Genomic DNA, 72,089 nt, shown 5'->3' on the forward strand with positions numbered 1-72,089 from the left:
TGAAAAGATTGTGAGAAAATAGATAAATTTTCTCAGCCACAAACAAAGAGCTTACAGTTTTCCCAACTTGCTGAAGTAACTTCATAATGTTTCTGCGAGAAATGTTTCAGTAATGAAAAGATTATAGAGATCCAGAAGGAAAAGGAGCAGTGCTTTTTTTCTGATGAATGTGACTTCCTTGCTCTTTCTCCACTAAGCAAATTCCATTTTGGTCATAGCAGAAGGATTAACTTCCCCTGAGGACCATGATACAAAAAAGAAAGCGGAGTAGGAAAAGAAAGGGGGAAGGGGAGGTGGAAGAAGAAGAAAAGGCAAACCAACAAACAAATAAGATGCAGTACATATCACCACATCTGTCAGGCATGAATATTGGTACTAAAGTTTCAGAAATGAAAGCTTAGACATATTCCACCCTTTTCTGGCCTCTGACTATCTTAGTCTCAGAAACATGAACGAACTCTTGTGTTGGGATTAAGGAAAAAAAATTTCCCCTCAAGACTTGACTTCAGCCTGCAGTGAATTTTTATGATCAAGTTATTAACCCCTGAAAAATGGGATTTATAATGGAAATACCGATAGATTCTTAATGGTAGCTGTGCTGGCAGGCACCTATATATTAGCCTTAATAATGTCATATTATAAAACCAAAGTGATTGAAAACCTACTAAGTTACACTTAAGGAATCCCTGCTTCAGTAGTTTTTGATATGTCCCTCATGTGAATGATTTTCCAGGCTGTTCTGAAGACTAGAGTCCTATATTTTTGACAATTAGAGTTGCAAAATCATATAGGACTTTGTGAACATCATAAACTTAGAATGGCATATTTATTTCTGAATGGCTTAAGACTCTGTGGTCCTTTTCTATTTAGGAAATTTACCTGTATAAAAATCTTGAGTTCTCCAGCCATGAATTCTATAGCCTGAGGCCTTTCTTCTTTTCCTCCCATTTTATTTTATTCTTATTTCTAGTGGCTCATTGCACAGCTGAAGGGGATAACAATGTAATTTCATGAGCAGTGACCAGAAAGAAAAAAAAAATCCTTGACTTGGGTAGATAAGCAGACTCTCCACACTGTTAGTAGAACTACAGCTGGATGCCAGACTTTGATTGGCTTAATCTCGTTACATAACCTATTCCCTGCAACTGTCTTCTGTTATGGCCTGTTTTATGTGACCTGACAGCGCATATACAGATGTAGCAGTAAATACATGCTGCCAATGCTTAAACAAAAAATTTCCCTATCATCATGTTTATCAGGATAAATGTGTTGCCAGATATATTCTTCTTCCTGAGTTGATATAAGCAGAGCATGGCAAATGTCATCTCTCCCTCCTCAAGGGGCTCTTCTGAAGATCTCATTTGGCATTTGAAAACATTGAACACAGTTGAATAGATCCAGATGCATTCTCTAACAGAAGTTACAGAAACATGGAGGCAACTTTATCCTGCCAATAATTGTATTATTTCAGGGCTATTCTGACATGGAGCAGGAAATTCAAAGCACTTTTGCCCTGAACCAACTGTAGCATACAGCACAACAAGGAAAGTCAAATCAGTCAGAGAAAGTTTTGAAATCCTATGCTTTATGGCCTTTGGGATGTGGGAAGCTGTTTCACTGCATTTTTCAAGAACAATTAGAAAAAAATCATGTAAACATCATAGATTTAGATTTGTGTGCGTGCGTGTGTGTGTGTGTGTGTGTGTACACACAGATATATAAATACAACAGCAATAGTACCAGTACATTTATGCATCTCCATTACAAATACTATCCTAAACAGAATTTGCATGGATGGAGTTTTCCCTTAGCCTTTATAAGCCACTGGGAACAATGCAAGAATTTCAAGTAACCACCCAGCTTTCCATTTTCCATCACTGAAAAGCTTACCCTTTGCGTGCAAATCTCTCGCTGTGGCTGACGGCTGTAAGCCCATTATATTTCAACTGCCATCTGGCAGCAGAGATTCAATCCATTGCTTCAATCACAGTGGCCTGTCTTCTCTTGCTCTGGGAATTGCACTAAAGTGTGTGATTTAAATGTCTTCACTGTCAAATTATTGTTGTTTAGTTCATCAAGATAAATTTAAAAAAAATAACATGGGGAAAAATATGCCCTAAAGAGTATCATTTGTTGTAGGGAAGAAAGTATTTGAAAACCAACAGTTGCTGAGAGACCTCAAATTAGTTTTATTCATAATGCTACGTTTGCTAAGTGTGAGGTAACAGAATAATAATTACCAAATAAGCCAAATGCTTAATGTATAAAAGGCCCAATTCAAACATTTGGGTGGAAAAATGTAGTGTTTTAAATAATTAGAAGTTTATAAAATCTTTGCCTTTTTGCTCACCACCCTCTCAAGATCATTTCTAATTCATTTTGCAGTACATTTGCCAGGCGATTGTTCTTTACCAGGCACTGTGAGAGGTAGTGGGAATACAAAGATAAATAAGACATGGTCCTTGCCTTCTAGACACTAGTAAAAGTAAGAGAACAGCCTTTGATTTATGACTTACTAAAAGTCACTTCTTTGTCACAAAAGAAAACACAGCTGACAGTGGCAAACTGGGGAAAACATGGCTGCCAACTTCGCATATCATGCCTGGCTTTTGCTAGGTTTCCCTGCACACCACGGCATATACTACCAGAGGATGCCTACAGTTGTTCTCAACTTTTTATTTACCCAGATGTGCCTACATGATGTGACACATCCTTATCAGCAATTGTAACTCACTTGGCCAGTAGTTTTCTTCCTTTATTTTTTTAAATGTGTCTATTTATTTCTGAGAGAGAGAGAGAGAGAGAGAGAGAGAGAGAGAGAGCACATGTGCATGTGAGCAGTTGAAGGGCAAAAAGAAAGAGACAGAATCCCTAGCAGGCTTAGCACTGTCATTGCAGGGCCCAATGCAGGGCTCAATTCCACAAAAGAAACTGTGAGATCACTACCTGAGCAGAAATCAAGCATCTGATGCTTAACTGACTGAGCCACCCAGGTACCCTGGCAGTAATTTTCAATGGTAGCAGTGGGAGAGTGTCCACAAAACTGTTTTTAAAAAGCCCACAGCTGGTTTTGATTGTGCACTTAATCCCTGCCTTGAGAATGGGTGCTCTACCATGTAGAATTGAACAGTGCAAGGCAGATGAGTTTCCATGAGTTTCCATGTTCCACACACATGAGTGTGTCCCTTGTGTAACTAAGAAAGACAATTGAGAAGCTAACTATGAGCTTCATGTATAAATTGGCCCCCTTCACCCTCTCCCCTCCAGGGAACACAGGCTTTCTATTTATGAAGAGCAGTTTCTCTCTCTTACCTGCTCACATTACTGTAAGTTCTTTGGCTCCATATTTTTCTAGGCTTCACTGCAAACAAAACAATTTTCAGATTTGGGATTTGTATATTCTTATTCCACTTTTGGGAAAAATCCAACAGAATATCTGGTAAAGCCCAGGACCCCTAAGTTTACATGAGCCAGGTCTCCCGGGCTAGTCAGAGAATGAGACTCACTCAGTCATTACTATAAAATGGAAGTTTGGATAAATTAAATTAAACATACAGAAGAAGGATTGGGGGAAAAAAATCAAAGGGGCAGAAGCTATCATAAGTTACTGTATTTAAGTTATGAAATTCTGATCTCCCCATTGGAGCAGAGACAGAAAAGAAGGAAAAAAAAAACAAGTGAATTAAAGGTTCTCACAAAGGATATTGGTTGACAGAAGGATTTCCAAGAGATAAATCCTGTTCCTATCTCTGCTCCACAGTAGAGCTACAGGGAGAGTGGATCATTTCACTTCAAAACTCTTCCATAGTTCCCATCATCTGCAAAATGACAGCCAACCAGCCAGTCTAATCAATGAGGGGACAGGTGGCAGTGCATGTCCTGAGCCCATTTGTCTGCTCCTGTCATAGCTCTGCCCCATGTCCATCTATATCTGGCTAAGTCAAATTGCTTGCTAATCTGCGCACCACAGCCCTCTCCTCTCATGCCCCATGCTGTTTTCTCCTTCCACGCTTTGGCTCCTGCTATTCTGTCTGATAGAAATCCCCTCTTCACCTTCCTTGGTCTAGCTGGACCAAGGTTTTTCTACTCTTCAAGACTTCCTCTGGTCATCTCCTCTGGGAAGCACCCTGTTTTCCCAGTTTGGCTGAAGACCTCCTTCTTTATATTCCCACAGCATCCAAGTGAATCTATGTCTTACCTCCTACTATATTTATATTTAAGTCATCTGTTTATGCGCGCATTTCTTCATCTAGGCTGTCAGTTCTTCAAAGCTAGTAAGCTAAGTGCAATGCCTGGAGTGTAATAGACTTCAAATAAGTTGGTTTTTTGTTTGTATACTAAACTTAAAAGCAAGCATTAAGGGAAAAATCTTGTGTGGATAAGATAACGTTGAGCATATTAATGAAATTCTATATAATTACATTTCCAGAAAACATAAAAATACAAAATGAAATATCAGAGCTGAAGATTCTCAAACTCGTATACCACACACCCATGACTGTCGTCATCACTGGACTAGGGGTTAAGAGTCTATCTGGAGACTGCTCACTGATTTCACCTGTTCCACCAACTGCCTCGAGTAAGTTACTGAGCTACTTTTGCCTCATTTCTTCAACTGTGAAATGGGGGCAATAATTGCATCATTGTGAGTCTTAAAACAAGACAATATATGTAAAACACTTCTTAAAACTTCTTATGATTGGGGCGCCTGGGTGGCGCAGTCGGTTAAGCGTCCGACTTCAGCCAGGTCACGATCTCGCAGTCCGTGAGTTCGAGCCCCGCGTCAGGCTCTGGGCTGATGGCTTGGAGCCTGGAGCCTGTTTCCGATTCTGTGTCTCCCTCTCTCTCTGCCCCTCCCCCGTTCATGCTGTCTCTCTCTGTCCCAAAAATAAATAAAAAATGTTGAAAAAAAAAAAAAAAACTTCTTATGATCACTGTTGCAGCCTTTGTACCTCCCTTACCATATAGTTTTCCCCATGTGTTATTTCCATCCATTGTAGCAACCATCTACTGAGTAATAAACTGCAAAAATTACTACTGCAAAAATCCTCGCTGCACGGTAATGGAAGTATTGTTAGCTGCCATTTTATGGACGGTGATATTAAAGCTCAGATAGATGAAATATATTACTCATAGTCACACCATTAGTATGTGGTGGATCCAGAAAATAAAGCCAAAACTAGCCAACTGTAAGACCAGTACTTTTTCACAACACCAAGATGCTTTCTCAACACCTCAGGAAAAACAGAATTGTGGAGCTTTTATAAGTTCATTGTTCCTCTAGAATGTGGTTGTATGATTTCAAGTGATCTAGAAAAATTACCTACCCTCTCACTTTCTAAAGCCTGATAGTCATGGGCCGCCTGGGTGGCTCAGTCGGTTAAGCATCCAACTTCGGTTCAGGTCATGATCTCACAGTCCATGAGTTTGAGCCCTGGGTCGGACTCTGTGCTCACAGCTTGGAGCCTGGAGACTCTTTTAGATTCTGTGTCTCCCTCTCTCTCTCTCTGCTCCTCCCCCATTCATGCTCTGTCTTTCTTAGTCTCAAAATAAACATTAAAAAAATTTAATGCCTGACAGTCGTTAAACAGGCAACATGTTTAGTTCCACGGTCAGAAGTCAAACAAAAAAAGAGAGACTATTCCTGAGAAGTAACGTGTTAATATTCACACTAAAGTGTTAATGACAAATATGAAGTCCTTTCCTAAGAGCCATATTAGTATAAAGCATCAAAGGAATGAGGTAAGCGTACAAAATTACTTTACTACTTAAAGCAGAAGAAAGTGAAAGTCAATTTTTAATATCAAAGTAGTTGTTTCTTTAACCTGTTGGGGAGATTATTTCTGATGATTTGCTGGAAGCTATGAAAACCTTTTCAGAAATATGCTCAACAGCATACATACTCATTCATTACAACTTTTGAATGTCTTGTCAGGAGATTCACAACTCACAAAGCTCAAACCTAGATTTCCCCACAAAAATCTCTGGCCGGGGTCCAGTGATGCCAACACAAAGATTTTGCAGGAGAGACCAATATGGGGAAAGGAAGGATTTAAAAATATCAAGGAGGCCAATAAAAGCTGTTTCCACACCTCATAGACTTACTACACTCTCTTCTATTAATTTTGAGATGCCCCCAAGTGTTCCACATTATCTTCAGTTTAAGAACCAATGGCTTGACAGTCTACAGCATGGGGGAAGATATTTGCAAATGATATATCTCAGAAAGGATTAGTATACAAAATCTATAAAGAATTTATCAAACTCAAGATCCAACAAATAATCCAGTTAAGAAATGGGCAGAATAGACATGAATAGACATTTTTCCAAAGAAGACATACAGATGACTAACAGGCACAGGAAAAGATGCTCAACATCACTCATCATCAGGGAAATACAAATCGAAATTTGTATCACAATGAGATACCACCTCACACTTGCAAGAATGGCTAAAATTAACAACACAGGAAACAACAGATGCTGGTGAGGATACAGAGAAAGGGGAACCTTCTTACATAAGATTGTTAGTAGGAACACACACTGGTGCAGCCACTCTGGAGAACACTATAGAGGTTCCTCAAAAAGTTAAAAATAGAACTATCCTTTGATGCAGCAATTGCACTAGTAGGTATTTACCCAAAAGATACAAAAATGCTGATTCAAAGGGGCACATGCATCCCAATGTTTATAGCAGTACTATCAATAATAGTCACATTATGGGAAGAGCCCAAATGTCCATTGACTGATGAATGGATAAAAAAGATGTGTCATACACACACATACACACACACACACACACACACACACACACACACACACACATTGGAATATCACTCAGCCATCAAAAAGAATGAAACTTGCCGTTTGCAATGACATGAATGGAGCTAGAGTGTATTATGCTAAGTAAAATAAGTCAGTCAGAGTAAGACAAATACCGTATGTGGAACTTAAGAAACAAAGCAGATGAACATATGGAAAGGGAAAGAAAAGAGAGAGAGAGTGAAACAAACCATGACAGACTCTCAATGATAGAGAGCTAACTGAAGGTTGATGGAGGGAGGTGGGTGGGGATGGGCTAGATGGGTGATGGGTAATAAGGAAGACACTTCTTGTGATGAGCACTGGGTGTTATACGTAAGTGATGAATCACTAAATTCTACTCCTGAAACCAATATTACATTATATGTTAACTAAAATTTAAATGAAAATTAAAAAAAAAAGAACGAATGGTCTGAAACATTAAACAATATGCACCTCCTGAAACCCTTAGCATTCATTTCATCATGCTCTAAAATGTAGGGTAGAATTTGTTTTAAACAAGGCTTTCTTGACCACGTGTAACACATTCTGATGAAGCTAAAGAAAGGGAGTATAGCATTAGATTTGGGGGTTATACAAATATTAATTGCCTAGAAAATATGAGAGAAGCATCAGGGGTCTCTCAGGTGCAAAGGAGCCCTTTTCCTCTCATCATGAGCCTCCTTTCCCTTTCTCTCCTCCTTCAGCCCAGGCTCAGTATGCACTTGCTGCATATTGCCATCCATGAAGGACAAATGACTCACTCTTTTATGCTTGTCTGTTCACTATGAATTCTGAGAAAGATCTATATTTATGCATTCATTCCATTGGGCAAGGTGAGCACATGTGCTGTTAGAAGTTGCTGCTAGCATCTTTCCATACGGTCTTGCTTACAGACTTCAAAACTGAATAGACTGAGACAGAAACTACTCAACATTTGAATATCAGATCATGATGCTTGTCTAGGGAGCCCCATTGAGGGTTATGGTGAAGCCACTATTCCAAATATAGCATTATTTTTCATATGGCTTTCATGCATACCCTTAGCTTAGCCCTCAAGAACTGTTTTACAAGCTGTTACAAACATGGTAACCAGAGCCCAGGCTGTAGGAAAAAGAATGCTAACCATGTGGTGATTCTGCAGCACAATTTTGCAATCTCCAAATCGTAATAAATAGGGTTGCTTCCTTCCTATTAAGCATTTGTGACTTTGCTGGGAACCAAAAGACAAATGGACAGAAATGTAAGAAGCAGTGTAGTCATTGAATAAATGGAATGGCATCAAAACGTGTGCTAGAATTTTGCTTGTGAAGAACATTTAGATGAAGTACTTACAATGTCACAAAAATAATGGCCCCCAATTTAAAAAAATTCACAGTTCAAAAAACTATAGCAACCTGTCAATGAAAGAAATACCAAGCAGATGTTTTCCTTATTTCCAAATATATTTAGAATTCTGAGGGAAAACCACAAAGGGTGTTTTTATTATGCACCTGTCGTGGTCAACATCTGGCACTAGCTCTCGCCAATCCATCAACCCTGCAATGTTGTGTCTCCTTCCAGCTCACAGGGAGACTGTAAATAAACCCACAGTGCAGAGTACGGCTTTTCCTTTTCCCTTTTCTTTATTTCTCCTTTCTTTTTCTTGTCTTTATTTGTGTGTCTGTGTGTTTGTTTTTCATAGCAAGAAGGGAGCAGCACAGAAAACAGAAAAAGTCTATTTGTGCCATCTATAAACTGTATAGTATACAGGCCTCCTAAAGAAGGAATTACAAATGTAGTAGGATGAGAGAATTTAAATTCTTTTTAAGAAAAAAAGGAGTTGTCTGGTATCTGCCAATCTTCTATTCTTTCGTTCACTTAACAACTACTTTTCACTACTCGGGCATAGTATGTAACACAGTGCATTAAGGCCAAATTAAAAATACACTTGCACAATGAAAAAGTCCTTGCTCTCATGCAAGACAGGGCATACACTCAAAGAACTATTATAAAAGTCTGTAAGTGAGGGGTCAAGACCTGATGCTGATCTTATTTACGAGACTTTTATTTATATAAACTGGGAGGAACATTTTCAGGCCCTGGCACAGGAAACAGGAGAAAACTTTCTATCAGTTATTTCATGAAAAGAGAGAGAGATCAAATTCCATTAAAAAGAGCATAGTTACCATCTAAATTATTTTGTTATTTTTAGATTTTGGATAAGTGGGTCATTGACTAAAGATTGGAAGTTTGTTTTTGTAAAAGAAGTATTTTATTCATCACTTGTTACACTGGATTTTTTTGCATAACAGTTTCTTTTAAGCCACTTTTTTTTCTTGTCTAAAAATCTTACTGGAAATGTCAGGTAGGTAAACAGACAAGACTTGCATTAGTCATGTTCCCATTTAGGGGAACTTACAAACACACACACACATATACACACACACACACACACACTCACACACAAACACACTTGTACAATTGTAGCTAGAAGTTCACGGTGTGCTTTAAGACTCTTGATTTCAAGTGAGGAAACTCAGTTTGAACTAAGAAAGAGAGACACCATTGATTCATAACAAAGGAATGGGTAAGAGTGGCTGGAACAAGGGACTCATACATCTTCAGGACTCTTGCTTTCAGGTTTCTGCTTCTTTCTGTATGTTATTCACTGCTTAATTTCTCCCAGACAGGTAGGGCTCTCCATGCTGTGAGAGATTTGAATGTGTTGCCAATAGCATCTGTGTTCAAATCATCCCAGATTCACCATCATAAAGAAGAAATTCTTTTCCGCTATTCTTGACTCTTTCTCATGCCAATCTTAGTCTGAAACCTCTCTAAAATGGACAATGGTAGTAGATGTCCATTTGGAATCACCACTAAAGCCAGTGAGGTAGTATCAGGTAGGAAGAAAGGAAGCTCCAATTCAACCATGTGGAGATAGCTGGGTGGGGGGCATGGGGAGGAGAAGGAGAGAAGTCTACAAAGGTAGGAAGAGCCAGTCCTCCAAAGAGAGGAATGCTAGACATAGAAGTAATTAATGACCTCAAATGTGGTTTAAATATCTTCAAATGTTTGATGCCATTGTGATTGTTTTTGTCAAAGCTTTATAGTTTCTGTGAAGGGTATATGTTCATTTGTTATTGATAAAGGAGTTCTAATCTTGTTTTGCAATTCAAATATAAAGTATATTACTTGTGATTGAAAATAATGGAATTATATCTGGGGGTATTATTTGATTCTTTGTATTTTATTATATTTTTACAATTATTTAACCTCAACAAAGGTGTTATAATACTTCACTATTGCAGTGATAGTTGTAAAATCACACAAAAAAATATGAGCTTATAATGCCATAATTAGAAGCAACATATTAGAGATTTGGCCGTTTCTAGTACAGCCTATTTCTTTAAACATTTAGAGTCAACATAGATTTTTTTTTAAATGCCTATAATAAATTTAGACAGATCTCTTCTTATAAAGCAATTTATTTCTATATTGTTACAAACAAAATGTCTTGTTCAAACTAACTTTCTTCAATGGTTTAGGGGGAAAAACGTACTTGTAGATAATTTTAGCCTTCTCAATGGCAATTTCTATTCAAGTTCAAATTGGAATTGACTCAAATGAGTGAAAATCAGTTCCGTTATTTTCATTTTCTACAATGCCCTTCAGTTCCATTTTTTTAATACCATGAGCTAGTCATTTCTTATTTTCTTCACTTTTCTTCCGAGTAGATTCATATGCATAGCTTCTAATTTCCCAGATCTGCCATTTTAATTTCTTAAGGCATAGATTAGATTTCTAATTTTGAACCTTGTAGCACAAAAACGTAGAATGGGTCAGACAGCTGAATGTAATTAAGGTTGATTGGCCAATTCAACAATAAAAACAACTAGCCAGATAAGGGGTTAGTGTTTGTGCCAAGCAAGTAAAAAAGAATCAAATTACCTAATCGCTGGAATGAAACGCTTGAATTTTGAAAGAATAAAGACTGGTGATAAACTTGAAAGTGCACTATATGTACTACAATGTACTCTCTTTGGGCCAAATATAATATGCCTGCTAGGAAGATCCGTGGAGATGTGTTCAACCACAAATAATAAACTGAAACTTGTTCCATATTGGTGGGCGACCATAAGATATTTCCGTGTAACCACAGAGCCCCTGGGTCTCAGAATGGTGTATAGCAGAGTTTTCATGAACCCTTCAGGCACTATTCTGTAAAATCCAGTGTGCAAAGTACTAAAAGTCATATGATCATTTTTTTTTTTAATTTAAAGTGTACTTATTTATTCTGAGACAGAGAAAGCACGGGTCAGGGAGGGGTGGAGAGAGAGGGAGAGAGAGAAAATCTCAAGCAGGCTCTGCACTGTCAACACAAAGCCTGACACAGGGCTCAAACCCACAAACAATGAGATCATGACCTGAACCTCAGTCAGAAGCTTAACCAACTGAGCCACCCAGGCACCCCCATGTGATCATTTTAGATGTCACACACAACACTTTCCTTTTCCTTTTACTCAACTTTTAATACATTGACTATAATATAAACATTAGAATTATATATTAGATAAAATACATTATCACACCCACATTTTCATGACTAGTTTGTTAAGACTAAGACTGAAGTTGAGATTTAAGATTAAAAAAGGATCAATTTGAAGAAAAATATCCAGTATTCAGTTGCTCATTCTACAAGTATTAAGCAGGTAGCCAGTGTTGACCTTGTTGAGAAGGTGAGATCTGAGCCAACTTGGAAAAGGTGAAGGAGGGAGCCAAGTTGATATCTGGGGTAGTGTTCCTTGCAGAGGGAAGTTAGAACAGAAGCCCTAGAGTAGAAGTGGCCCGTGTGTGGGAGGAATAGTAAGGAGGCCAGTGTGGCCAGAGAAGGGAAGGAGAGGGGGCCAACAGATTATGGGGATCCAGACCATGTAGTGCATTCTAGGTGGATGACTGTAGAACTATCATACAATCTGGGATGCTCACTAGAGTAAAGAACATGTATTTGTTTAATAGTTACATCAAAACAGCATGTGTAAATTGGAGCTATCCCAGGAAAACTGAAACATAGGGTCACTCAACTCATACAACAATGTAAAGACTTTGGCTTTTACTCTGAGCAAAATGGAGAGCCATTGCAGATATTTTTAAAGGATTGTCCTTGCTGCTATGTTGAGACTAGACTGTAGTAGGGTGGGTGTAAAAACAGACAATAGGTGATAATTGAGGTGATACAAGCATATGACCAAGTCTAGAAAGTACTGTTCTAGCACATATGGCACTGTTAATCCTCCTGATCCAGGATAATTCTGTCAGGTCCCTAGAATAGGTGATGTCAGGATATGCCTAAAGAGTTTGTTCCACATCCCAAGAGATTAACACTTATTTTCTATAGCACTGAGCTAGGTACTAGAAATATAATATTGAAACCATACACCTAGACTCAAGAAATTTGATTGGAGAGATAGAAAACAAATTTATGTGACAAATAATAAACCTTCAAAGATTGTGGATTGGGAATACTAGCAGCCTGGTGAAGTTATTCTCCTGATGTTAGAGGAGAAACAAGAAAAGACATTCTAGGCAGACTCCAGCAGGTGAGTTCAAAGAACTCATATCTCATTTTTTCTTCTGAAACTTCTGACAAACCCCCAAAAAGAGTGTGTCTAGTTTTAAACCTAGAAAACACTTCCTGGTGATTCTAATATTAGTGCTTAAGTTGAGAACCATTCACCATAGTGAAAGTACACTGGATTACGGGATATTCTTTTGGGACTTGTTTTCCTCATTTCAGAATTAAAAACAGTGTACAGTTACACCCCATTGTGAGCTGCTAAAGATAGAAAAACTTGGAAGAGACTAGACAAAAACATGGGTTGAGTCAAGTTTTCATTTGTATAAGGAAATGCAACTAGATAGAGACAGACAGATAGATGGAAATGATAGATAGAGGTGATCCCTGAAGAGCACAGATTTGAACTGTGTAGATACACTTAAATGTAGAGTTTTTTCAATAAATATATGTAAAGTACTATAAATATATTTCTTCATCCTTGTGATTTGTTTAGTAAGATTTTCTTTTTCTCTAGCTTACTGTAAGAATGCAGCATATAATACATATAACATACAAAGTATGTGTTAGCTGTCTATGCTATTGGTAAGGCTTCCACTCAATACTAGGCTATTAATAGTTAAATTTTAGGGGGAGTCAAAAGTTATAGGTGGATTTTCAACTGCACTGGGTTGACACCCCTAAGCCCCACATTGTTCAGTGTCAACTGTGTATGTATTAGTCTGCCTGGCCAAAGGAGATACCACAAACTGGGTGCCTTGAACATTTATATCCTTACAGTTCTGGAGGCCAAAAGATCACAATCAAAGTGGCTTCAGAGCTGATTTCTGCTAAGAACTCATTTCCTGGCTGTTCTCACATGGCAACTTCTCTGTATGTATAGATATAGAGAGAGAGATCTCTGGAGTCTCTTCCTCTTATAGGGACACCAGTCTTTCAGATTAAAGCCCCACCCTTATGACCTCATTTAACCTTAGTTACCCCCTCTAAAGTCCCTATCTTCAATAAAGTCGCTGAAGATTAGGGCTTCAGCACATAAATTTTGAGGGGACAAAATGAAGTCAGTAGCAGTATACAGTAAAACCTCGGTTTGGGAGCATAAATTCCATTCTGGAAACATGCTTGTAATCCAAAGCACTTGTATATCAAAATAATTTCCCCAGGGGTACCTGAGTGGCTCAGTCAGTTAAGCATCTGACTTTGGCTCAGGTCATGATCTCACGGTTTGTGAGTTCAAGTCCCGCGTCGGGCTCTGTGCTGACAGCTTGGAGCCTGGAGCCTGCTTCTGATTCTGTCTCCCTCTCTCTCTGCCCCTCCCTGCTCACTCTCTCTCTCTCTCTCACACACAAGAATAAATTAACATTAACAAAATTTAAAAAAAAAGAATTTCTCCAGAAGAAATAATGGAAACTCAAATGATTCATTCCACAACCCAAAAATATTCATATAAAAATGATTACACTACTGTAATATAATACAAAATAATAAAGAAAATACAAAATATTTTTAAAAGTAAACAAATTAACCTGCACTTACCTCTGAAAACCTTCATGGCTGATGTGAGGGAGACAAGAGAGAGGAGGGTTATTTTGTAGGAGGACTTTCACTATCACTAACGGAATCACTGCTACCTATTGGCGTAAGTGAATATTTTTCTTTTCTTGCAACTTTAACAAAGAACCTATCCAATGGCACTTGCTTTTGCCTCTTTTTGAGGATTTTGAGGAAATGTGACATTGCACTGATGATCACCCACAATCTCGCAGCGAGAGAGAGAGAGAGAGAGAGAGAGAGAGAGAGAGAGGGGAGTGGCTCAGATATGATCATGTGACATTTTGTGTCACATACGACCCATATTGCAAGACATCATTCATTTATCAAGTTAAAATTTATTAGAAATGTTTGCTTCTCTTGCAGAACACTCTCAGGAAAAAGTTACAATCTGTATATCTATAAATGTCTATGTATCTATATTTATATATGAATCTAAATATGTCTGTCTGTCTATCTATCTATGTATCCATCTACTAAACTGTTGGCTACAGGTAATTCAGTAGGGGATAAGTACTTTGAATTGCTAGGTCCAAGCTAATTGTTGCAACTCTTCTGATAAACAGCAGGCCCGTCACTTTGAGAAGGAATTGATTTCACTTTGACTACATTTAATTAACTCAGAAGCAAAAGAAATATATCATTTGTGTATATCTTTTGTCCAAGAGCTGATTCGAAATAAGAGCTCTGACTCAAAATGGTTGCCACATTACATAGCCTGATTATACCTCAGGAGGTAGATACAGGCAAAAACCCTTGTCTGTCTCAGAGTCCTTACCATTTCCAGACAAGTGTATAATGACTAACAAATGCACCAGTAGGAATTCTTGGTAGAAGTAAACGTGCCTCTTCTCAACTTCCTCTAGCACAAGATGATAATTTCAGTGACCTCTGTCCTATTCACCAAACCTGTTTCCCAATTGTTATGCTATATGATTGTACAGGTTCATCACCTTTTCCCCAGTTTGGGCTTTAGCTCTTGCTTTAATTAGCTTATGTTTTAGTAGAATGAACTGAACTTGACACCTTTAAGCTCTCACTTTAAATTGATCTAAACTCTTTTGTATTATACATGCTGTTCCTTTTTATTTCTTCCAACTGAATCTTACAAATTGAATATCATCTGCATACTTGAAAGAAGAATTTCATGTCCTCTCTCTGCAGCTCTCCTGTCTCGTGGATAATAGTAATTCTAAAATGGGTTTGTGATAAATCCTCTCTGAAAGGAATTTAGGGAATATGCAAGTAAAAATGCACATTAAATGTAAACTCTTCATTTTACAGAGGAGGAAATTGTGGTCTATAGAGATTCCATAATCTGCTTAGAATTACTCAATTAATGTCAAAGCAAAACCTAGAACCCAGAGAACTTAATTCCAAATAAAAACAATGTTGTACTAAGAAAAGGATCTTACTGAAATGTTTTAAGAGATAATTACTCATTTTCTGAATTAGAAATCTAGACACCAATGTCCCCATTAATAGATTACCACTGGGAAATTGTATCTTCTTTTGTTATATGTTTATTTTATATGCAAAATAAAAGAGGTACTCTTGTCAAACACCTTAAGGGGATATATAAATTCACACTACAAATATTAGGAACCAGCAATAGTCACAAGTGATATTCTGTGATGTTCTTTGATATGCATCTCCCAGAAGCAGAATTGACAGGCACAATCTTCATGTTACATTTTTAAAAATGGAATGCACTGCCAAACATATAGAAAGCCATTCAGGCAAAGAGCAGTGTAGAACAAGCCAAGAGGTGATATCCTGGCCAAATAAAAGTCAGTTCTCAAATAAATATGTCTAGAAATGGAAATTTCAGTTTATGTCTTCAGTTGTATAATCTGATTATTGTAATAAGTAACATAACAATAATGATGATGATGATGATGATGATGACGGTGGAGATGACAACAGTTAACATTAACATGGTACAACATGCCAGGCACCTTTTCAAGCATTTTACATTTATTTGATCCTCAGAAAAGTCATATAAAATAGGTACTATTATTACCCTTTTTAAAACTTCTTTTATAAAAAGCATAGGTGTGTGTGGAAGGCAGAATTTGATAAGATCAATGGAAAAGAGAAAGGCTAAGAGAGTAGCCTTGATGAGGAAGCCTATGTTTGGTATATTAAGAGCAGGGATTCTTCTGTCTACTTGAGAAGAAAATCCAGCTCACAGTGGCTTAATTAAAATGGATATGTATTGGCTTGCATAAGCCAAAGGCTGGATCTAGGGGCTCAAATGGCGTCCTCAGCACTTGGTTTCTTTCCATCTTTTGCGTCTGCTTTGTTCTGTGATGGCTTCATTCAGGTCAGTTCTTCCTGGAGGGCTAGAGAGTAATAACCACAGCTCCAGGCTTAGATCTCATCACTTTAGCAATCCCACCAAAACTAGAACTTTTCCATTCCAATCATCAAAGCTATATTACTATACTGGAGTTTCATTGGACTGACACCCATCAAATTGGGCCTATGTCCATCACTGTGGCCATGGAGCTAGAATATGATTCAACCAGAACTAGGCCATATGCTTATTCCTGATGCTAATCATCCTCCAAAGAAAAATCAGTTTTTGTTATTAGATGAAGGGAAAATGACACCAGGAAAGCAAAAGTCAAAGCTGTCTACCAAAGCATAGAAATAAGTGCATAAACATACAGGGCAAGACAGAAATCATAAAATAGTGGTGAAGGGAGTTAAGGTAAGACAGTTCCTTTAGGAGGGGAAGAAATCATACAGACAGAAAAGAAAACGTTAGAATGGGGTATAAAATGTTCTTGTCATTATGCAAGTAAAATAAAATCACAATGGGGTTTAACTTATATTATGACTTTTATTCTGCATTGGGTCTTGCTGTAATTCCCAGGCTCTATGAAAAGTAAAAGACTACATTCAGCTGGGTTCTGCATTAAATAACCTAAGAGCATGTAGCATCAGCTCCCAAATTTAACCCAATGCAACAATCAAGCTGTTTGTGAAGCTCTGGGTTAAGCAGTAAGTGACTGATGAAAAAGACCGACTTACAACCAACTACATCTCAAAACAGACCATGGTAAGTACTATAACAGAAATGCTGACAGTTATTTAGTGGGGGGTGGGAATCTGGAAGAGGTTATTAGAGAGAGACAGAAGGTCACAGAAGAAAGCATCATGGAAGAAGTGGCATCTCCAGTAGGCCTTGAAAGATGAGAAGAACCTTGACATGAGAAATTATGGGGACAGTATTTAATGGTAAGAGGTGAAAGAAAGTAGCATCTAGTGATGTGAAAGCAGAAGTCTTGAAAGAATTCTAAAAATAAGATAAGGTTATAAATGTAGCTGGTGAACAGAGTATGAACAGCATAGGGGGGGATTAAAATTCTTCAGGCAAAGAGGGACAATTGAAGAAGACCTTCAAGTATAAGCAGAGTGTCATTAGTTGTGTAGTGCTAATAGAATTGTCCTACAGAAAGAATATTCTGTGGGCACCTGGGTGACTCAGTCGGTTAACTATCTGACTCTTGGTTTCGCTCAGGTCACCATCTCCCGGTTTCTGGGTTTGAGCCCCGTGCTGGACTCTGTGCTGACAGTGCGGAGCCTGCTTGGATTCTCTGTTTCTACCTCTCTCTCTGCCCCTCCCCTTCTCGTGCCCTCTCTCAAAATAAGTAAATAAACTTGAAAAAAAAAAAAAAACATTCTGGTGGTAGAAGACAAATTGGCGGAAACAAGCCCGAGGCAAGGAATCCCACTGGGAGTTTATGGCAAAATTTTGAATGGAAGAATAGTGGAGATGAAAGGAGTAACAAAGGAAAGAAAGGAGAACATAAAGCAAGAAATAGTTTGGAGTAGAATTCATAGAACTTGTCAATAATTAGTTGTGAGAATTGAAAGAAGAGATGAAAAACAATTTCAAGACCGGGAGCTTAGGAGAATGGTGAAATGGTGATGCCATTAATGAAGCTAGATGTCACAGAAGGGAGGCTGGTTTGTCTGTCTTATTTGTCCAAATTAGTAGCGTGGGGCAGGGCGTGCATGGGGAAAGAGTGAAGAATAACCTCACAGCAAAAAAGAAACAAATGCATGATTGGAAACACTGTATGATGCAGGTGAAGAAGACAACCTTTCACAGGTTGTGACTGTTAAGCTATAATTTAAAGTATATTTAGACTTTTTAAAATGTTACTTATGTTCTCTAGCTCCTAACTCTGAATCAGATTCATATAAAATGAAAGCTTAAAAAATACCAGCTAAATCGATTTTCATTTCCCTGACTGCACCTTACTAATAATCCTGAACCCTTGTCATCTAGACTTGCTGCTTTCTTCATTAAGTAAGCCTAAACTTTTAAGAAGGAATTCTTTAATCTGTACAAACTTTAGTTCATTTCCTGTCATTTTCAGAGAACTGATTCTTGTCTTGTGCAGTCTCCAGGTTCTTTTCTCTAAAGATAGTGGAGAAGTAAATATTTAGTGACTATGCCCTTATCCTCTGACACAAGCTCTCTAGTCTGCTTTTAAAACACCCTGCAATTTCTTTCATCTTAAAACTAGCCAGGGGGAGAGGAAGAAGTTGGAGGTGATTGCTTGAAATCAAACATCATTTTTTGAAAAATGTCAAGCACTTGTTTTGAGTGAGATTCTAGGTGGACAGGGAAGGGAAGCAAATAACCTGACAATAGCACTCATAAGGGATGGTTTCAGTGATTATAATGCCCAAGCAAATCTTTTTCCTCTGGCCTCTGTGTTCTCAGATCAGAAGTATTCCGTGAAGAATTCATCCCAGATTTAACATGATAAACAACATGCACTGAGATAACAATGCATCAGGGAACCCAAAGTGACTTTTGGTTAACTATCAAAGCTAAAAATACTTATTACAGCTGCAACTCCCTTCCTCTTGTTCAAGATGTTGGGGTATTAACTGAAGACTCCGTGAACGGGAGCACGGCAGCGGCAAAGACAAGCCAACCGTGAAAGGAAGAAAGAGAACTCGGACTGAAGGGGAAGACGGGATAAAGGGTCAAATAAAGCTGAATGTTGCCCTTAAAGATAAAGTGGTCACATTAAAAAAGAAAAAGAAATACTTATTACACAGGTAGCAGATTTGCCTTCCCCACTGCCTCTTCCTTCTTCATTATTGTTCACGAAGCTCTATTTTTTCCCACCTCTCCTCAGATGACTTAAAATTAAGTCCTAATGAAGTTTACCAATGTCAAGAAAAATAAATCCCATTGTTCATACCAGTGATGGGCTGAAAAATGAATGTATTATATAATTCTGGCCAATCGGATGAAAATAAAGATCTGCTGACTGGTTTCTGGTGAAGTTCCCTTGCTGCTGCGAAGAGGAACACACAAAAGGATGTCCATTACTCTGCTCCCCATATTCTTTCAGATGGTGTCAAGTGTGAGTGTGGTAACACCTAGAACTTGAGCAGCAACCATCTTGCTACCATGACTGGTGCTAGTCAAAGACAGAGTCAGATGGCAGGGCAGACACCAGGAGAGCTTGAGTTCTAGGGTATTTCATTTAACTGCTGAATTAACCAATCTGGAAGCCACTGTTAAAATTATTATAATTTACTTTAAAATACTTCAGCACATACAGGGGCACCTGGGTGACTCAGTCAGTTGAGTATCTGACTCTTGATCTCAGCTCAGGTCTTGATCCAGCATTGTGAGTTCAAGACCCACATTGGGCTCCACACTGGACATGAAACCGACATCCTACTTTAAAGAAAATTCACCATAGATTGTGATGTTATGTGAGTGTAACTTGGGTTGAGTTCTAAGCATTGTAATCAAACATGCCCTATCCCAGAGTGATCAATGACCATGGCAATCAAGAACACAAGAGTGATCTGCTGGCATTCTCATCAGGACATCTGTACTTCCGAAAGGCTAATTACAAGCACTTCTGTTACCTGGATCTTGCTCAATAACCTACACTTTGTTAATTAGCATACTAAATGTCAGAAAAGGGCTTTGAGTGATAAAAATAGCAGCCTGTTGACTAGCATGATGCATGCTAAAATTGGGCTCTCACTGGTGAAACGGAAGGTATTTAAGTTGTGTTGATTTGCTAAAATTATTTTACAGACACTTCCTACTCTTGCATGAATAGAGAATAAGAGTTAAGCAAGGTCATAAACCTGTGCTCCTCAGGATTTTTTCCCAGGCTAAATTCCTAAACCACATAGTCCCTAGCCCTGGAATCCAGAATCCAATTTGCCTGCAGCCAGCTGCCGGGATGGCAGAATCTTGTCTCAGGAATCTTCGTGATTATCTTCAGTGGCCCTTTCATACAAGATGGTGATCTGAGACTGTAGAAGGGTAGGGAGATGGGACTTCCTCAAGCCTAGAGAACAGACTGTACAAATTCTTTGCATTCACGTGCCCACCAATATATGTTTAGCACAATAAATTTCTGTAACAGTGTCATTACACTTAGATTATTTTGTAACGTTACCCACCTTAAGGCTGCTTATTTTGATAAGAATGCTTTTATTTATTGTCTGAGATGGCTGAATCAGGATTTTCTATTACTTGCTGCTGAGAGCATCCTAATTTATGTACCCTACCCACCAATATGGTTCAGCAGTTATCTCTGCAACTTAGGTAATAATTTGAAGGGTATGAGTTATAGGAAAGATTGGGGGGGGGGTGCCTACATGGCTTTGTTGGTTAAGGGTCTGACTCTTGATTTTAGCTCATGATCTCATGGTTCTTGAGTTTGAGCCCCATGTCGGGCTCTGCAATGTCAGCACTGAACCTGCTTGGGATTCTCTCTCTCTCTCTGTCCCTCCCCTGCTCTCTCTGTCTCTCTCAAAAATAAACTTAAAAAAAAAAGGAAAGATTTTTTTTTTTTTTTACTTAGGAAATGTGTTGTAGAAGAAAAAAAGAGTGAAACAGGAACTCATGAGATGAAGTTTGAGACTCCATTCTGTGACAGCCTTGGATATATCATTCAACCTCCCTAAGAATGAGTGACAGGCAAAGTAGCAAATGAAGACGAGGGAGTCAGACAGCCTGGGTTTAATCCTGGCTTCATCACTTACTAGCTGTGAGAGCTTTTTAGGCTTTAATTTCCTTATCATATAATGGGCTAGTACCTACTTACAGTTGTTGTAAGGATTAAACAGGACATGACACAATCAACCCATAGCACAAAGCCTGGCATGGTAAATAGGAAGTAAATATCATCATTATAATCTCTAAAATAAGGTAATCAGTCTGATTGGTCACCTCATTCCTCTTCTTTCTTTCTTTCTTTTTAATTATTTACTTAATTTGAGGGAGGGAGGGAGGGAGGCAGGGAGAGAGAGAGAGCGAGCACAAGCAGGGGAGGTGCAGAGAGAGTGGGGGAGAGAGAGAGAGAATCCCAAGCAGGCTCCCAGCCATCAGCACAGAGACGTGGAGCTCAAAGAGCTCATGAGATCATGACTGGAACTGGAACCAAGAGTCAGTCACTTAGCCAACTAAGCTACCCAGGCTCCCTCTCTTCTTTCTAATACTTTGCAATTTTACTTTCATTGTTGTATGCTCCAGAGAAAGCGTTAGTAAAGAAATGTAAAATTCATCTATTTTAAATTCAGTGTTAATCCTTGGGTAAGGCAATACCATCCACTCCCTTATTTATGTAGTCACACATTTATTGAGTGCCTACTGTAAACAAGGCACTGTGTAAACACAGGAGATATCTCTGAGGAGCTCCTAGTCCTGCAGAAAAACCAGGAATATCTGTTTTTCCCCCAAACTGAAATGCTTGCCCACATATATTCAAGTTTCATAACAGTCCTTTCTCAAAACAGGGCTTTGATACAAATTTGTGCTCCGTGTTACATAAATCTGTGTTCCAACTTTAAGCCCCTCACCCAATGTGGAAATTAACATTCATCCCTTTGTTGGTGGTGAGGGAACAATAGCTATGACCAATGAAGAGCCTGCAGAGAGTTAAAGGAAACCATGAACCATGCAGTTCTGAAGGATTTCGGTGCCATTGTCTGCAATCACAGTCACTTGTAATCTGACACAGACCACTAAGGAGACCTTCTATACTAATGAAATAAAGGGCTGAAAACAAGGATCTGAGACAAGGAGCTTCTTTAAAACTGGTAACTCTTTCTCCCCCTCTTCTCCATAGGCCTCAGTTTAAATTTGCTCCTTAAGCAAGAATGCCAATATTTTCCCCTCTGATCATGAAACACTGCTTACAAATTGAACTCTTTTTATCACATGCATTCTACCACGTGTGAGAGCGCAGTGAGCCTTGGCAACCGGAACAAAGCCCCCATGTGTTTGGACCCACTGTACTGCACACACTTGAAACACCATCTGCAGGCGGCCTTTCCTCTCCAACTTGTCAGGGTGAGCGGCAGAAGAGAATCATGAGCTGAGATGCTTCGTTGACTGGCAGTAAAGCTGTCAGTACGAGGGGAACATCTGTACCAGCCAAATCTGGTGAAAATTAAACCATTAACTAAATCTGAACATACAAGCAAGTGAGACTCTCAATGTCCTTAAAACAAAAACCATGCCTCTAAAACCCCTGATTGTGTCTCCATATCTTAGCATTCACTGCAAGCACCAGGGTCACATGAGGGTCATTTAAATCTTGGAAATGTCTTAGAGATGCTTCTTGGATCTTTAGAGTGCTGGTGTCTTAAGGGGCGTGTGGGAGAAAGCTGGGAATCAGTAAGCCTTGCCCTTGTCCTGATCTTTCTTCACCTTTCTCCATGGTGAAAACAGTGAATTATCTCAGCATGGACAATATTTCAAAATTTTCCCCTGAAACAGTCTCTAAAGCATAAGTGTTTATGATAGGAGGTTTTGTGAACTACAAATAAAAAAAAATTTTTAAATCAAAACTCTCTACTTCTGCACCAATTGAAACAGGTTGATTCTCTCAGTGTGATCCCTGAGTTTAGATTTGTTAAGAAGTCTGGCTGAAAAATTCTGAAGAAAGCCTGTATGTGCACACAGAAAAAAATTGGACAGGTAGAATGATAGCCAGCCAGTGAATCTTATGTGGGCTAACCCATGAAGCATGTTAGGACTTCAGTTAATGATGGCAGTTGGGGAAAGGGAGTCAGGAAGGGAGTGTCAGGGAGGACTAGAGTTCATGGCTCAAAGAGCGACCAACATTGTGAATCATGGCTGCCAAAGTGTCAGAGCGAACTCTGGCTCCATCCATACCAGCACTCACACCTAACAAGGAAGTGACCTAGGACACAGGAGTTCCTAGGCTGTAGGTGGCGATACTGGTTGAGTAAAAGATCTGAACCAGAAACCACAGGTGCAGAAAGCAAGGAACATTGAGAGATAACCAAGACATTTGGGCTCCAAATAAGTGACCTAGTGTTAGGGCTCTATTCTGGGTGGGTACTTGTAATGCAGACAGGGTTATCTAACGAGTTGAGTATTTCACAGTGTAGGTAGAGAAAAAAGCTACCATAAGGTGCTCAGGTGATTGGGGGCTCATCTCAGGGACCCCCAGTTTCTAAGCTGAAGCAAGATAATTACAAACCCCCTCTTGTGGGAGGCAGAAGTATCCTATTGTATATGTTGGCAATATATATTTAGCCAGTATTGGCTCAGGGACTAGGTGGTTTGAACCTGTCTACAGCCTTCAGTGAATGCTGCTGAGAAGGGTCTGGAAAGGCAAGGACTGGCATCTGGCAAAACTTTCTTCCAGGACCTCTCTAAACTCACAAGCATGTTGCTCTTGGCCTAGGTATTTCTTTATCTCCTCATTCTTGGTACTTGGTCACCACCCTACTAGTTAAAATGTATTTTTTAATATGGGAGTCCTGACTATATCTATACACACACCTGAGAGGACTGTCCTTATGAAGTTAGCCATCATCCCAATCGCAGCTCTTAGCCCATCATTATCCTGACCCCACTCTCAGCATGAACATCATTAAATATCTACTGCAACCACTACACTGACATAATTATCAGTAAATAGGAATAAATTAGGGTGAGGACCTGCTTTAAGATGTCACAATCATCATTTTCTTCTCAAATAATTAGAGAAGAAGAGAAAAATCTGGAGATAAAACAGTGGATTGAATAATATTTCCATGAGTCATTAGCATACTCTAAAAGTGACTCACAATAATAAGTTCTGAGCTCTGGAAATGTTCACCTACTTAGCAAATTCTGGGAAAACATCAGAATCTTTGGGGATGAGGTCAACTCTCTGTAAGTATGTCACTCCTGCTTCCCATGATCTGTTGATGATTTAACATGTTTTTTAAATTTTTAAATGTTTATTCATTTTTGAGACAGAGAGAGAGAGACAGAGCATGAGCAGGGGAGGAGGAGAGAAAGAGGGAGACACAGAATCCAAAGCAGGCTCCAGGCTCTAAGCTGTTAGCACAGAACCCAATGCCGGGCTAGAACTCATGAGCCGGAATCAGACACTCAACTGACCAAGCCACCAGGGGCCCTGATGATTTAACATGTTTAACAGGGCGACTTTGTAAAATAATAATAATGATAATAATGATAATAATAATAATAACAATAATAATAATGGTTTTAGCTTGTAGTTCATTCACACCAACTCCCCAAAAGGATAACACAGAGTTCCTAAAATTTCTTTTGTGACAAATTGCATTGAGTAATTCATGAGGAGAGAGGTTGGGAGAAAGTAGCAAAAGGGAAAGACATGGGGAGGAGTTTGAGGTGGGTTTAGGGAAGAAGCAGAGATTGCCCTCATGGTAGCTGGCAAGGCCCTGAAAAATGGTTGGGTATCACCCATTTAAGGACCCAGAAAAGCTGCAAACTAGACTGAAACTAACAACCTCATCACAGAACCCATGCACAAGTAAAGAGCCAAAGGAAGCTTAGAGAGTGAGGGTCTCCACAGTGACCAGGGGGGAGCCAACTTAAGAATACCTCTCTCCTCTTCCGGACTGCCTCAAACCCTTCCTCTTTAGCATGGCTCTAAAGAAAAGGGAGTCATATTAATTACTGGGATTGAATTTCTATGATTCTGAATAATGGGGGGTTTATGGGCAAATATAATTTTATTTTGAAAAATGAAGGATGGTAAAACTTTCCCATTCTAGTTTTGAGGAAGGTAAAATTTACACCCACTGCCCATGTAACAGACTAAAGAATATTGCCCAACTTTGTGTTTGTACAAGGAAAGAAGAATACTAATAGAACATTGTAATAGGTAATGGGGGAAAGTCTGGAGAAAAAGAATTCGAAAAGATAGGGGAGTGGCTCCTCCATGGTGTCCTAGCACCCTTTGCTCCACTCCAGACATGCCATATGGGCAAAGGTGTGAACTGTAGCCTGAGTCATGGCAAGATGCCTTATGAACTTCACAGAGCAGAAATGAATGGAAGGCTAGGGATGGCTTGGAACCATTGCACACCTGCCTTTCTTTCTCCCCCAGGAGGCTGTCACGAGACAGTTTCCCACTGTCTCTGCTGAAGTATGAGAATTTCAGCCCCTCCTCCTTGAAGGTACAGTGACAGACTATGAAACCACTTAGCTATAGTCTAGAATGGGCTGCTTAGCAATGGGATAATCCACAACATGCAATACAGTCATTCAGTCCCTGTGGGTTCCGTGGCATCTGTTTTGTGGTGTGGGAAAGGGAACTGGCATTCGGCAGCTTTAATTACTCTTACATGGATGGTCTATGTAAGTAATAAACTCTTAAAAAATGAAAAGTGGCTCCAGGGTCACTGTTGTCAAATCAGGGTCAAATCAGTGTCAAATCATTTTGGCCTTGCCCTGTCTTCTGTGTGCAACAGGAGAAAGAAAAAAGCTAGAAAGGACCACTGAAGTCTCTAAAAGAAGCATGGAAAGCTATTCATGAAAATTTATTTTACAATAAACTTCTTAAAAGTAGTTCGAAAATATGTAGTAAAGGAAAAAATGGTGCTTGTTTTAAACTCCCACCTTGTCTACACACATGAAATGTACAAGCCATCCCTCACGAAGTGAACTGTGTGGTGTGGTCCCTCAGGTGGGCCAGTGTGGACGGTCAGAGCTGAGCAATGGAGGGCCTGCCATAACCAGGATCAGAGATTACGATGCCTGCGAGGAAGCACAAAGTGTCCTTCCCGTGCTTACATATTTCCATTATTGGTTTTTCTATTTTAATGTTTAATGTTATGAGATAGAAATAAGTTTTATTAAAAGCGGATTCTTTTTGTTTTCTTGTTCCTATATTCCAGGTGAAGTAATGAAAGTTCATTTAATGACAGGAAAAGACTTTAAGCCAAGAAGGAGCTCAAGTTTCTAAAACTGTGCTTCCTCCTTGCCCACGTAAACAGAGTCAAATCCCAAGAAAATGTCTTGGATTTGTTTTCAATATTCTGTCTGCAGCAAACACTAAACCATGAAGGGGGCACAATGATACTGAAAGGGCAGGGCTACACTGATATGCTATTAATATTTCCTAAACTCATATTTTGTGCCAGAACCAAAAAAAAAAAAACCACACAAATTTTATTCAATCCCTGACTGTTATGTGAGCTAGTTGTTAGTAGAGCCTCTCACCATGTTCTTTCACATTTTTTTAGTTTAGCTGGTGGCAAAGGCTTAAAGAATAAAACTAGAAATTTAGAGAGAGAAAAATCCTAGAATACACACACACACGCACCTAGACAAACACTCACATATATAAACATAAACTTTGGCACTTATTTCAGGGAATAAGATGTAAAGCAAAAATGTTAACTAATTTAAGAAAACATCTAGAATAACATTCCAATTTTTAAAAAACACCTTAGGTTGAAATATGCTTTCATAAAGGAAATGTATGTGTATACTTCTTTTCCATAAAAACAGTATTCTTTCTTCTGAAGTACAGTCTCACATGATTTCATATTGAGTGACAAAAAGTCAATTTGTTTTAAGCTGTAATTATTCCTTTAGAAAAATTAATTCGTGGATGTCATTCAGTATAGGTTTGTAGTAAGTTTGCTTTCACCTATACTGAGAAACAAACTAACAATGACTCTTCATCCAGAAATTACTGTTGTTTCTGTATATATCACTCCATCCCCCATCCCACTCCCAACAGTGATTGATACATGTGATGAGGAAAATGGAAGCTGAAAAGGTAATGAGGCCAAAGAAATCCCATGAATTTTTTCGCCCTGCCTTTAGCAGCCTAGCCTCAATTAGTTAATAATACTCTGACACAGAGAAGAATGACAAAATGTCACATCTGCCATTAAGTAGTTATGAACTTTCTTTAGTTTTAAATTGCATTTCTTAGAATATTCAACCAGTGATTCGCTCACTAGCAAATATTTATTGAGCTCTTCATGTATGCCTGGTTCAACCAATTAAAAAACCTAGGAACTTCTGAGTCTGGGTTATTGACAATGGTTCTAAGGCCATCTTAAGTAGCCTAGGACATCAGAAAAGATCTCTAGAAAGCTGAATTCTTTAGGACCACCTGGGTGGCTCAGTCAGTTAAGTGACCAACTCTTGATTTCACCTCAGGTCGTGATTTCACGGTTTGTGAGTTCCAGAGTTCTTGCTGTGAGCAAGGAGCCTGCTTGGGATTCTCTCCCTCTGCCCTTCCCTTTCCCTCTCTCTCTCTCTCTCTCTCTGCCCCTCCTTTTCTTTCTCTGTCCCTCCCTCTCTCCCTCTCTCTGCCCCTCCCCGTCTTGCCCAGGGATGTGTGTTCTCTCTCTCTCCCTCAAAATAAATAAACTTAAAAAAAAAAAAAAAAAACCAGCCAAATTCTCTATCTTAAATCAAGGGGATTTATAAGAAAACTACTATGGCTTTAGAAGAAAAATTCTATATATTATATTCTTAATGGACCTTCTTCCATTTTCTATTTGTCACTGGGTAGAGGAAAGGCAGTTGATTAAGCATCTGACATCAGCTCAGGTCATGATCTTACAGCTGGTGAACTCAAGTCCCACATGGGGCTCTGTGCTTACAATGCAGAGCCTGCTTGGGATTCTCTCTCTCTCCCTGTCTTTCTGCCTTGCCCCCACTTGCATGTACTTTCTCTCTATAAACAAATAAATAAACTTAAAAGTGTGTGTATATATATATGTATACATGTATATATATACATACATATAATAAAAGTGCAACAACAAAAGTAGCTATAGTTTATTAAACATTTTTTATGTGCAAATCACTTAACACCTAATTATATCTTTTTCCTTGTTTAAAATCTGGGGGTCCATTGTTTTCTTCTTGGGAATATTGAAGAGATAACACATTTTAGATTGGATATGGTGGATTTGAAACCACACACACACACACACACACACACACACCTACTTAGAATTATTGCTATTTTTCAGCACACTGCTTAAACCACAAATTACTACTCTCACTACCCTCAATGACATCCAATTTTTTATGTTACATTTGTTTCTGTAGCCTAACTTCAGCATTTAAGAACTAAGAAGTAATAGGAAAATTTGGTTTCCTTACCTCTTTTTTTCCTATTTGTAAGTAGAGGAAAATGTATAATTCCATTTTATTTTTAAATTGGAATATTCCTTAACAGTATGAAAATAACAGTTGAAAAAAAAACTAATGAGGAAAGCACTACTTCTCTTGGAAAAGCAGTATCCTCAACTGAGGCAGATTATATGATTCTTCATGTTAAATCTCAGGAAAAAAAAGCTAACATTTGAACTTCAATTCAAGGGTCCAATTTGTTTCTGAATTTCAGACCAGCATTAAATATGATACAGTGTCAGGCATCATATTTGGATTCTGAAAATATTGGTTTTGAAAATATTCCAATATACTTAAAGGGATATTAGAGATTAAGGAAGATGAGCATCACTTCATGTATACTAGAAACTGGAACTGCAATAACTTGTTACAGAAATACGATTGCTCTAATCTGTCTTTCAGATAGCACTAGACACAAATATCATGCATATTTAACAAGGATTTAAACAAATATTTAGCCAATATTAACAAATATTTGCTAAAAAGATGAGCATTTGTTAAATCTGTTAAATGATCCAGCTAAATAAATGAGTAATTTTTCAGAATATTTATACATGTCAAGCCTAGTATATAACACATGCAGTACAGTACATTAATTCTCTCATGTGTCTCCATAGGTCAATGGAATAATAAACCCCAGTCATTCATTATAAAGATGGAATGCTGATGTGATTTTCTTGGGACTCTAAGCCATAGGACTTCTACCCTGAAAATATTGAAAGATTTATACTTCAAAGATAAATTATCAACACAGAGATTATGCTTCCCAGTGTCGGAAAATGTGAAATAACAATAAGGTAGTGGTCAGAAAACCATATTTCTCTACTTATATTGTGTGACAGACATGAAAATAAACCATAGGACCTAAAGAAAAATTGGGACGGCTTTAGAGCATTTTATCTGTGTCTCTTTTTTCTGTTCCAGTTTATTTGGTTTTCATGAGATCCTGTTTATAAGATTCTCTAGGAGCCTTTGCTATAGAGTGCCTTTTGTTTCCTTGACCTTGTGACATGAAAAGTAGATGAATATAAAGGATGTGGGGAGGGGGAGGAGAAAGACATTTATTCAAGATAATATAAAGGTTCTCGCTCTCACAAGTTACAGAATTAATGATTTTTGACACTAATTCTAGGGCTAAAGAAATTCTTTAAGGGGTGATAGAAAAAAAGTGTCTAGTTGCTTAACTTATCATCATTTATTGCAAACCTAAAGGTTCTGACTATAGTAGATGGACTTTCTTTAATTCTACACAAAGACAAAGTAACTGTCTCCAATATTTTGCCCCCCCACCACAAACTCTAGTATGAAACAAAGTAATAAGGCCCAATATTAGCACATCTTACTATCACAGAAATTAAATAGATTTCTAAATCACCGCATGAAATTTTAAGTATATTCTTTTGACATGTATTACTATGATAGTAATTACCAGCTTATAAATACTCCTTCCACAAACATTTATTGAACACCTATTTGGTGTTAGACATATTGGTAGTCTTAGCAATGCATGGCCTATCTCTAACCCAGTACTTTTCAAACATTACAGAAATGATGAATTCTCTTATCTGTTTTTTCAAACAGACTTGTATTCCTTGAAAGCAAAATCACTGTCAGTAGAGTTGCCAGTAACAACTCCCCAGAGAAGAAGTTACTTGAACAAAATTTTGAAAGCCACTAATGGTAATCATAGTATTGATAATAATTACAATATTAAGAAGGAAGAGGAAAAGAAGAAGGGGCAATATTGAAGGGATTGCTAATTACTAGTATTCTCTGTTTATTTTTCCATTTAATCCTATCATAACTCTATGGAGGAGATAACATTATGGATCGATCCCATTTACACATTAGTAAGTCAAGATTCCAAAGTGTTAGTAGCAAGGTGTTAGCATGATCAAATTCATCCAAGAAATAGAAATGAGGAGGTGGAGAGTGGTAGATGGAGAGAGGGGTGTCTGTGGCCCATCATTATGAGGCACTAGATATGTATATCTGGATTTTGGAAGGCAGAGGTCTGGGTTGTAGACATAGATTTAGGAGTCCTTGACTTACACAGAGTAGTCAAATGCTTGTACGTGTATAAACAGGACAACAAAGAAGAAGAAGATGGGTTGAGTAGAATACTTACAGAATACAGAAGGGAGAATATTATGAAAACAAAAGAGGAAATGATGTCAAGGAAGAGTGATGGAAGTATCAGATTCTGCAGGAGAGGTGAAGTAGGATGAGAAGGGAAAGTGCACATCATTTGAGAACTTGGGGTAGAGGAGTATTTGTAGTCATGTGATTGAGCATGTGATGTGGCAAAAGCCAAAGCTGAGGGCTATGGAAAGAAACAATGGATACATGCATCCAATATTTATAACAGCATTATCTACAATAACCAAACTATGGAAACAGCCCAAGTGTCCACTGACTGACGAATGGATAAAGAAAAGATAGTATATACATACAACGGAGTATTACTCAGCCATAAAAAAAAGAATGAAATCCTGTCATTTGCAACCATGAGGCTAGAGCTCGAGAGTATAATGCTAATAAAATAAGTCAAAGAAAGACAAATACCATATGATTTCACTCATATGTGGAATTTCAGAAACAAAACAAACAAGTATAGGGAAAAAGAGAGAGAGGGGGCAAACCAAGAAACAGACTCTTAACTATAGAGCACACACTGATGGTTACCAGAGGAGAGGAAGGCAGGGGGATGGGTTAAAAAAGAAATGGGGATTAAGGAGTGCACTTGTGATGAGCACTCAGTGTTGTATGGAAGTGTTGAATCACTATATTGTGTCACCTGAAACTAATATTACACTGTATGTTAACTAACTGGAATTTAAACTAAAACTTTAAAAGAAAGAAAGAAAGAAAGAAAGAAAGAAAGAAAGAAAGAAAGAAACAAACAAACAAACAGGGGCGCCTGGGTGGTTCAGTTGGTTAAACGTCCAACTTTGGCTCAGGTCATGATCTCATGGTCCATGGGTTTGAGACCCGTGTAGGGCTCTGTGCTGAACAGCTCAGAACCTGGACCCTGCTTCAGATTCTGTGTCTCCTTCTCTTTCTGCCCTTCTCCCACTCACACTCTGTTTCTCTCTCTCTCTCTCTCTCTCTCTCAAAGATAAATAAACTTTGAAAAAATTTATAAAAGGAAAGAAAAGAAACAACGAAGACATGGAGAGAAAACTTCTCTCAAGGAACTTGGCTATAAAAAAATAATATAGAAGTAAGGGCAATATAAGATAAAGGAAAGAGCTTTTACATTTTTAACATAGGAGATATATAAATATGTTTCTGAACTGAGGATAACTTAGTAGCTCCCAGGAAGAAGTGAGATTTGAGATGGAGAAGAGAGGTGACTGATATAGGAGGTTGGGGATCATGGAATCCAGAACAAAGATGGAGAAATTAGGAAAAGCTAGCAAAGAGCCTCTAAAATGAATGTGGGTGAGTTAAGCCATAAGCTAAGTCATTAAACACACAAACATACTGGAAAAGAATGTGTGTATTATATTGTAAACAGCTAATCTCCGAGTATATACAAGGCTCTTTGAACTCCGTGAAAGTATGACCAACAATCAATAAAAATAGGGATATGATATGAGTAGCAAGGTCACAGGAAGGCAAAGCAAACAACCTATAAAAAAGATAATTAAATTCACTCAGAACAAGAGGTATACAAATGAGGATATACAGAGATATTTGTTTTCACTCATCAGATTGTCAACAATGCAAAAGTTTGACAACTTTGAACTTTTGTTATTGTCACAACCTTAAAAAGAAGGAAAACTTGCAATATATACATATCATAAATTTCTTTACCCTTTGAACTAGGAATCCCACTTCTGGGAGTTTATCTCATCCTTAATTTAAGAACACCTTGGTCTTTCAGGATTCCTTTTTTTTTTTTTTTTTTATCTTTTGTTTCTTTAACTTTTCAGATTCTGAACTTCTTGGACTCAAAAATTCCATGTCATTTGAAACATTTTTTTTAATTAGAAAATATTTGTATCACTCACAAAATAACATATATTCAAGGTTATTTTTTGCAACATTCTTTATAATAGCAAAAGATTAGAATCTCTCTTAGTTTCCACGAATATTGGACTGACTAAAAATGTCTTATGGTATAGACCATGTAGTTTTAAAAATGAAATATATATATATATATATATATATATATATATATATATATTCTGTGTCATAATATATCATCAGAGTATGTGATGTAGAGTACCCTTGGATAGATTTAAAACTAAAAAAAAAAAAAAGAAAAGAAAACCATGGTGCAAGACAATGGATATAGTAGCCTTCATTTGTGAAATGAAAGAGGAAAATAAGAATATATATTTAAATTACATGAAGAACCACAAGTCAAAACTAAAAGTTAATGCCTACCAAAAGGGGCAAGAAAGGGAAAAGATATGAGAATGCGACTTCTCAGCATATATCTTTTCATATCATTCTGATTTTTGGATAATTTAACTATGTTAGCTATTAAAAAAATAAGAGCATTGAAAGAAAACATGAAATAAAATTTATTGTTGGCACTCCTAACCTTTATTCATGATTAAATCGGTAAATGCTGCACAAAAGCTGTTCTCAGCCATAAGGCTCTAAAACATTTTGTCTCCATCAGATGTGAAGTATTCTGTATAATAAAATATCAAGGTTAGGAATGATTTTTTTAAAATATATTAAAGTCAATGTTTTCCCCAATACTCTCATGCACTTAATATCCAATGTGCATTTGGAAATGCAGTGCAGTAGTCTTGACCTTATGCACAGGGATTCTTTCCAAGACCCCCCACTGGATGCCTGAAACCAAGCACAGAACTAAACCCTGTATATACTGTATTTTTTCACTACACATACATACCTATGATAAAGTTTAATTTATAAATTAGGCACAGTAAGAGATTAACAATAATAACCAATAATATAAAGTAGAACTATTATTAACAATACACAATAATAAAAGTTATGTGAATGTGGTCTCTTTCAAAATATTTTATTGTAGTGTACTCATCTTCCTTTAAAAATTTTTTTTAATGTTTATTTATTTTTGAGAGAGCGAGAGAGAGACAGAGCGCAAGCAGGGGAGGGGCAGAGAGAGAAGGAGACACAGAATCCGAAGCAGGCTCCAGGGTCTGATCTGTCAGCACAGGGCGCGCGCAAAGCTCGCATGGGCCATGAGAACATGACCTGAGCTGAAGTCGGACCGGTGCCCCTCACCTTTCTTTTTTAATTTTTTTTTAAGTTCATTTATTTTGAAGAGGGGGTAGGGGGAGAGGGCGAGTGCAAGTGGGGGAGGGGCAAAAAGAGAAGGAGGGAGAGAATCCAAAGCTCGTTCCTCACTATCAGCGCAGAGCCTCATGTGGGGCTGGAGCTCACAAACCGTGAGTTCATGACCTGAGCCAGTCAGAAGCTTAACTGACTGAGCCACCCAGGTGCCCTTGTACTCACCTTTCTTATGATGATGTGAGAAAATAAGTTGCCTCCATGATGAAATGAAGTGACGTGATGTAGGCATTGTGATGTAGAGTTAGGAAACTACTGACCTTCTGATGATTCATCAAAGAAGGATTGCCTGCTTTCCGGCTGAAGGATCACTTGCTTTCCGGCAGAAGGATCACCTGCTTGTGGTTGACTTGATCACAGGTAACTGAAACAGCAGAAAGCAAAACTGTAGACAGACTACTTTACTTGTGGTCTCAATTGGCGCCAGGGTCTCTTGTGAATGTGACTCACATGTGAATATTATGGCCACATTTTATTGTAGAGAAGCAACAAGTTTAGCAAATGCTATTCTAGGGTTCCCCCCAAAAATGTTTAAACTAGAAATCTCAGCTTTGTTTGTATCGCACTGTTAAAATGTGAGAGACAATTCCTAGGAATTTTTACCATCAAAACAGGAAGTATAATGGTTTACCAATATATTACCTGGAACCCAAGAAAGACCATGACTGCCTGGTTCTCTTTTGCTCAGGTTCTGAACTTCTTAGACACAGAAGTCCAGCTCTTGGGAAATATATATGTGTGTATATATATATATATATATATATACACACACACACACACACACACACACACAGGGTTTTGTTTCTGTTTTTGTTTTTTTAGTAAGAAGGAGGCTATTTGCATTTGAAACTATGAAGTTTCACAGGCCAAATAATGTTTTTTAACCTCATGTCCAAATAAATTCTGACAGAGAGAAAAAGAATAATTTTTCATAGATGTTATTTGTATATCAGTCCCAAAGAATAAATGCTTTCAACACTGCTGCAAATAGCTCTCAGCTAGTGAAATTTCTGCAACAGACATTTTCCTCTAGAAAGTGTAAAATAAATAAACAAAACCCGTCACAGTGCATTTGGTGGCTTGAATTCTAGGTAGTCTGAATTTAGAGTTACAAATTAGCTTAGCTCTGTATATCCAAAACCTAAAAGAAATTGAACTGTGTAAATAGATGAATAAGTAATAACTGTGAGTTTACCCCCTACCCAATGAGAAAATTGATCTACAGCATCAGTTCTGATATGGTTCCTTAATCAGTAAAATTAAGGGTCTTGGATTAGACTGTATATAGCCCTCACTACCTTAAACATTCTGATTTCCCTTCCTCTTGGTTGCACTAGGAAACAAAGTTGCATTTTCCGGTGGTCCTTACTCTGAGACCAACATTTCCAACCACATCACTCACTACAATAGACAAGAAAATCTGAGGCTTAAACTATACTTTCTGCCAAGAAAAATTTTCAGAGACATATTCTGGAATGAGTGGGAGCCCTCTACAATGCAGAGCTCTGAGAGATGAGAATCTTCTTTTTTGTTCCAGCATTTTCTGAAATTCAGAAGCATTATCATTGCTTCATACCCTAGCTGAGCAATATAAGGTTTCTTTCCACAATCTAGGTTGAGAGTACCATATAAGAAAAAAAAAAAATCGAAGTGATCTAACAGCATTCCTCTAAGGTGGTCTGCAACTTTTGCCCTTTCTTAACTGAATATTGAAAAATCTGAAAAAAACACAGCTCAAAGAAAATAGGTTTTATATCTTTATTAACTTTAGATGTTTCTCCCAGGAAAGAGAGATTGTTGGCAGAAAATAATGAAAACACAAGGGCTTGTGCTGTATGCTGAAAGAATTGCTCCTGAGATGATAAAGGTGAATGCAGATAAGGACCATCAAGATGCAGCCTATTTGCTTTGTTTAGTTAAAGAAAATTATGTTTCCATTCCATTCCTATCCATCCTGGCTATGAAGTAACTGTCAACCCAGAGATGTAGAAGCTCCAAGTAAATAATGTAGACTTAATTACTTTGGTGCCCTTTAGGTATCTAATGCATACTATAGATGATTGCACTGTCATTTTATCACTGGGAGGTACAAAATAATAGGTCCATCTTCAAAGGACATGGCCTTAACAGGACTAGTATTTTTACTTTTAGTATCCAGAATACTGGAATAAAGGTAATCATTAACTATAACTTAGGAGTATGGAATAAAGGAAATTACTAACTATAACTTAAAGCAGAAATATGCATACATTTTAGTCATTGCAAGCACTAAGTCATTTTAGGTATTCTCAATGCCACATTTTAATGGAACCAAATTTTCCTACTTGAAATAGGAATTTTATAATAGTCATATGTTAATGGAACAGGAAGAAATTTCTTGGGCCATCTCTGTGCCATGTGGTCCACTGAAACCCCAATTGTAAATAATGTGACCTATTTTGAGACACATATTATCACGTTTAAACATTCATCACCTCCAAATGCATCTTACATTAGGTACTGAATCAATTTAATTGGCAGTGTTTTTCTTTTTCATTGGTACATAAAATAACAGTGCAACTCTGTGATCATGAAGAATGGTAAGTGACTGATGCTTTTCTTGTCTCATATGGTAAGAGGATTACTTATTTCATGGAATGAAGCAAATAAATAAAGCATTAAAATCAGCGTATGTTTTCTCCAGGCACTAAGGGATGTTAATAGTAAAGCACGCAGTAAAGACCATAACATTATTCTGTGGTAAGCCGAATAATGTCTTTCAAAGATGTCCACATCCAGAACCCCAGAGTCGGTAATATGTGGCCCAACATGACAAAAGGGATTTCGCAGATGTGATTACATTAAACCCCTTGAGATAGGGAGATTATCTTCGATTATCTGGGTAGGGCCAGAGTAGTCATAAGGGTCCTTATAACAGGGAGGCAGGAGGGGCAGAGTTCAGGAGAGATTTAAGGATGGAAGAAAAGGTTGGAGTGATGTACTTTGAAGAATGAGGAAGGAATGAAAAGATTGTTTTAGAAGCTGAAAAACATGAGGAAACATTTTCCTTCAAAGCCTTCAGAAGGAATGTAGTTTTGCTGACACCTTAAATTTAGCCTGTAAGATCTCAGATTTCTGCCTCCAGAACCATAAGATTAATAAATTCATGTTGTTTTAAGCCTGAGAGTTTGTGTGATATTTTTAAACAAAACGGACATTTTTACAGCAATAGGGAACTAATACAATCCTCTCCAAGAAACATCCTCTGAAAAATACAGAATATATTTTACACACCTTCTGGTTGGTCTCAATATATATACATATAGTAATAATTCCATTCTTATTTTATAAGAAGATACAGAGCTCAAAAAAAAAAAAAGATGGAACAATAGATGTATAGAAAGACGGGTAGATTAGTGAGTACATAATAAAGCAAAAATAGCAACATGCTAATTACAGAATTGAGGAAGTAAGTATATGGATATTGGCTGCATACTTTTCCTTTCAACATTCCCATATTTTTTTTTAACATTTTGTAACAAAATATTGGTAAGGGGAAATGTCAAATGCATATTTGACAGCATTAAAATAGAGATGATGTTATTCTTTGAAAGAAAAAAAAAAAAACAAACAGCTTTCGGAAGCGACCCTGCAAAAAGATAAGCCCGTGCATGGCTAGCACTATGTAATTGGGTTAAATCACAACTTTTATATTAGTCGTAATTTTCATTTATGAGGTTTTTTATATATATAAAGCCAAAACCTGGAATGAAAAAAAATGATTCTTTTTCTTCATTAAGAATAATTTTTTATTCAAGCATGACTTTTAAAATGGTAAAAGAAATCACACGCAGAATTTAACAACATGTACTGAAAGACATGCTTGCTGCAATTCTTATGTCAGCAAAAGAATTATAAAACAACCTTAATATTTCCCAGTCCTGGGAAAAAAATGTGAAGTAGAAATTAGCCTTTAATTCTCTTCCACCCTGTCTACTAGGTCCCACTCTCTTGACCTCCCCCCCAACCCCTCTCTACAAAGGGATTTGCTCTGTATCAGAGTTGGAAAATGAACAGCTAGGTTGTTCTTTACCAAGATGGTTTTATTTTAGCCGGCCTCTGCTAAAAATTTCAGTGCCTTTAGTTCTTACAGTGAATGAATAAACAATGGCAGAGTTCCAAGTCCTGTTCCAAGTCCATGCCACAAAGTATCTGTGAATCTCCAAAAGATGAAGCCTGGCTTGCTTCCAAAATCAGTTCATGAGGTTAGCACTACAACCTATGCGCGGTGAATAGCTCCTGTTACCTGGTTAATAAGTGAAATCATGTAGGAACTGTAAAGTAGACTATTGTTTTCTGATTATTTCCATATCTTTGGATTCAGTTATGCTCACAGTCCACAGCACTGCTTCTGAAATTTTAGAAGAAAACACAATTAATAGGAACAATAAGGTATAAAACTTTTATTCCACCTTTAAATTCTGTGACTGATTTTCATTATCACACTTATATCTCAACTGGTTAATTGTATTTAATTTTTTTCATATTCCTTCTACTTGTTTCATTATATCTATTATCCTCTTAAAATTGCCTATAACCTACAGTAGAGTATCTTCAGAAATTAGCCAATTAAACAAAGGCACAGACCATTAAGTAACTTAATTGTTTGTTCAATGGACTTTGCCAGTTTATTTTAGATTATCCTATTTTAAAAATTCACTTAGATGTACTGCCAACATGTAAAGTGCCCTGCTTGATCTCAAGTGAAACCATACTGTTATTATACCTTTTTGACATCATCCTTGATTACTGTTGATAACATTTTCCTCCTTTTAGTTTTAAACTGAACTCCTCCAAAAAAGCATCCCTTATGTCTTCACCTTCTTTGTTAGTAATATAAAGAATAGAGTCCTCTCTCTCTTTTTTCTCTCTTTCTTTTTAATTGCATTGGATTAGATTCCTCAGCTGGGCCCCCAAGTGCTACTCAGCAATTCTTTTATTTAACTCTAATTGATTCCCTATTGCACTTGCCACAGCAACTGTTTGAAAATGCATCTCAAGGCTCCTAATCCACACCTGTCATCCTTACTCTCAGTAAATAATTTTGCCCTCTACCTAAATCACACAGACGACCAAAGCCCTCTGAAGGAAATTCCCATTCTGGTATATATCCAGCATTTGATATTTTCTTGGAAACTTATTCTTTCTGATTCCTCTATGATCTGAAGGCAGGAATGTTACTTCCTTCCAAGACTAAATCTTCTACATTTTCCACTACATAGGAAAAAACACTGCTTCATCTATAATGTTTGCCCTGTACAAACAAGTAGATTTCCCCCTTTCTACCCCATAGCACACCAAACAAGTCTGAAATATTTAAACATGACTTTACTGAGGGCTAGAGGATAATGAAAGAGAAAAAGTTCCAAAGAGGTATGTGTAACCAGAGGATCTGATTTGCAATACAATGGACCCGTCTTCAGTTTATGGCCTACTACAGGGTCCTATCTTCTTGGCTTCCTAGACTACCTACACAGAATCCAACAGCATGCAGGAGCATACATCTGGGTAGATGTCCTCCTCAGGAAGAGGCCAAGATAGCAGGATACAAAGATGTAAGTATTTGCTTTCTTGACTTCCCAGGGACCACCTTCAGAGTATTCTTTTCTTTTCTTCTCAAGATGGAGGCTAGGAATATCTACTCTACCATGAAAATCACTCTGTGTTCTACCTACATAAATTTTTTGCCCACGTTCTGTAAATACTTTCCTTATCCTGATTTATAGTCTTTGTTCCTGGAGTACATTTCCTCTGCTTCCCTTCCATGAATTATCTACCCATTCCTTAACACATTTCCAACTTTCGTTTCCTCCAGATGACCTTCCCAGGATTGGGAAGGTCTCTAATTGCACTTATTTGTTTTTCCTCTGATGTAGATGATTCTCAACTTGTAGGATATTTGTTAGTTGTATATTTGGCTGCCTCTTTCACGGGATTGAACTCTTGGGAAGTAAGAAATCTGCCTTTTTCATAATAATATCAAAAATTACATATACGTTATTATTATAATTTATACTTACATGTGTTGATCCCTTTAGGCTGCTTAACAAAAATGCCATAGACTGGGTAGCTTATAAACAACATAAATTTATTTCTACAGATCTGGAGGTTGGAAAGTCCAAGATCAAGGGGCCAGCAGATGCTGTGTCTGTGAGGACTTGCTTCTTGATTTATAGATGGCTGTTTTTTTTTTTCTCTATATCCTCACCTGGAGGAAGGAGAAGGGGAGCTCTCTGAAGTTTTTCAATAAGGGTTTTAGTAAGGTTTTTTTATAATCCCATTAGTGCTCTCATGATCTAATCACCTTCCAAAGGCCCCACCTCCAAATACTATCACACTGGGGATTAGGTTTCAACATCTGAATTTTTGGAGGACACAGTCAGCCTATGGCATTGTGGTCACATATGTATCCGATGGTCTGCTTTCAAAGTGTTATCTCATTTAATCTTTACCACAAACTTAAGAAATAGGTTCTATTATTAGCTCCATTTTACAAATGAGGAATAGGGGAAAAGAAGTTCGATAACTTGCCCAAATTCCTACGATATTAAGGATTGAACCAGGCTTTATGAGTAAGCATCTAATTCCAGTGATCTCGCCCTTGTGTCTTACACGACCCCCACAACAATCCCTTTCACTAACAGGTACTACATAAATGTTGGTTGACTTTGAGATTGCAATGGTTCTTCCACTTAAAGCAAGGTAAGTTTTAGCTCTCAACTATATTCCATGAGATAGAAAAGATTAGACTTGGGGCGCCTGGGTGGCGCAGTCGGTTAAGCGTCCGACTTCAGCCAGGTCACGATCTCGCGGTCCGTGAGTTCGAGCCCCGCGTCAGGCTCTGGGCTGATGGCTCGGAGCCTGGAGCCTGTTTCCGATTCTGTGTCTCCCTCTCTCTCTGCCCCTCCCCCGTTCATGCTCTGTCTCTCTCTGTCCCAAAAATAAATTAAAAAAAAAAAAAAGAAAAGATTAGACTTTAAAAATAAAGTGCATCAAAAAGACCACTGCAAATAAGAGACCTCAACTCATACAATTTATAGGAAAAGGTATGGTTTGGGTTCATTCGGAATATCAACATGAGGGTTATTGGCTCCTAATTTAAATTTTTTTGCAGAAAAATAATAAATAAAAACCAAGAGACCATGTGAAACCACTTACATTTTCTTTATACACATATTCTTGCACACCTAAGTTATGTTACCAAGTCTGATTGAACAGACTATGTTACCATAACATGTCACCATTTTATTTAACCCTATCAGTAAACAGTAGTATTCCTCATAGTACTTTCCTTTTCAGGCTCTTAAGTTAACTAAGAGCTGTATCTTCTAAATGAATCATCTCTTATAGGGAATTCTTGATGAATGTTGGCTAATACAAAATAAATGAATTTTCTTGGGAAGGGCAGTTAAGATGGCAAAGTAGGGGACCTGGATTTTCCTTGTCCCTCAAACACAGCTATATTTAGGTCAAATCACTTGGGACACCCATGAAATAGATCTGCGGAGCAGCAGAAGGATCTCCATAGCTGGAGGAAGACAACTTGGCAGGACGGAGGTGTATATATGTGTGTTGGGAGAGATAAAACAGTGGAGCTGTAGAGGAAAGGGAACCCTTTCTGTGGAAAGACAAAAAAGAGAGAAAGAGAGAGGGGTTGTGAAAATATGGCATGGAGTTAGCACAAGAGGAAAACCTCTCTGGACCACGGACTTGTGCAAACAGCCTTTGGAGCTGAAACTCCAAGGCTTTGAAAATGCACGACTTTCTCCAAAGCAGAGCCACAGCGCGTGCTCCTGGGGAGGGGGAGAGCTGGCCCAGGGGTGCATAGCATGGTGTAGTGATCTCCGAGGCACACTGGGAGAAAATGCTTCCTTTCCTGGAGTACTTTGGGAAGAGGGCTTATTGCCTCCCCAAGGACAAAAGACCCTGTAGGTTCCAGCCACAGGCCTTTCATCAGCAGGGTGACAGGCTCTACTCGTGAGCAGGGGAGAGAATCCACACAGTGCTGGGTCCTTTTAAGACATGGGGATTTGAATCCCAGCTGAGCGCCAAGAAGAAGGAGCAGGAGAACTGTGGTGCAGGGCAAGCCAACTGCCCTCACTCTTCTGTGAGGGCTGCCTGAACAGCATGGGTTGAGATTCCTGGTCCACAGTGGAGAAAGTGGGGTGACACTGACACCATTTTTCTCCTCAACACCAACATGGTGAGACTTCAGAGAGCAGCACAACAGCTCCCAGTGGAGGCTGGACAAGCTTATAACCAAACATCACCCTTCCGTGCCTGGCAAATGGTTAGTTACTGGAGCAAGACTGACTGAGCCAACACAGCCAATACAGTGACAGCAAGGATGGGAGAAGCAGAGGAGAAAATAGATGAGATAGAAAATAAAATTATGGAAAATAATGAAGCTGGAAAAAAGAGGGAAAAGGAATTACTAGATGACAAGGGGATGAAACAAAACAATACCCTTATCATAGGATTCCCAGAAGAGTGAGAAAAAGGCGCAGGAGGTTCATTTGAACAAATTATAGTGGAGAAGTTCCCTATTCTGGGGAAGGAAACAGGTATCCAAGTCCAAGAGGCCTAGAGAACTCCCTTTTAAATCAACAAAAGCAGGTCAACAACACAACATATCATAGTAAAACTTGCAAAATACAAAGATAAAGAGAGAATTCTGAAAGCAGCTAGGGACAAAATGTTCTTAAACTAACAGGGTAGACCCACAAGGGTAGTAGCAGACCTGTCCACTGAAACTTGGCAGGCCAGAAGGAAGTGGCAGGAAATATTCAATACTCTGAATATGAAAAATAGGAGGCCAAGAATCCTTTATCTATCGAGGCTGTCATTCAGAATAGAAAAAAGGACAGTTAAAGACTTCTCAGACAAACAAAAACTAAGAGTTCATGACAACTAAGCCAGCCCTGCAAGAAATTCTAAGGGGGACTCTGTGAGTAGAAATCAAAAGAGACTACAAATGACCAGAGAACATCACCACAAACATGAAATCTATGGATAACACAATGGCACTAAATTCATACTTTAAATAATCACTCTGAGTGTAAATGGACTAAATGCCCCAAACAAAAGACATAGGGTATCAGAATGGATAAAATAACAAGATCCATCTATATGCTGTCTAGAAGAGACTCATTTTAGACCTGAGGAACCCTACAGGTTGAAAGTGAGGGGATGGGGAATCATCTATCATGCTAATGGAGGTCAGAAGAAAGCTGAAGTAGCTATACTTATATCAGACAAACTAGATTTTTTAAATTTTTTTTCAATATATGAAATTTATTGTCAAATTGGTTTCCATACAACACCCAGTGCTCATCCCAACAGGTGCCCTCCTAAATACCCATCACCCACCCTCCCATCCCTCCCACCCCCCATCAACCCTCAGTTTGTTCTCAGTTTTTAACAGTCTCTTATGCTTTGGTTCTCTCCCACTCTAACCTCTTTTTTTTTTCCTTCCCCTCCCCCACGGGTTTCTGTTAAGTTTCTCAGGATCCACATAAGAGTGAAAACATATGGTATCTGTCTTTCTCTGTATGGCTTATTTCACTTAGCATCACACTCTCCAGTTCCATCCATGTTGCTACAAAGGGCCATATTTCATTCTTTCTCATTGCCACGTAGTACTCCATTGTGTATAAACCACAATTTCTTTATCCATTCATCAGTTGATGGACATTTAGGCTCTTTCCATAATTTAGCTATTGTTGAGAGTGCTGCTATAAACATTGGGGTACAAGTGCCCCTATGCATCAGTACTCCTGTATCCCTTGGGTAAATTCCTAGCAGTGCTACTGCTGGGTCATAGGGTAGATCTATTTTTAATTTTTTGAGGAACCTCCACACTGTTTTCCAGAGCGGCTGCACCAATTTGCATTCTCACCAACAGTGCAAGAGGGTTCCTGTTTCTCCACATCCTCGCCAGCATCTATAGTCTCCTGATTTGTTCATTTTGGCCACTCTGGCGTGAGGTGATATCTGAGTGTGGTTTTGATTTGTATTTCCCTGATGAGGAGTGACGTTGAGCATCTTTTCATGTGCCTGTTGGCCATCCGGATGTCTTCTTTAGAGAAGTGTCTATTCATGTTTTCTGCCCATTTCTTCACTGGGTCATTTGTTTTTTGGGTGTGGAGTTTGGTGAGCTCTTTATAGATTTTGGATACTAGCCCTTTGTCTGATATGTCATTTGCAAATATCTTTTCCCATTCCGTTGGTTGCCTTTTAGTTTTGTTGGTTGTTTCCTTTGCTGTGCAGAAGCTTTTTATCTTCATAAGGTCCCAGTAGTTCATTTTTGCTTTTAATTCCCTTGCCTTTGGGGATGTGTCAAGTAAGAAATTGCTACAGCTGAGGTCAGAGAGGTCTTTTCCTGCTTTCTCCTCTAGAGTTTTGATGATTTCCTGTCTCACATTCAGGTCCTTTATCCATTTTGAGTTTATTTTTGTGAATGGTGTGAGAAAGTGGTCTAGTTTCAATCTTCTGCATGTTGCTGTCCAGTTCTCCCAGCACCATTTGTTAAAGAGACTGTCTTTTTTCCATTGGATGTTCTTTCCTGCTTTGTCAAAGATGAGTTGGCCATACGTTTGTGGGTCTAGTTCTGGGGTTTCTATTCTATTCCATTGGTCTATGTGTCTGTTTTTGTGCCAATACCATGCTGTCTTGATGATTACAGCTTTGTAGTAGAGGCTAAAGTCTGGGATTGTGATGCCTCCTGCTTTGGTCTTCTTCTTCAAAATTACTTTGGCTATTCGGGGCCTTTTGTGGTTCCATATGAATTTTAGGATTGCTTGTTCTAGCTTCAAGAAGAATGCTGGTGCGATTTTGATTGGGATTGCATTGAATGTGTAGATAACTTTGGGTAGTATTGACATTTTGACAATATTTCTTCTTCCAATCCATGAGCATGGAATGTTTTTCCATTTCTTTATATCTTCTTCAATTTCCTTCATAAGCTTTCTATAGTTTTCAGCATACAGATCTTTTACATCTTTGGTTAGATTTATTCCTAGGTATTTTATGCTTCTTGGTGCAATTGTGAATGGTATCAGTTTCTTTATTTGTCTTTCTGTTGCTTCATTATTACTGTATAAGAATGCAACTGATTTCTGTACATTGACTTTGTATCCTGCAACTTTGCTAAATTCAGGTATCAGTTCTAGCAGACTTCTGGTGGAGTCTGTCGGATTTTCCATGTATAATATCATGTCATCTGCAAAAAGTGAAGCTTAACTTCATCTTTGCCTATTTTGATGCCTTTGATTTCCTTTTGTTGTCTGATTGCTGATGCCAGAACTTCCAGCACTATGTTAAACAACAGCGGTGAGAGTGGCATCCCTGTCGTGTTCCTGATCTCAGAGGAAAAGCTCTCAGTTTTTCCCCATTGAGGATGATGTTAGCTGTGGGCTTTTCATAAATGGCTTTTATGATCTTTAAGTATGTTCATTCTATCCCAACTTTCTCGAGGGCTTTTATTAAGAAAGTTGCTGAATTTTGTCAAATGCCTTTTCTGCATTGATTGACAGGATCATATGGTTCTTATCTTTTCTTTTATTAATGTGATGTATCACATTGATTGATTTGCAAATGTTGAACTAGCCCTGCATCCCAGGAATGAATCCCACTTGATCATGGTGAATAATTCTTTTTATAAGCTGTTGAATTTGATTTGCTAGTATCTTATTGAGAATTTTTGCATCTATATTCATCAGGGATATTGGCCTGTAGTTCTCTTTTTTTACTGGGTGTCTGTCTGGTTTAGGAATCAAAGTAATACTGGCTTCATAGAATGAGTCTGGAAGTTTTCCTTCCCTTTCTATTTTCTGGAATAGGTTGAGAAGGATAGGTATTATCTCTGCTTTAAACGTCTGGTAGAACTCCCTTGGGAAGCCATCTGGTCCTGGACTCTTATCAGACAAACTAGACTTTAAAACAAAGACTGTAACAAGAGATGAACAAAAGCATTATATCATAATTAAGGGGTCTATCCATCAAGAAGAGCTAACAATCACAAGTATTTATGCTCTCAACTTGAGGGCACCTAAATATATAAATCAATTAATCACAAAAATAAGCAAACTTATTGATAATAATACCATAATTGTAGGAGACTTTAATACTCCATTTACAACAATGAACAGATCATCTAAGCAGAAAATCAACAAAGAAACAACGGCTCTGAATGACACATTGGACCAAATGGACTTAACAAATATATTCAGAATATTTCATTCTAAAGCAGCAAAAAACATATTCTTTTTGAGTGCACATGGAACATTCTCCAGAATAGATCACATATTGGGTCACAAATCAGCCCTCAACAGGTACAAAAAGATTGAGATCATATCATGCATATTTTCAGATCACAACGCTATGAAACTTGGAATCTACCACAAGAAAAACTTTGGAAATGCCTCAAATACATGGGAGTTAAAGAACGTCCTATGAAAGAATCAATGTGTTAACCAGGAAATTAAAGAAGAAATTAAAAAATACATGGAAGAAAATGCAATGAAAACATGATAGTCCAAACCCTTTGGGATGCAGTAAAGGCAGTCTTAAGAGGAAAATACATTGCAGTTCAGGCCTATCTCAAGAAGCAAGAAAGGTCCCAAATATACAACCTAATCTTACACCTAAAGGAGCTAGAAAAGGGTCAGCAAATAAAGTGTAAATCCAGCAGGAGAAGGGAAATAATAAAGATTAGAACAGAAATAAATGATATAGAATCCAAAAAAAACAGTAGAACAGATCAATGAAACTAAGAGCTGGTTTTTTGAAAGAATAAGCAAAACTAATAAACCCCTAGCCAGATTTCTCAAAAACAAAAGAGAGGACCCAAATGGATAAAGTCATGAATAAAGGAGGAGAGATTACAATCAACACCACAGAAAATAAATGAATTTTCTTAATAAAAATAAAAGATGATCCAGACTTTTGATGCATAATATGTAAAATGAGTTGCACCCAGGCAGGAACAAGTTGCTGATGAAACTGTCAGTATCTTTGAACATAAACATTCCAGGACCAACTGAATTTTTTGTCTAAGTGAAAGTATTTTTCTTTTTCAAATAATTAGGGAAATGTATAATATCAAGACAGTAGCTATCAAGGGCATCCACCTAAATTGAGCTTATGAGACTAGAATATAAAATATATATAAACAAGAGACAGAAAGTAAAGCATTTTATTGGATGGGTTATTATAATGTAATATCGAATATTTTTAAAATATCTCATTTCCCAATTGTTTTCATACAATTGTTTTTGTTTTCCTTTAAGTGTATTTTAAAGTAAAACTGTGAATATTACCATATTAGCTGCTGCACAAAAAAAATTGTTCTGATATATGGCCCATATAAGAGATGACAAGTATTACATCTTCTTTAGCTCATTCCAACACCACTCAACTTCTTCTGCTGTACCTTACTTGAGCAGATGCAAAAATATGTTACAATATAGAAATCCTAAATACTGCTTTTGAATTCATACAGTTTGTATTTTATTGACTTTTTAAAATCAGTTTGTTTCTCCCCTTAATATTAGTAGCTCAGCACATCAATTTAAGAGAACTGTGCCCTGATGGATAGAGAGCCTGGATCTCAGCAGTATTTTCTTTCTGCTAGAAGCAATAAAATATAGGATGAGCTATTAGGATTGGGAGGTGGTTGAGGGAAGAATAGAGGGCAAAGGTAAGGAGTGTCCAGAAAAAAATCATGAAGCATTCTTAAGCCTGCAGGAATTTATAGGATAATTTTAATCCTTAAAAGAGATCTTTGAAGATTTTCATGCTTTCTTGTTGCCAGCAGTGTTTCTGTTGAAATAAGATAATTTCTGTAATTGTGTACCTCAGAAAAGAAAAAGAAAAAAAATTGAAACATTGGCACATTTTTTCTAAAATACCAAATTAAACAGAATGACAGACTGAGTTAAGGACAGAGAAAAGTGGCAAAGCTTTGCACATGCCATGACCTCAGATATCCTGCCATAAATTATGTGGATGCTATTTATATGCTTAGAACAAGTATCTTTGTGAAACATTTACATAAAACATGATAAAGGTAGCCAGAGTTTACTGATGAAGTACCTAAGAGAACAGAATTTCTTTTTAAAATTGCTGAGGTAGGGGCATTTGGGTAGCTCAGTCAGTTAAGCAACCAACTCTTGGTTTTGGCTCAGCTCATGATCTCACAGTTTGTGAGTTTGAGTCCTGCATTGGGCTCTGTGCTGACAGTGTGGAGCCTGCTTGGGATTCTCTCTCTCTCTCTCTCTCTCTCTCTCTCTCTCTGCCTCTCTCTCTTTCTCTCAAAATAAATAAGTAAACTTAAAATGAAATAAAATAAAATTTCTGACTTAGGGGGTGCCTGGGTGGCTCAGTCGGTCGAGTGTGCAACTTTGATTCAGGTCATGATCTCAAGGTTCCAGCTCCACATCGGTCTCTCCACTAACAGATGGATGCTGCTTGGGATTCTCTGTCTCCCTCTGTCTCTATCCCTTCTCAGCTCTCTCTGTCTCTCTCTCAAAAATACATACATACAAGCAAACAATTAAAAAATTCTTTCAAGTTAGAAGTAATATGTCAATTACATGAAGAACAATGTCTGGGTGTAAACATATTCCAAGTTTTCATAAAATGAACAATGTCTATTTTTGTCTGAGGCAACAATAAAGTTGAAGGAACAAAAAGCATGGCAGGGCCTGGAATGATGATGTTGCTAACTAGTTTCATGAAATAAAAAGCTTTAAGCTAATATTATATGATATATATTTATATTTACAAATAAAATACATAAAAATGTATTATGCATAATTATGTATTATGTATAAAATACATATATTTCACAGATTTCCTTATTCAACCCTCCTCACATGGTACAATGTCCTTTAAAAATGTGTTTTTGTTGAGTTTATTATTCAGATTCATATCCTCATGGGATTTAAGCAAAGGCTGAGACACATTTATTAATGCCTAAAATATGGTTCATCTCACTGCAGTGACATGAATGCCAAAAAAAAAGAACCAGATATTGCATTTTTCATCAAATATTGAAATAGAGATTATCTAGTAAATGCAGTTTTTTCCAGGAGCTTATGGGAAGTAATTTGTATGTATGTGACAGATATCTGAGCATCCTTCATTTAGTGTATGTTTTTGTGTATATTGCACATATTTTAAAAATGCCACCCTACTTTCAATGTCCTGGGCCTCCAGGCAAACTGACACTGACCAGAGTCCTTCCACCATCTAGACATCCCTCAGCAGGCCATGGAAAGCTTGGTGACTTGACGATCAAAAAGCAAATACCCATGACCACATACTCTCGTTTCCCCCTCTCCTTCTGCCTTTGACATTCTTTTATGCCATTCATGTAAAAACTCTGAGCTTATTCCTCCAGAAATTCCACAGGTTTTTAATCATCTACCTATCCAATAGGGTAAACCTGCTCACCTACTTCCTCTCAACCAGGAGTCTGCCTCCTGCTTCTCATGAGCCTGTCACCTTGACAACCTTCTGTGCTTCCCCTGTTACTTGTCAGTTACGTATAAATTCCCAGCTGCTCAATATAGTGTGAGAGATGACAGTATTTCATGTCGTATGAATTTTAGTGTAGTCCTAGTGAGAATATAAAAATGAGAGGTTATAGGTTAAATCAGTAGTTCTCGAAGGTTTTGGTCTCTGTATCCCTCCATACTCTTAAAGATCCCAAAGACCTTTTTGGTTTATGTGAATAATAGCTACTGATATTTTTTGTATTAGAAAGTAAAACAAAATTTTCAAATATTTATTAATTCATTTAAAAATAATGGTCGTTTGGGGAGCCTGGGTGGCTCAGTTGGTTAAGCGTCCCACTTCGACTCAGGTCACGATCTCGCGCTCCATGAGTTCGAGCCCCGTCTGGGCTCTGGGCTGATGGCTCGGAGCCTGGAGCCTGCTTCCGATTCTGTGTCTCCCTCTCTCTCTGCCCCTCCCCCATTCATGCTCTGTCTCTCTCTGTCTCAAAAATAAATAAACGTTAAAAAAAATTAAAAAAACATAATGGTCGTAAACCCACTACATGGTAACAATAATATATTTAGGAGAAAAAATAGCCTACATTTTCCACAGTGAAAGAAATTCAGTGAGAAGAAAGCCATTGTTTGCATTTTGGCCAATGTGTTTAATGTCTGATTTAATAGTCAAAATTAAATATAAATTCTTGCTTCTCTTATCTGCTTCTACAGTTAGTCGCTTGTGATATCACATGTCATATAGATACTGGAAAACACTACCTGCTTCTGAGCAAAAGTGATAAAGGCAAATATCTGTCTTGTAATTTAACCTCACGGATTGTGGGGTCTTTTATACTTTGTGTGGCATAACTGTAAAAACGTTTCAGCATCTCTCAGCCACCCCCCGGATTTCATTGTGAGATCCTCTGGAATAAAGGACTCTGAGAAAGGAACCATTGAGAATACAGTGCAGTGCCTTTTAAAGGTGAATAACGAACAGAATCCTTCTGAAGTAAAAATAATCTCAGGGACTCTTCAATGATTACTTAAACTATCTTTAATATGATGTAAATATAAACTAAAATCTAGGTGGAAATTCATTGCATAAGCCTTTGGACAACTATTAAATTGAAATTTAAAATTACAAACTACATAAACAAAAAACAAAATTCTAATTCTTAACACTGATTTAATGTGACAGGTGATATTTGCTGGATATTTCTAACATGAATACAATACTCACTGCTCTAGCAGCAAGGCTTGTCAGTATGTGTGTGCTATCATGTCCCATGTGTAACACAGTCTTCTCTCTCATGCTCTCATTGGAACTCAGGTGCACAAAATTAGATAAATCATCATCTATAGTTCAGCACACATTGTCATCATTAATCCATTAATAGTCCTCTTACACTTAGTTAGCTGGTTAATTTTTGTAGTGTTACAAACGACAGTAAACCCATCACTCAAAATAAAACTCAGGATCCTGAAAAGGACGGTGATAGTGACCACACATTAGGGTAGACGTTTTACTTCCTACTCTTCCCTTACCTCAGGCTTTATTACTTCAGGCACACAACTGGCCCTCTTTGACCCTCAATTCCTCACTTGTAGAAAGAGGAGGGCTGATCTACATTACTTCCAAATTTCCCGTTGGCTTTCAGAGGAAAAGAGAGCAGATTCAGTCAGATCTTTTTTCTTTAATTTTTTTCTCCATCACCCAATAGCTTAGTTCTCACTTTAAAAAATGAGGATGTATACATAAGGGGTGAATCACAGGAATCTACTCCTGAAATCATTAGTGCATTATATGCTAACTTGGATATAAATTAAAAATAAATAAATAAATAACTAAATAAGTTAGTCAGGATAAAAACAGTACTGACCTGATAGAGTTGTTGTGAAGATTAAATAAAATAATATGTATGAAACAGTAAAACACAACAACAAACACAGAAACAAAAACTTAGGATCCTGACAATAGCTTACACTGACAATACGACATCCTATTCTATTCCCTAGGCTCCTATGCCTGTGGTAACCATCATCCTAAATTCTGTACTTACGATCATTTTTGCCTTTTAAAAGATGGTTTTATGTCATATACATAATTTTATAAATGTATAAGAAGGATTATATATTTCTAAAAAGTACATATTTTATTTTTATTGTTTTTAATTTCATAGGAGAAATATGATATTTGGAAACATTTTTTCCTTTGATATTATATTTCTAATATCCATCCATATTGTATTCCTGCATGGTGCCGCGCTTTATTCACTTTAACTACTATATCACATTCTATTGTGTGAATATGTAGCAGTTTATCCAGCCACCTTTTTATTTGTGGGTAATGGGTTATTTCCTATATCTTCACTATCAAGAACAATGCTTCTTTGAGCATTCTTATTCACACATCCTATTGTACATATGTAAGTCATTTCTTCTACCATTTTTCTCTATTGGAGTTACAGTAAAACCTATAGCATACCTGATGTCACATGCTCTTCACTTGGCTCAAAAACATAATTTATATAATCAAAAGAATAGAGCATTTTTGAGCATTTACTGTATGGCAGACAATATTCTAAGATCTCTACTCATATCAACTCCTTTAATATTCACACTAACCTAGTGAGGTTGGTAGTTATCATTTTCTCTATTTTACAGACAAGGACACTAGCAACTAAAAGTCAGAATAAATTTTCAGAGATATTGCCAGGATTCAAACACAGGCAGTTGCCAGAGCATGCTCTTTTATTACAACCATCATTAATTCTTTATCTTTAGCTCACAAAAATGACTTGTGACAAAAGCAATGAAATTGCATGGCAGTCCTCAATTAGAGGGTCATCCAGATAAACAAGACTATTTTTACATAAATTATTTAAAGTTAGAATTGAAATGTAAATGAACATTTTAAAATGTGTATATTGTTTCTGGACATTCTGAAAATATGTCTGTAGACCCTAGTTTGAGAAATAATGCTATCAAGGAATGACTGGTTGGACCTTCTCTATAATCTAGGACTTCAGTCAAGTTTATTGTAAGTGATAGGAAAGCAACTGAAAGTCATATAACAATAAGATAATTTGTTGTCTCACAGATTTAGGCAGGATGCAAAGTAGTCAGATGAAAAAAAAATGTTGCAGGAGAAATAGACAAATCTGTGACAATAATTGGAGACTTCAATACCCTTCTTTCAATAGTTAATAGAATAAGGAAACATAAAAATCAGCACAAATAAGGAAGAATTTAATAGCATAATCTGTCAAAAGGATCTAATCAACAGGTATAAAATACTCCACACTACAACTCTTCCCATTAAAATTAACTGGTCTATCTTGCATTTTAAGTTAACCCTTATTGAAGAATGATTCAATAACATCATGGATGGTCATGTGAAAAATGTCGGTTCACTGAGTTATCCAAATCTTCCCTATTTTATTGTGCAACATAAAAAAGTACGTTTGCTAACATCATCACTGACCTTTAAGAAAAATCTTTAAGCACTGGAAAATACAAGTTTTCCAAAATTCTAATTTTGCTTCAACGTCTGGTATTTATTACTGGCAACAAATATTGTTATTTATTTTCCTTGAAATCACAGGCCCGCATTGTTCATTTTCCAGAAAATATCTGCCAAATACCTAAGTCTAAATAACTACATTTTCTCTGCCAGTAATTTCTTTTCAAGTAAAAATGGTGTTGCGTGGAGACGCAGCTATATTAGCTCACAACTTCAACAATTGCCCCAGTGCTTTTCCTCATAACAATAGTATTTGAGTACGCAGAAGGGCTTCATGAGTACTTTGCATTTGGTGACACAGAACATGAAAAAAATGGGTATTCAAGTAGCAAATGTAAGAGTTATTTTTACTGCTACATCTGTGACATTCTTAAGTAAAGTTGGCATTAAAATTTTTATAATGTAAGTGCATGGCTATAAAAAATTATTATTCATACAATTTGGTGCCTTGATTCATATTAAGGCACCAGCAGTTTTACCCATGATTTCTTTTGTGCCATCACTACAAATGGAACACAGTGAAAAAGGCAAATAATGTCTTAGTATTATTATTAAAGAAGTTTTGACTTCGTGGTCCCCCTGAAAAGGTAAGAGACTCTCAGGATTCTAGGGACCACATTCTTGACAGCACTGCTCTGTTAGAACAAATCTTTTGCTTCTCTGGTTCAACTAGTGTTTCCATCCTGCTAGAACAGTAACTAGAATGTAGTAGGTAGTCAATAAATATTTGTTGGATAAAGAATGGAGGGATGAATGAATTATCCCTGTAGACACTTGGTTGAAATTTCTTTACCACTCTGTAAATGTACAAAGACTAATAATTCATCCATGAATTAGTTAATTTACCTTTTTAAACAGCATCTAGCCCCAGAAAGGAGAAAGAAGAAATAGTTCTAGTTTGATCTCTAGTGTATAAAGTAAGATGCAGATAAAAGAGTACATCTAATACGGATATAAAACAAAGATATCAATAAGGCATCAGAGAAATGGTGGGGTTTTTTTTCTAATCTCAAACTTCCATGAAAATTCAAAGGGAGATGGTAGTAACACTTTTATATTGATATGAGTCAGATGATAAGTTCATTATAAAAATATGGCTTTATGGTTACTTACAAGAACCTATTAAGCCAGATTTTCCCAGGAGAGAGAGAAAAAGAATGTCCATAACAGTATTCCTTTGGCATGATTATTCAAACACCTAATACAATTATTATGATTATCTATTTTTGTTACAGATTAAATGCTCAGTAGACAATACTCTGCATTAGATTTTATTCTTTAATAAACTGTATTTTTATTATAAAACATGCCACTTCTTCACCTAAAACATAGGGAAAGAGACTCCGTTACATAAAGTAGCTATTAGAATAAAAAGCAAGATTCAAAATCTTCCCCTTTGAATAGTCATCTACCATTTGCAGGCAGCAGTGTGTAGCCAAGACTTTGGGGTTGGAAGGAATAGAAACCAGAGTCGGAATCCCAGAACCATTTTTTTCCAGCTCTCTAAGCCCCTGGATGAGTTTTTTGTTTTTTGCTTTTTGTTTTAATTTATCTAACCTGGAGTTCTCTCATGTAGAGGAGATCACAAAATTAATTTCAGGTCAAAAGATTTTTGTGAGTTGCCAATTCATGAAGTAATGGCTTTGAAAGTGGCTGACGAATTACAAAGAAAAATCAACTAATAGTAATGTTCATTGCTATTTTTGCAACTCAGATAAGTGTGCTTATACCTAATCAGTCTTAAGTCACGTCAATATTGGAAAAGAATAAAGGTTTTCATCACGAATATTAACCTAAGGGAAAATGTCTCTTATTTTTGATAATAAAAAATACTGGCAATTTAAGTCATCATTTCCTATCTGCAAACTGATGAGCTCTAAATCTTGCATTTCTAAGGCTTCCAATAAAAACAGAAAAAGAGGATTATAAGAGCCACAATAGCAGATTAACAAAGGATTAATTGCAATTTACAAACCACTGAACACTTAAAAAACACCTATTGGACATTTAAAAACTAGCTACTAAATATGACCACATTAAGGTAATATATTTTATTCCCCCTTTAAAATATCCTTTGCATGCAAAGTATATCTATCTATCATGTAGTCAATTATCTTACACAGCATGAGATCAATCCTAACATATGCACATGAGAGTAATAACATGGTATACTGTTTGTTTGAAAGTAATAGGTACACTAGAATAGTCTACCATACCAACATACCTTTAATGTCCCAGTGTTAAAAAGGCTCTTTAAGATTGTGAATTAGCAATAGTGTATGAATGCTCCAAATATGGTACTGATGCAATTACTTAGAATGTTAAATGCATTGGGAAATCTTTCCTTTTATTTTATTTTCTTCACAAATGCAGGAGAAAAAAGCTATTGGGATCATTTCTTGTCTTAGTCTGAGAACCCCTGTGGAGAGGATCCAAGCGTGATGTTTCCTTTGAAGTGAATGGAATATCCATTCTCAGATCAGCCATGAGGATATATAGAGGAGAACAAGAAACTGGCTGAATGAAAACTGACATTAGCATTTAAATAAGGCTAGGCTTAAAAGAAAATTTATGCAACAAAAAATACTAAGATTTGAAAACTAACATGCAATTTTTCAGAATCCTAGGTCAAACCACCTTGCATTAGAAGCAGGTCTTTGTTAGGTCTAACACAAAGAAACTAACAATAGAAAATGTTCAAAAAGCTTAAAGGTTAGGTCAGATATAGGAGATCTATAGCATATTGAAATATCATAGATGCCAAGTATTCCTACTGTGGATACACACAAAAGTCCTGCAACAGCCATGGATTGTATGTGTCCCAAATCCTGATTTTCATTCTGTATTTAATACTAGTAGACTGGCAATGAATAAAACAAAACACAACAAAAATAACCACCACAAAACAATATTCCAGTTAAGAATTCAAGCATAAATCTTGCTGATGTGAGAAAATACAGCATAGGAAATATAATCTTCTTTTAATGCAAAATGTATCTGCCATCTATAAAACCAAAATAGAAACCATAATCAGTGATTTCAGCAGTATCCATCATCTGTCAGTCAAAAACTAGGCTTTGAATAGCAGCAGTGTTCTTGGTCTGTTCAGCTGAGTTTAAGTCATGGCTCCTGATTTTGATGTTTATACGTAAGAAGATAGCTAACTATATAAGGCAATATATGTTGAGCACCAAAAATTTTTTGAAGGAAGAGAATCTTAGTAAGTTAAAATTCCCTGCAAAGGTTTCCTAGACAGTTCTCAAAGAATGGAGAGCACCTAGCCCAACAGAGTGGAATGTTGAGGTCCTGCACATAGAGGGAGGTACCCAAGCAAAGACTTGGAAACAGGCAGGAAGAGTGAGTTTGAGGATGAGAAGAGGACCAAAGGTCTCTAGAGCAAAGAGACCTAGCAGTGTCTGGTGAAAAATAAAGGAGGAGAGGAAGGTTGGGATCAGAATGAAGAGGGCTCTCTAGTCAGAGCTCTCATGGCAAGTCACAGACCTAAAGAATCATAATTGGAAGGGCGTAGTGGGGTTGATCAGGCCCAACTTACCGAGTAACCCTTGACTGCCTCTTCAAGCACCCATGGCAAATTGTCATCCAGTCTCTGCTTGCAGAATGATGAAAAATTGATGTGCATATTAACTTTCTTAGGTCCCTGGTGTTTTCCCCTTGTATACATCATGAATTCATAAAATATGAACCCCCAAATTGTGTGTTGATGAATGACAGAATAACATACTCTTCGTACTGGGAGAATTCAGGGAATGGAAATGGAAATAGCCAGGAAAGGTATCATAGAAAAGGAGGACATCAATGTGCTTTGAAAAATGGGTAGTACTTAGGAAGTAGAGAGGAAAGGGATGGATTCTGCACAGGTAGATTTTAGGAGGAAAACCTCAAGGGCAAAAAGAACATACATTAAGGAGAAAAAACTACAAAGATCCACCTTTTTAGCACAGATTTTTCATTAAGAAGTGGTGAGTGTCAAGACCATCAAAAAGATATCAAAAGACTTTGGATTTGTTGATGTAGACAATAAGTTGCTACAGTAAATTCTCGAGTAAAATTAGCATTTAGAATGTAAGGAAAACATGCTGAAAGTAGCATTTTTAGGAAGACCAAATTAATGATAGTGGACACGATAGATGGATTTAGAAAAAAACTGGAGTCAGAAGCACTATTTAAGAATCTTTTTAACTGGAAAAGCAATAAGAATGAAATCGGTGTAAGCATTTTGGAAAACAATTTGGCATTACCTGGTAGAGCTCATGGCCCAGTGATTCTGCTCCTTGGTATAGTCCCTAAAGAAACTTCACATATGCACCAGAAAACATGCATATGAATGTTTGCCGCAGTATTATTTATATTAGTAAAATCCTGGAAACCTCTCAAATATTCATTAACAGTAGAATAAATGCACTGTAGCATATTCATAAAGAGCAATGACAACGAGTGAACTAAAGCTCCATCAACATGTAAATACCACCAAAACATAATTTGACTGGGAAAAATAATTCACAAGAGAATTTTATATATTTGTTAATGTGTGTGTGTGTATATTTTTAAAAATATATTTATATATTCATGTGCCTGAACATAGATTCTCTTGTGGGAATTTTACTTAGTATCTTGTTTATTATATATACACATTTATATATATAGTTGTATGTGTATACATGTATAAATTCTCTTGTGAATTGTGAATTTTTATAATTTCACAAACATATAAAACAACCATATTTTTGTTTAGGAATGCATAAAAATGTGGGAAACATATAAGGGATGGTAAGGGAATGATAATAAAGTTCAAGATATTATTTACCTCTGGGGAAAAGAGCATATGACTGAGGAGGGAGGGTCTTTCTGAGGTTTTGGCAACACTATTTCTTTAACTGCATGTATATCTGAGTTTATTTTGTTATTAAACAGTGTAGCTATATTTTATATACCCTTAAGTAGTTGTGATATATTTCACAAGTTGAAAACAAATATTAAGGATTTGATCTAGGGTGGTCACAGTGGGCATACAAAGAAATACACACGTGGTGACATTCACTGCTCATTTGTAAGATTACAACAAGTGTTAATTTTGTACTACTAACACTAGTGCTGAGGATAAACTGTGCAAACCAACAATGCACTAAAACTATGACTTAGATTTGGAATGAAAGAATAGCAATTCTGGAAGTCTATTACGTATGGTTTTTGACAAAGGGTAGCATGGTAGAGGGGAAAGAAGTCGTGAACTGTTGAGGCATGCTTGAATGTTGTCATCCACTCTGAAGTACAACGTGATAAGGCTCCCCTAACATGAGCTGCAACATGTTGGCCTTCCATTGTACCCCTCTTCCATCTCACCAATTCCATACCCCTTGTTGATTCCTGGCTAATTGTGAAAGTTCTCTTTCACTTTTTCAAAAATATTTGTGAAAAATGAAGACTTATGTCTCCCTGTGATACTTTGATTTACTATATGCATATGGTCCTTCAGATGACCAGAATACATTTCTCATATGTGTGTATGTGGTCTTCATTCAGTTCCTGGCTCATAGCTCCCCAAACCCTCAGAATTTTCTGAGCAATAACAGCAGTGGGATCATCTTTTGTTATATTATTTGGTCTCTTGTCTTCAGTTTCTGAAAATGCTTCAAAGCCATAAAGGTAAAATGGGTGTCTTGTTACTCATAACAACCCCCTTTTTACACAACTGGGTTTATGTTACTGCAGTGACTTTTGGAAAGCACCTAAGGATGGGGCTGGTTGCCAGAAGAACCAACCATGATTAGAGGTTTGGAATTTTCAGTCCCACTCCTTGATTTCTGGGAGGTGAAAGGGGCTGGATATTGAAGGGTCATCAATGAGCAACTAGTTAACTCAGTCATGCCTATGTAATGAAGCCTCTATAAAAACCCAAAAGGAGGGGGTTGAGAGAACTTCCTGGTTGGGGAATCAGAATGTTTCCTTGTGCCACCGTGCCAGGCCCAAGCTCCATGAGGACAGAAGCTCCTTTGTTTGGGACTCACCATATATACCTCTTCATCAGGCTGTTGATTTGTATTATTTAATATCCTTTGTAATAAATCAGTGATCTAGTGAGTAAATGGGTTTCCTGAGTTCTAGCAAATTAAGTGAGTCCAAGGTGGGGGCCAGGGGAACCTCTGATTTATAGACATTTGGTCAGAAGTACAGTTAAGAATCTGAGCTTGTGATTGGAACCTGAAGTGGAGGGTGGTCCTGTGAGAATGCACCCTTTATTTTTGGAATCTGATGCTATCTCCAGGTAGATAGTGTCAGAATTGAGTTGAACTGAGTTGAATTCTCACACACTTCCTGAGAATTGTTTGTTGGTATGGGGCAGAGTCCACATACACAAGTTGGACTAGGGGTCCAGGAACTAACATACTATTTCTTACTCTCCCTCCCTTTTATCTTACTTTCATCACCTAATATTTATTCAAACTAAATGTCAATTCCATGCAAAGTACTGGGAGCCAGAGGTAAAGAGGCATGGGTCATAGCTTTCATTCAAGATACAGTGGATGCATTGCTTTTCAATAATTGTTGTAACAAATTACCACAAACTTAGCATCTTGAAACACAAAATTATTTTTATCTTACAGCTTTATGGGTCAGAAGTGCCAAGCGGGTCTCACTAAGCTAAAACCAAAGTCTGGCAAGGCTGAGTTCCTTTTTGGAGGCTTACGGGAGCATCGATATTCTTGCTCACCTAGATTATTGACAGACTTCAGTTTCTTGGGGTTATAGGACTGAAGATCCTTTTTCCTTGCTGGCTGTTGGCTGGGGCTCATTCCCAGCTTCTAAATCCATGTGCACTCTTTGGCTTATAGCCCTCTTTGTCTCCGAAGTCAGAAAGGCAGTTAAGTCTTTGTCAGGTCTTATCTCTCTGGCCTCTTCTCCCATCATTGAATCTCTCTGATGAACTCTCTTGCCTTCCTTATCCACTTTGAAGGACTCATGTGATTGGACTGGGCCAACCCAGATACTCCAGGAAAATCTCCCTGTCTTAGTCATATCTGCAAAGTCTCTTGCCATGTAAAGTAACATGGTCACAGGCTCCAGGGATCAGGATGTGGACATCTTTGGAAGCCATTATTCTGCCTACCACATTGGATTTTTTTTTTAATTATAAAATGAAAACCAAAGCCACATAATTATTAATGTGTGGCCATGGAGTGGTGATTAATAGTGCAGCCATGGTAACAAAGGATAAGAACTATCATTTGCTTCAGTACATTTTTCTATTTTTTTTCCTGGGAAGACAGAAAGATGCAACAGGTGAGGAGCACAGCACAGTGCCTGACACATAGTAAGCCTTCAACAAATAAGAGATCTCATGTGACCCAAATGCTGTCAATAATCCCATCCTCAGATGCCTTCTCTTTAATATTCAAACAGTTAGCCAGTCCTCCACCTAGCTGGACTGATAGGAAGGGCTGCCTTTTACTATATTTCCCATCCCAGACAATTTAAGGGTCATAAGTGTTTCACCATCAGGCACCGTTACCCTGGGCTGCTCTGAAGGTCACAACACCATCATTTCCGTCTCCTGCAGCTGTTACAGATGTCTCTCATAGAGCTTCCCTAAGCATTAACCCATATCTTTCCCTTAATTCTCCAAAACTCAGCAAAGTCAGCATGGTGAGATGAGAAAATGGATGGACTGCAGACAGGGAAACTTATCATTGGATCCATTACCTGTATCCCTACACAACCATCTTGCTACCGACCATCTGCTGTTGATGGCTTTGCTTCTGGGACCAAAGTGGCTGCCAATGACCAGAGTAGACTGTGACCAATCCCTCTATACGTGCTTCAGGTATTCAGGCATTCGGTGTCTCAGGTGTCCTTTCCTGAGAAGAGTCAGGCCTTGATCTCAGGAGAGTAAAAATACCCACTAATGCCTCCTCCCAACAGAAAACCCTTCCACAAAGGGCCGGAGCAGAGTGCCTGCTTGCCCAAGCCTCAAGAAAAAGCAGGCATTTAAAAATATGTACTTGTTTTTTGTAGCCATCAATATTTCAGAAACATAGGGGTCTAATCCCAAAGCACTTCCTTGAGTGAACTTTTGCTTTTTTTTGTTTTCCATAAAATAATCTTATGTTATTTTTGAAGAAACTTGAAGTTTAGGCCAACCTCTCACCATGTACTGGAAAAAGGACAGAGAGGAGAAGTGATGTGCATGTGACACAACTCATCAGCAATAAATGCACAATAAGGAGAATCAGGTATTCTGACCTCCTGTATGCTATTTTGAAAAGCTTTTTTTGGTTCATGATAAAAACAAAAAAAAAGTAACACCCATATGTGGTTTTCTTGCTGCTAAATAGGACTGGAAATTTTGTCATTCTTTACATATCCAGGATTTTGTTGTTGTTGTTGTTGAAAACAAATCTCCATTGCCATCCCACTAAGAACCTAAAACAGAGAGGCAAATTTACAGGTGTAAAATGAAAAGAAAATACAAATATGAGAAAGAAAACTGTGAAGCAAATTTACTTCATTTTCAGTTTTCAAGTCACTGAAAAGAAACAGGATGCTATGACAAAGGATGTAGATCATGCCTTTTGAAAATAACATTGGTCACTTTCTAACAATAAATGTATTACATGTTATTTTGGAAAGTCCGGAAAAGTATAAACCTTTTTAAAAAATTCAACAAAATTGAGGTCACATACGCAAATAATTTCAAAGAATCTATCAGTCCTTCTAATTTCCTTTACATGTACTAATAACCATTTGTATATTTTCTACTTGAAAAATATGGGGGATTACCACTTTCTATTAGGAAATCAAGTAAGTCCATTTGGTGAGAAATTAACTGAATTTCTTATTTAAAAAAATCTAAGCTCATGGAGCATTGTTGGAGTCATTGACTTGCAGAAATTTCTAGTGACTCAGTGGCTATTCTAGCCTTCATCTCTGCCATACCACCTTTATAAACTGCTAGTAGTCACTCCAAATAAGGTAATGAAGGAAAGCAGTAGTAACTCAGATTTAACTTGACCTTGTAATCTCTACTGCCGAAACACTATTAGCTCATTCACCTTCTCCAATATATCAATTTCCTATCAACTGATTTCTTTCTTATATCCCCTTTTCCCACCTTGCTCTCTCTTATCCAAGCATGCTAAATTGTATGAAGAGAGCTTTTATGGTTTAAATATGATATTGTATATAAAACCTATCATGTATTCTTTTTCAGGTTAGATTATTTTCATTCCATAAGCATATTCAAAATATTAACTACTTATGTGAAATTGCCAGAAGCATTTTGACACTCCGTTTTCAGAATCAAATATTTCTTTCTTCATTAGTGCTGAATCTACATAAAACTGATGATCCTGGTTATTCTCGTAATGATTTTGTTTCTAAACCTTGGACTTTATAGAAATAATTAATTATAGCATGTATCCGTTTTTTAAAGGCTAAATTGGATAATGGTTTAATAGCTCAAGGAGATTACTTGTGAGAATTTAAGACTTATAAGATTCGGTTTTCCCCAAGTCTATTTTCCTACAGTGATCCATGGCTTTGATTCCAGTAAATCACCAAAACCAGGGTAGGTGATGCACTTGCATTGTGAGCTAGCCTCGCTATCTTAGCCAAAAAGTTAGGTAGAGAGAACATAATTTGGTAAGGAAAACTTACCTTGTCAAACCAAATTAACAACTTTCGTGATTTAAAAAAAAAAAAAAGTAAAAAAGTGCACCCAATTGGTAGGTCAGTTCATATTAAATAGTATATTAAAAACGAATAGCTTTATTTTTATTTGCTACGTGTTCACATGCTGCCAGTGGCTGCCCTGAGTGCAAATAAAAACCACCTAGAGAATTAAAGGAATACCTATCCTCGGGCTCCACCCCCCATGGAGTCTTGATTATTTGGTTGAGGCAGGCTTGAGACATCAGGATTTTTAAAGCTCCCCAGGTAATTTTAATATGCAGTCAGGATTGAGAATCACTATGTCTAGCCAATAAGACTGAAATGTATTTTCCTCCCCAAATAAGGGGATTCTATGAAATTAGAGGGACCAGTTCCTGGGGAACGTGGGATATATGAATCATAATTAGGCCCTCTAAGTGTCAACCACAGTCTGGGCAGGGAACACCTGTTGAGCCAAGGATTAGAAATGAATGATGCCCTTTGTACTGCAATGATAATACATTCTACTCTCTGGGAAGCTATTAAGATATTCCTCTTAAGAATTTTTTTAAAATCTATTTTAAAGTGTCACAAGTAATATGAGGTATTCAAGAAGGCTCTGTGTACTTAACCTGGCAGGGCTTTCTGAAAAATATTTTGGTATTTTATTTATGTGTGCATCATGCAGTGAAAGAGGGGAGAATGGGAGTTTGCCTGAGAAAAGAAAAAGAGAAAAAGGTTTTATATTGGCATTACATCAAGGAAGTTTGACTTGGCCTAACTATCTCTTATTGCACTTTTCAAATCTTGAGGTCTATTTGATGCATAAATTTCATAAGAATCAAGCCTCATTTAAATGATAATTTATGTCCTTAGAATGCCATTTCCAGCCTTGTTCTTCTGCACCCCCCTGGAGCTGATCAGAGTGTGGTGATTCCTTTGTTTTCAAAGGAAACTTCATGTTCACATTCTCTCTACAGGGGTTAGTAGAGGAAGACAAGAAAATAGTTCCATAGTGTTTCTGCCAGTTTATGAAGAAAATTTTTCCTCCTACATATATCATGGTACATAATTGAATTAGTACTCCAGTAGGAAAGGGTTTGCTATTTCATACTCCTATAGTTTTTTCTTAACACCATGAAATTAAAGACATGCCAGCATGAAGCTGCATATTCCTGATCTCTTTCAAATAAGCAATGTAGTATATTATTTCTTTTATGTGCTTTTATAGCACATGCTGTGCAAGATAATTGACTCCATGACAGATGTCTGTATTTCAGAGGAAAATTTATTTGTGAAAGAACACACATATATTACTTTAACATGGCTCTATTCTTTATGTGGTCCACAAGGTGCTTTTTGATGACTTGTAAATTGAAATTAATATTTTCTCTTGCCATTCTGTATATGCATAAGCAAATTTGACTGTTTGATATAACCAATTTGAAGCTTATTCTACTACTGAATATAACCCTCTGTTCTCAATCAGGGTTGGGTGCTCTTAGATCTTATTGGAAGAGCTGCAGAATGTAGAAGGATGCAGTTTTCTTTCTTTTCAGAGAAGCCCGTAGGCCTGCACATTCCCCAACTGTCCAGGATAACTTCTGTCCATTGGACCTGTCTTTACAATGAAATGACTACCAGAAAGATCTAAAAGAGTACAGGAAAGATTTTCCATGGATCTCCTTTTATTCTGTCACTTCTGCTCAAAATGTCACTCTTTCCCACGACAAGCACTGGTAGGCAACAGCATCTGAAGTCCCTAACACTTTTCTGTGAGGTGTATTGGCTTGGAGAACTGGCAATATTGGGTGGATGAGGCTGCTGGGAAGGCAAATCGAAGCAGGAGAGGTTTAAGGAGGACATGCCATCTCAGTGTACTTTGTAATACTTCCTGAGACCAATTCTCCTTCCTGTAAATAAACTCTCCCATTCTTTTTGGCTACAAGAATTTTCCTAGGGAAAAAAAACTGGACCCTTTATCCCCATCAGCTGGCTGGACACTTTTTGCCATAGGATTGTACCATATATATAAGATCAAAATAACTAATAGATATAGAGGGATTATCATATTCAGAAACGATGCAAGTTTAATAAGACTCCATTTCAGAGATGGTTTTTCTTTTAATGAGAAGAGAAGAAACTTCTTATTAGGGCAGGTCCCTTCTAGCCTCTGGGACTTTTAATGGCTTAGCCTTTTGTGCACTAGCAGAAATAAGGAAAGGAGATTTCATAGTTGAAATTGAGGTAGCCTTTACAATAGTAACAGTGGGACACCAGGGATGGTTCTGTAATGGCACTTCTACAGGGCAAAGCTCAGGGGAGGTGGAGCCCTGAGGCCAGGAGAAAAGAATCTTCTCACCTACAAAGTGGGGGTGGTTGGCTCTCTTCCATAAGTTGGTGCTAAGCTTGTGTGTGCTCGGTGGCTGGACTGCACACAGACTGGAACGTTCTGAGGCTGTGATGTCTGACTTCTGAGCTGGGGGGGGACTTCCTCAGGCAGACTGGCTCTGTGTCAGTGCAGGTGAAGCTGTGGCTGTGCGCACCCTCTCGAGACTGTGAGAGAAGGTTGCCATCAGGTAAAATAGAAAGCGCTGTCCCAGCCATTCTCTTATCTTGGAAAGGAAAATTTTCTTGACATAAAAATACACCGAATTGAACTTAAAAATAACAACCACCATAGTCTTAGGACTTCCATCCCTCCCCACTTCCTTCTTTTCTCATCAAAAGTGACTTCTTAGTTCAAGGGAGGGTTCCAAGTGTTTGTTTCAGTAAATAACCCAGGCCAGGAGGGAGGGATAAGTGAGTTAGAGGATGCCTAAGGCAGAAGAACAGCCAGGCCAGCTGTAAACCTGACCCAGCTGTTTCCTTGTATCTCCTCAATGACCCATCACTTCCCAGGATGAATTACTCATCTTTGGCCCAGAGCTAGAGGGGTTATCAGACTTCCCAGGAATTTAGGAGGGAAGTGGAGCTGGTGAAGGCATGCTCTAGGTCCTGAAGTTTATCTGTGACTCCACTGCTCTCTGGGAATTCTGTTGGAGATGGTCCAAATTTTCCAATCTGTCTACTGCAAGCATTGATGCTTTCCCAAGGGAGAAATGGATTTTCTTTCTTGGAGTTGCCCTATGGCTGGAGGGCTTTGCTTTCTGTCTTACAGCCTATCTCCTGAGTTTTCATTCGGTTTGCATTTTCCTTCCCTGCCCTCAGTCCACCGGCTTATTTTTCTTCCTCTTCACTGTTTCTCCTCCCAGATTGCTCTTCGCTCCCCAGTCCCCCAACTCTCCCCGCCCCGCCCCCCCAAACCCCCGGAGGATCTGCTATTTGAAGAACCAGCTGGAATGGGAAAGTCTGGGAGAAGACAGAGTGGGATTTAGGGAGATGAGAAACGGCTGGCGCTGGGGAGGGAAAAAGCACGGTGCATGTACCCAAGAGCTCACCTGTAATGGGATACAGAAAGTGGCAGACACGGCCCTCGAATTGTACGCGTATTAATTTGTCTGTGGGATCAGTAACGCTCAGCATGTCACCTCATGGGTACAGAACCTTCCCGCCGAAACTACCCGGATCCTCGGCACCCTGTTTCCTCCTGCTTTGAGGTGAGGCCCGGAGGGAGTTGGCTCCTTAGTTCCTTGCCCGCACTTTAGGGGAGAAGTGGTCAAGAGAGTGCGCGCTGGGCGCGCTGCAGGATTAAGATTTGGGCGGGGCGGAGGACCTGCAGACCTAAGTGGGAAGCCAGGCTAGGAAAGGGGGTGCCCTTAGGCCTGGGGTGCGGGCAGGAAAGGACTGCGAAGACGTGAGCGAGGAACCTGAACTCAGGGACCGGGTTAGGGTGTGTGTGTGACTAGAAACCACACCTTTTCCGCAGGTTCAACCCCCGGTGCCCGGTCTGCTAGTTGCCTACCCTCTCTGTGCTAGAGTTCCCAGCCCCAGGCAGGAGCTGGGGGGGGGAGGGGTCCTCGGTTCCCTCGGGAAATGTCCTCCCAGCCCCTCGCTGGGCGGAGGGAGAGTCGGACATTTTCCTCGGCCTCTTTCCGGGCAGCCGGCGTGGCCACCTCGCAGGGCTGCTTTTAAGGGACACGGGACTCGGGCGGAGCAAAAGGAGACTTTCAGGCCCGCCCTTCACCCCCTGCCCAGGCTCAAGAACGAGCCCCAGCTCTTGCCCACCTCCTGCCCTCACGTAAGTGCAAACACCCAGGACGAGCGATCCCCGCAGGGAAACCCCGGCAAGCTGCGCGCGACCAGGAGGTGACTCTGCGGGGACCTCGTTCCCAACCCCCGCGGCCCCCCGCCCGAGGGGGCAGGGGCGGAGCGCAGGCGGGCCCGGGGGCGGCCGGGAACCGCGGAGCCGCCCCGGGGGAGGGACTGAGAGCTGTCCCCGGGAGGGGAGGGCGAGCGGCGGACCGGGCTGGGCCCCGCGCGCGCCAGGAGGAAGGAGCCCCCGCCACCGCGGCCGCCGCGTGCTTAGCCTGTCCCCGCCCAGGGAGCCGGAGCCTCCCAACTAACTCCGCCCGCCGCGCCCGTTGCTTCGCCGCCGGCAGGCTCTGGCTTCCGTCCCGGACTGTGCCCGCGGCCGCGCAGGTTGGTGCCGCCGCCGCCGCCGCCGTGGGGCTGGCCGGGCGAGGCTGGGGTGGGAGCGCCGAGGGGGCTCGGAAGTTAGGCAGATGCTGGGGCCGGGGCGCCGACCCTGCCCCCTCGGCGCCCGACGCGGTTGTTGATTTCCTCCTCGGCTGCGGGTCCCGGGGAAGCCAGCGCCTCGGCCGGGGAGGGTCGCCGGGACTGAGCCTTCCTCGAGCTCCCCTGGTCTCTCCCTGGCCGCCCCCCCCCCCCCCCCCGCCTCGGCCTCGGCCGCTTCGAGAGGGGTCACCCCCTCCTGGCTCTCTCACCTTCGCACTTCTTGCACCCATTAATTCGTTCTTTCTGCCCCCAACTTCGGGAACTCTCGGTGCCGGTGAGAAAGCCTCCCTGGTTCCCGGCTTGCTCCTGAGACTAGTTTGGGGGGAAGCGGGGTCCGCCGCGCGGGGAGAGGGGCTGGAGCTGGGGAGCGACCTGGGGGGCTCGAGAACCGGCGGGGAAGTGCCGGGAAGCGGTGGAAATTCCCTCTCGCCCGTCGCGTCCTTGCCCAGCTCTGCCCTCCTTCCCGCCGTTCTGCCGGTCAGACGACTGCGCCCGCCAAGGGTGATCGCAGAGGCGGGATGGAAAAAGCCGCCACTTGGCGCTCAGTCGGGATTTCAGTCGGGTCTCGGTCATCCTCCTGTTTGCGTGGCCTTGGGACTCGACCCCTGGGCACTGGGTTGGTGTCTGCAAAACGTGCGTCCGCTCTGCCCACCGCGGAGGGTCGTTGTGAAGATCCAGTGGGATGACTTAGGGGTGTTCCTCGACTTCGAGCCTTGTCGCCCGTCTCTCGGGAAGCTCCTGGATGGCGGGTCCTGTGTTCTAATCATCGGAGTTCAGGTGCTTCTGCTGAGATGTAATTATGTCTCTAGGTGGTTGGGCGTGTAGCTCTTCTGGGATAAAAGGCTCGTGTTTCCGGATCGGGTCAGGAGTGTTCAGGGTTGAAATCGTTTCTTCCCCACCGAACCCAAAGTACCAAGCTAGGGACCTTACGTATATATCTATGGCCATAGGAATTCAAACAGCAGAAGATCGTTACTGGCCTCGTTCTTTGTAAACGAGAATTGTGTGTGCTTCCGATGTTTGCCAACCTTTGCAATCGCTTTTCCATCTGTACTGAAATTTAAATTTGCTAAAAATTCAGGAAGTAGACCTTTATTTTAGTAGGTAAGTTTAGACATTTAGCTCAAAGAAAAGATAGATACTCTATCGTTGGCAACTTTTCAGTTTAAAATCATAGGCACAAGAAGCATGGTTAGCACCATTCTAATTACTGTATGAAGAAAGCAAGTAAATGGCCTAAGAAAGTCAGCTTTAGACTTGATATTAAATGTCTGAGTCCCGCCATCCATGAATTCCTGATTTTGTAGACATTTCCTAAGTTCCTGTATTGTACAATATACATGGTGATAGGTGCTTAAAAAGACAAATATACAATATATTCCTTGTCCTAAAGAGGCTTCCAGTCTAAATTAGAGAATAATATTTTTACTTCCTATTTTTATATGAACATCGAATATATCCTAATGCTACATAGAGCAAGTAGAATGATATCAAGAATACATTATTGAAGGCCCTTTAAGATAATTAATTTGGTGAATCTACTTAATAGGTTGAAATAAAAAGTTAACCTAAGCCAGTGTTTTCTGAAGTGAAATTTCAAATGTTATTTCACCAAATGGGAGGCATTCTTTGTAATAAAATAAATTCTGTGTTTTTAGAATGAAAACTCAGAAAAAGTATCCATGCATATATGATATGGTAATCAAATGTTAAAAGCTATAGAAAGTTCAATCCTAATTCAGCTCTCTTTAGTCAAGTCAATTTATGGTGCCCATATATGTTTTTTTCTCAGCTCTTTGAGAAAGGAAATTAAAATGGCTAGAAAAAGTACAGAGATTGAATGTAATATTTTTAATAAATTGAAACTTGAACACTTAAAGGCCTATGGGCCCTGGATTGACTCTGGAAATTTGACTGAAACAGTTACAAGATTCTCAGTAAGACGTTGTGTTTTTTTGTTGGTTTTGTTTTTGTTTTTCCCATTTTAAAAGAATTTAGTTTGGCACAAAGGATGGGCAAGAATTCCATCTGGAAAAGATTGACCAGGCTGTGTTGTATTTGGTGCAACATTAGTGACATCTCTGGTTCTTGTCAGTGAGGCAAGCCACCTTGAAGGACATCCTGAGGGAGATGAAGTTAACTTTACACTTGGCCTTTTTGCTTAGCACCTTTGGCTTTTTTTTATAATTTTGAGTTGAGATTAAAGATCCTGTCACTGCTCTGGAAACTGTGCGGTTTGGTAAATAGTCATGAGTCTTCAGCCAGGAAGCTTCTTATGTAAGAACTTTATTTACCCCTTTTAACTCCTTTAACTAGTAAAAGCTAATTGTTAAAACTACATACACATAGCTTTACAAAAAAAGTCTCTGAATAAAGTTGTTGGTATTATGTTCTCTCAAGTCTCCTTGGAGAAGTTTTGGTCATCTTTATCTCCTGTCATTTACTGTACTTGTGTAGAGAATAAGACCTTCATTTTACCCAGCGTTGGACAGCTAGTTAGTGGCGGCAAGAGTAGATCTATAATTCATATTGCTTGAATAATAGTTCTGTGGGTTTCTTTCTTTCTTCCTTCCTTTCTTAACCCTGTGTGGTCTTTTATCATCTAGGGTATATTAAAAATCTCATGTTTGTAAATTGTATATGGTTAAAACTTTTGGATTTGGGGTCTGGTGGGCCTGGGTTTGAATCCTGCCCTGCCATTTAGTAGTCATGTAATAATGGGTAAGTTACTTAACCTCCCAAGTCCTCAGTTTCCTCATCTCCAAAACAGGGATAATGGAAGTACCTAGCTCAAAGGACTGTTATTAGGATGAAATGCACTTAGCACATTGCCTTTATTTAGTACAAAACCTACTTCTCTACTAAAGTAGTTATTTTAGTTTCTTGGGGCAGGGGATGATGTTTCAAAATTTAAAAATAAATAAAATTACATTGCTATTTAACATTTAAAAAATAAAAGCAAAAACAAAACTATACATCACCCCCCCCTCCCCAATATTTTGAATTGGTCATTCTTCAGCTAATGTTTGTTTATTTAGTCAGCAATGTTTATTGAGCTCCTACTGTGTGTTGGACTTTTTCCTAGGCACTGGCATACAGTGGCGTACAGTGGCGTAGAAGATAGTCATAGTCACTCTTTTATGACCTTAAGAGTCTGGGGAGGGATCTGGACTTGTAAACAGAAAATTATAATCTCATGTGATTCGTGCCATGATAGGGGTAATGCAGAGAACCACAGGAGATGGGATGGTGGGGGCCTGGGTGCAAGAGTGTCCTCCAGTGCATCACCTCATTGTACCTGGGGCTGGTGGTGGGTAGGGAAAGCTTACTGTGAATACACTAAAACCTGAAGAATTAATGATAATTAGTAACTGCAGAAGTTGGGGATTGAGGAATGTCGCAGACCAAGGGGAACAAACAGAGCATGATGCGTTAGAATGGAAGTCAGGTAGATAATGTAAAAGAATAAATGAATGAGAGTGGGAAGGAGAGGTGTGGCACCTGCAGAACCCAGGCTTTGTTCAAAAGAAACAGTGATACTCAACTCCAGCCAAGTGTTGTCAGGTTGGGATGCAGGCCTTGTATGGCCAGATGCCCTGGTTGTTGTTGTTGTTTTTAAAAAAATTGTTTTTAGTGTTTATTTTTGAGAGAGAGAGAGAGAGAGAGAGAGACAGACAGACAAAGCATGAGCAGAGGAGGGGCAGAGAGAGGAGACACAGAATCTGAAGCAGACTCCAGGCTCTGAGCTGTCAGCACAGAGCCCGATGTGGGGCTCAAACTCACATATTGTGAGATCATGTCCTGAGCCAAAGTCGGACACTTAACCAACTGAGCCACCCAGGCGTCCCAGAGGCCCTGGATTTTTAAGAAGAGCTGACTGTCTAGTGTAAGAGATTTGGGTACTCTAAGCTCAGGGTCCCCCTTCTGCAATGCAATCATTAGGTATCACTTGCCCTGTTTGCATCATACTGTGGGAACTGGGTTTCAAAGAGCTGGCACAACTGTATTAATACCCTTGCTATTGCTGTTTCCGTGAGTAGTGTAGTCCTTTGTCTCATACTTAGCAATCTCCTGTCTTCTCCCAGCGTCTATAAAGCTGTGGCATGCTTATTTGTTAGCTTGCCAATTGGGTAAAATCTAAGATCCTTTACAGTTCTTTAAAGCCACTAGCTACATTGTTTAAATTTAAATTTTAGTTAATTAAAAAAAATGTTAATTCCTCTGTCACACTGGCCACATTTTAGGTGTTTAATAGCCACATGTGGCTAGTGGCTACTGTTGTGGGAAGAGCAGATACAGAACATTTCCATCACTGCAGGAAGTTCTACCAGGGATTGCTGCTTTAAAGCTTCAGATTTTTTTGTGTGTTCTTGGGTGAGTTGAGATGAGTTGTTGATTTCGACAGCCTAAAAATGATAACTTGTTTTCATGTTAGGCTCATAGGAGTTCCTTTATACAAAGGAAATATTTCAGTTTGGATAATCAATGCAGTATTCGGTTCAGGCCTCTTGGGAAAATAAAAGCAGAAAATTACCTAAAGTGTCAGTTTGGAGACTGGACAGACGAGGGCCATGTGGCAACAGAAATTCTCCATGTATATGGCATTCCTCAGTATCATGTGGAGATAGGATCTGTGCCCAAAGGAGCTTGAACTTCTGCACACTGTCTTCAGTTTCATCTACTAGGCATGTTTACTGTGAAAGGATAAGAGGTGTGCATTCGCAAGGAGGTTCTGGAACACTGCCAGTCCACCAGCACCCAGGCTGCTCCTTCTGCCCTCCAGCTGTGCCATCTGAATTCATATAGAGGATGGAGGAAAGGAACAAGATTCCCAGTGGCTCTCATTCAGGGAGTTTAAAGGGACAGCCTGGAGGACAGAGCAAACTAGATTCAAACAGGAGAAAAAAAAAAGTACTTTACAGCACAACTTTCAGTGACACCGCGTGGGTGGGAGAAAATTCCAGGAAACGATAAAAACAGCAGATCCCCTCTCTGTCGGGGGCGGGGGGGGGGGGGGGGGGG

The 72,089-nt window shown here is 38.6% G+C and overlaps 1 long non-coding RNA gene across 1 annotated transcript; it reads left to right on the forward strand.

The window, feature by feature from the left end:
• The first annotated feature begins 33,831 nt into the window (after nt 1-33,831).
• Nucleotides 33,832-60,454, forward strand: LOC125917009 (uncharacterized). The gene is made up of 4 exons (XR_007456076.1): nt 33,832-34,022; nt 39,166-39,256; nt 40,346-40,403; nt 60,374-60,454. It is a non-coding gene; the product is annotated as an uncharacterized LOC125917009 (long non-coding RNA).
• The last annotated feature ends 11,635 nt before the right edge of the window (nt 60,455-72,089 follow it).

Source organism: Panthera uncia, unplaced genomic scaffold, assembly GCF_023721935.1.
Source record: "Panthera uncia isolate 11264 unplaced genomic scaffold, Puncia_PCG_1.0 HiC_scaffold_1394, whole genome shotgun sequence".
Taxonomy (NCBI): domain Eukaryota; kingdom Metazoa; phylum Chordata; class Mammalia; order Carnivora; family Felidae; genus Panthera; species Panthera uncia.